Genomic DNA, 60,948 nt, shown 5'->3' with positions numbered 1-60,948 from the left:
CGGGTGCTCCTGTGTGCAGGAACTTGGGGCTGCAGCCCGAGAGGGATGGGCCTATTCCTATAATCTTAGGAGGCCTCTCCAGGCGGAGTAGAGAGGGTGGGTCCTGAGGGAAAGGGTGAGGAATGGGGACTTTGGTCCCAGTGGAGAGGGAGATACCAAAAGGCAGACTTGGGCCATGGATGAGAAGGGTCCTGAGCTAACACGGGACAGGGGGAAACAAAACTAAGATGGGGTATGGGTCCCTGGACATTGAGACACACTCTTAGCCCTCATGTGGGCCCAGCCCTCTGGTCACCGCAGTGGGCAACCCCAGGGGAAGTAGTCACATGATGTGGCACTTCTCAGCTGATTGCTTGAGGTCCCCCAATGTGGCCTGGGCCTTGTCCTTGAGTGAGCCGAGGTCCAAGCCAGGAAGACTGGCCAACTGCCCAAGGACGGAGGCCCTCTCCTCCTCCTCCTCTGTGTCCTCCTCAATCATCTTGGCCAGCTCCCGGGGCAGCTCCACGTCTCCACCTGCCATCTGAATCTGGCTCTCATCTGTCTCGTTCTGAAGGGAAGAGGGGAGGAGGTGGAGTGGGGCTGGAGGCCCAGGAAGACCCAGAGTTGAAGGGACAGGGAGGAAGCCTGGCCTGGGCTCCCAGCCCCCAGATTCTGGAGCCACATGTTCCAGTGAGTTCAGCCCCCACCCCCACATCCCAGACTCAAGCTTTTGTCACTTGGACATGCAGACCTTGCACTTTTACACCACCTAACTTCACTCTGAGATACTGAAGACACTAGCACAGTGAGTAGAGCAAAATGAAAATGTTTAGGAGTCAAACTGTTCCCGTCAGCGACGTCATAGGCTGGCTGTCGTTACCCACACCGGAGGACGGACTGATCACAGTGATGGGTACCACTTATCAAGTGCCTACTGTATGGCTGACGTTCAAAATACCCCTGTGAAGTCAGTATTCTTATTTCTATTTTACAAATAAGGAAATTGAGGCTCAGTTTAAGTAAGTAAATTACTCAATTTAAGTAACTTGGGCAAGTCACAAAACTAGGAAGCAGGGGCACTTGTTTTAAACCTATGTCATGGGGGCGCCCGGGTGGCTCAGTCAGTTAAGCGGCTGCCTTCGGCTCACGTCATGATCCCAGGCTCCTGGGATCGAGTCCTGCGTCAGGCTCCCTGCTCAGTGGGGAGTCTGCTTCTCTCTCTCCCTCTGCTCCTCCCTCTGTTCCTCCCCCTGCTTGTGCTCTCTCTCTCTCTCTGTCTCAAATAAATAAAATCTTAAAAAAAATAAACGTACATCATGGATTCCAACATCTGTGCTCTCTTTGCACAATACCTACTGGTTGCCTTTGCACTTCTCTATCCCTTTGGGGACCCTGGCACTTTCACTTTATGTCCTACTCAGTTACAGCCAAGGCTTCCCTCTTTTATTAAACTCAGAGTTCCCTGATGGCAGGGGTTGTGTCTTTCAATGTGCTTAGTGCAAGCATTTGAGCAATGACTCCATTCCTAGCTGGGTTTAACTCAGTAGCTTTTCTGGCTTTCTGGACTGGTTTTCCCTCTGAGAGACTGGTGCACTGTGGAGAGTCGGAGGCAGCCAAAGGATCAGTAAACATTTGTTGAATGAGTGAATGTGATGTTTGCATGTCGGATCTTCCAATTCAAATGGAAGATTCTGGGCACTGGGAGTACCTTGTGCCTCACTTCCCTCCTTAGGCTACACTTACATGCCCACCCAGTGCTGCAGTGCCTATGGGAGACTTCCTCCTAGCTGTTTGGCCAACCAACAGGCATTTTGCTCTCTGCAGACAGACTCCATACCCTGGAAAGCAGCCAGGGGTCCTACAGCAAGCTGAGGTTCCGCATTCACAGGCTCTGACCCTGCTCCAGCACAAGCTGGCTGTGTGGCCTCGTCAAGTTCCTTACTCTTTCCGAGCCTCAGTTTCCTTATTTGTAGAGTGGGTGATAGCTACGCGGAAGCGTTACTGAGGGGCTACATGAGGGAATGAAGGCCAAGTGCCTGGCACACAGAGGGTCTGCTTCTCTCCCCCACCCCGCCCTCCCTGGGTGTGCAGGCGCTCCGCCTGTACTCGAACTTGTGAAATCTACTGCCTTCCACTTCTTCGTCTGCCTCGGCCTGATTGCGGTTTGGAGGAGGGGGCCGTGAGGGAGAGAAGGGGCCTGAACTGGCTCCAGAAACACAAATCTATCAGTCTTGGGAAGGCTGGGCTTCCCTTCAGCACCAAGCCCTGGCCTCTGAGTAAGAGAACGAAGGATCCAACCAAGAACTCCGTGAGTTTTAGGAACTGAGAGTTGCGGAGCCGAGCCCGGACAAAGAGAGGGGAGCTCCAAGTTCAGGGTCCTGATGTGCCTACCAGTCCAGGCTCCTAAGCTTACCTTGGGCAGCCGATATTTATCTCGGAAGTGGCTCCTCAGCGTGGCCCGCTCCGCCTTCCTCTGCGTGAACTGCGCGTCCCGCTCCATCCTGAGGGGGCACGGGGGCGGAGTCATCTCAAGGGCTGAGAGAATGGGCGGGGTCTGCGAGGGACTGGCGGGAGGGGTCTCCGCGTACCCGGGCGAGAACAGCTTCGCTCCGGCTGGACTCGCCTATGTGTTGGGAGGGTGCTCCGACCTGGCGGGCCTCGGTTAGTCTTTGCTGCCTCTCCCCCCATCATCGCGGCCCTTTGTTGTCTCTGCACCTGGCACTGGACTATCGGGGCGGGAGCGTCAGCCTGTCTGGCTCGCTCCGCAGACCCTAATATGTGTCCCTCTAGGCCTCCAACTCCGTCTGTCTTTTCCCTTCCTGACAGACTGTGTCGTGTGTGGGAAACTATTTGGGACAGACTTGGGTTTGCATCCTGGCTGCACTGCACTTTTGGTATGTCACTTATTTCCCTCTTTTGCAACTCACAAAACTATTATCAGGATTAAGCAAAATAATTGCTAATATTTAATGATATACCATGTGCCAGGCACTGTGCTATGTAGTTTACATGCGTTAAATAATTTAATCCTTATAAATATATAAGGCATGTTTTATGGTTACCATCCCCATTTTACAGAAGAGGAAACTGAGGCACAGAAAGGTTTAAGTAACCAGTCTAAAGTCACCCAGCTAAAAAGAAGAAAAACCTGGATCTGCATCTAAGCAACCTAGCTCTGGAGTCCAGCCCCAGCTGCCTCTCTGTCCCAGCGCTGCCTGCACACAAGTAGACACTGAGGCTCAATATCTATGAGTGCCCCATCTCAAGATCTGTCTCCGTGACTCTGAGCTGCCTCAGCTGCCTCGCTTTTCTCAGAACCTCAGGCTCAGAGGAGCTCCAGTTGGAAGATGCGGACGGCTAGGACCAGATCGGATTAAGGGATTACTTGTTTCATCAGAAATGCACGTGCCGCCACCCCATCCCAGGTCCTTACTACCCCTGCCCCCACTCCTTCCGGGCCCAGAGTGCGAAGCTGGAACGGGGTCCTGGGTTTGAGATGGGGTGGCTCTGGGGACAGCCTAGAAAGCACATCCCAGTCTCTTATCCGCATCTAGGAAAATAAGGTAAGGGGACTCGGGGTCTGAAACCGCCTTAGAGGTGAGCCAGGTGGTTAGAGGGGGTGGGGGAAGGTCGTTGGAACCAGGAAAGGATCCCACTCACTTCTCTTCCACCAGTTGCTTCTGATACTCCTCATACTCTTCTCGGCTCATGCCTTGCGCTTCGGCCGCAGATTTGTCCCCGTCCCCCTTGTCCTCGCCGCCCCCGAGGCTCCCGGTGAGGTTCTTCAGCTGGCCGCCCACCATAGTCTTCACCATGAACGCCATGGTCTTCTCTGGCCCTGGCACCGGGCGCCGGGAGCCAGGCACGTCCGCACCTACTTCAGCACTAGGTCTCGCGGACAGCTCCTGCCGCGGGCCGGCGCCCCACGCTCTGAGCCTCCCGCCTCCCGCCCCCGCCCAGGCCCGCCCCCACCTCCCCAAACCCCTCCTTAAGGGGGGCGGGGGGCATGCACGGGGCTGTGGAGGCTGGACCACGTGCCCGCTCTGCACTCCCGCCTCCCCCACGTGCCTCCTTCCACGCCAAGCTCCGCCTGGGCATTGCTGACAACGGATTAGGGCCTGCGGGGGTGGGGTCGCTCCCCAGGGAAAGGGGCTGCATTGATGCTCCTGGAATTCTGCTCCCTACTCTCCAGTACTCCCTCTTCTCCCAGGTCGCTGATAGCCAGGATTTCGGCTGGCGGTTTCAAGGGGCAAAGATCCAGCCCTGGGCCCTACCCCATCCTCCCCAACCACTGCCCCAGCAGCTGCTCACAGAGCTGGAAGCTGGAAAAGGCAAGAAGACCAGAAAACAGGAATCCCATTATATCTCCATGGGTTGTCTCAGAGTTCTCTGTCACATGCCAGCCCCTCTGACCCCTAGAGCCACAAGAAGTGGGGAGGGAGAGGGTTGTTCATGGTGATGCTGGCTGGGCTGAGCCAGGAAGGACACCTGGAGATATTACTCATTGTTCTGGGTAAATTTGGGGATAGAATTATACATGGTTGTGACTTCCTCTCTCTCCATCCTCTAGGGCTCAAGGCTTGTGGGGTATCTGGTCTTTTGGCAATCAAGCCAGTCCTTGACCTCCTTGCCTGCTTGGAGCTCACTGTCAGCTACCTGACCAGAGAAGGTGGAAGACTTCAGAAAGATTACGGAGAAGTCAGAAGGTAAATGAGCATATCGAAGCATGGGGAGATGTAAATCAGCTTTAATAAGATCGGAGCTCCCCAAAAGCTAAGGTGTGGGCAGGAGCTGGGCACCCAGAAGGAGAGGGTACTGGCCAAGCTCTGTACCCTCTAGACACCATCCATCTCCTTCAGGGCTTTCAGGTGAGTCATGCATGCATGCTGGGGGAGAAAGGCTGCCTCCTCAGAACCCCCAGGGCCTCAGAGATGCTTGGTGCAGGACACAGAGGGCTGCCTGGGGACAAACAGTCCCAAAGGCTCTTGTCCAGCTCCTGCCTACTGCCAGGGAAAGGAGAAGAAGGTTACTTGGATTTCTGCCTTTCGGGCTCTTGAGACGAGGCTCCCACACTCACCTCTCTAGCATCTCTCCACTACAGCCTCCCCTGTTCTAGGACCTCTTATGGCTCCCTTGGCCTGCCCCATCAGGACCACATTCTTCCCCTGGGATTCAAGGTTTGTCCAGGTGGCTCCAGGCTTATGGCGCCATTGCAAGCCTACATAATGCATAAGCTTATGATCATTTCCACTTTGTACCTTTGCTGTTCTCACCTGGAGGCTGTCCTCTCTTCTACTCTACTTTTAAAGCTCAGCACACTTCACTTCTCCCCTGGGACCACCCCAGACCACACTGATCCTTCTTGTCTTAAAATTCCACCAGTAAGGACTGTCAGGCCCATTTCTGAGCACCTTGGCACACTCTCCATCTCTAAATGCTTCATTCATTCAACAAACACCCACCAAACAGAATTAGTGACCTCCCGCTACCCTGTAAATTCTCTTTGCCCAGTTTCACAAACTGATCCCACACTTTGCTTTGACAATACTGAACTTGCCACTTTTTCTCCAGAATACTGTATTTTTTTAATGCTTCTGTGCCTTTTCTTATGCTGTTCCTCTGCATTGATGCCTTTACTTATCTTGACAGTCTGGAAAACTTCCAGTTACCTTGATGACCCATATCCAATGTCCCTTCCAGGTCAATGCCCTGATCGTCTCAAGCTGGGTCAAGTGCTTTTTTCCTGTACTGTCATAGCCCCTGAGCTTCCTGCCATCATGGCACTGATCACATAACTATCAGTTACTCAACAGTTTCTCACACCAGCAAGTGAGTTCTGTGAGGGCAGGACTTAGATGGGGCCAGCAGTTGAGCTGGTGGTCAGTAGAGCCTATCAGAAAAATGGGTCCTAGCCTCGGTGCTGCTCCTTGCCAGCTGGTAGACCAGGCCCATTCCCCCTGGACCTCAGTGCCCCGTCTCTCAAATTAAGTGGCTGTGACCCAGAATGAAGCGATGCCAGGTAGGTGTAGGATGTCTTACCCACGGGAAGACCCACCTGAAGTGCACATAGCAGAAGAAGCCTAGAGTCTGAAGGAGGAGGAAGAACAAGAAGATGTTGGGCCGCAGGCATGAGGAGGCCCCTGGGCGCTGACCGGGTGGGCGGGGCTTCTTGGCTGCTGCTTTCTGAAAGGGGACATTCTAAAGTCCTGGAGCAGCTTCTTGCCCAAAAGGAAAAAGGGGACCTGGAATCTGGGCCATGTGTGGGCTCTACTTCCTTTCACCAGGCTTGGGGCACCCTGCCTTTCACCAGGGAACTTGAAGAGGGGTCAGAGTATAAAGGTGCATCCCCCACCCTAGCTCCCATGGCTCCATCATCTGTGGGAACAGCTGGGAAGGTCTAGGGCCTAGGATCATCAGGGCTCCGAAGGGTCTAGAGATGAGAAAGAGAGAAGCAGAGAGCGAAAGACAGGATAATGGTGAGGGCAAAGGTAAGAGCAAGATGGGGCACAGGGAAGGGAGGGCTTCACCACCGAGTCTGAGTACTCCTGTTTCCCTTCTGGTCACTGAAGGGGGTTGGACCCAAGGGTCTCCAGGGCCCTGCTGGCATCGCGAGTCTATGGGACCGTCCAGAGAGCAGAGAGAAGATAAGATCTATATCACAGACACAGACACAGACGCAGGTGTGCCTGTCAGCAGTCCCAGGAGGGGGGCACAAGGGCAGGAGGGCCTGGGGATGCAGAAGTGCTAGAGGAAGGGGGCTGAGCCCGGACCTCAAGGATGGGGTCCTCATGGTACCCCGTCCTTCCCTCTCACCAGTGGGCCCTGAAGGTCCTTCTGCAGGAGGCTCAGGATCTGATCCAGCTCTAAGAAATGATGCTTGGTGCCCACAGGCAGATAGAAGAGCTGGGCTCTTGAGGCCACGTGGGCAGCGGCATCCCTGATGGGGGTGGAAACCAAGGGAGATGACTCATTACGCCTTCTGGTTGCACCCAAACCTCCTAACCATTTCTCATAATCCCTAATGGCAGCACCTGGTGTGAAACAGACACCATCCATAGGGCCCCTTCTTAGGGGTTGGTCTTCTTACCCCAAACCTTCTTCCTGTATCCTCAGACAGCTTTAGTTCAGAGAAAGGTCTCCCTAAAGTTGTTTGTCTCAACTCTAGGCTCCTCAGGCTCTGCTTTCCATAGCCAGCCCCCAGGGGATTTAGTTCCTCTCCCTCTTCCCATCTTCCCCCCCCGCCAGTGTCTAGATGTGGTATGGGACCCAGAATCCGGCATCCAGCCTGAAGCTTTCCTCTTCCATGGCATCAAGGTGACCTCCCTGTCCCCAGAACTCTATGGGTAGCTCCTGAGGCTTGGCCTAAAGTGGGATGTTAGGGGGCTGGGGACTTCCCGCCCCTTCAGCTGGGCCTGATCTTGGTTATGGTTCCTCCAGGAGCTGTCACTGAAGGAGGGCTCAGATTTACCAACCTTCCCTGGGGAGGTGGGGTGTCTGATAGGGGTCCCTCCCAGGGAGAGTTACTTCTAAACTAGGAATTTCAAACTTTAAACTTGATTCAATTAAGTTCAGATCAAGTGGATAGACCTAACTCTGCCCCAGCCCCTCCCCATCAGACTTGGTGCCGGATACTCAGAAAATGAGGAAAGGAATAAGAGGCCAAGGGAGGGACTTGAGGCTGAGCAAGTGGGTGGAGCAGGGCTTCTCTGCCCCTCCCCCATGGCCCCTCCTCTCAGGTGCCCTTACCTCATCTCTTGCAGGTGCTGGAGTAGAGTTCTCTGTCCATGGAGCAGGGCGCTGACCTTGGCAGAATCCTGCAGGAGGGTCGCCCTGTTCTCTAGGGCCCATGGCAGAGCCCCTCTCTTCTCAGAGTCCCTCTTCCCCAAGGACACTGCAGCCCTCTTCCTTCTGGAAGGCCTTGCCAGCTTACCTGGCCCCTCGTCAGTTTGGACATTATTGACACACTGAGTTTCTCCCCTGTCTAGCCGGCCTTCTGGATTCCCTCCCCCGCCAAACCCCTCTCCCTGAGGGTCATGGGCTCTCTGTCCTCTCCTACCTACTACCCCCCAGGGCACAGGCCAAGATGAGGCCAGTGCCGAATAACTCTCAATGCTTGGGCCTCTGTCTTGCTGAGTGGCCTGGAGAAGTGACCGCCCCTCTCTGGGATGGATAGAATCTGGCAGGAGGAGTTCTGAGCCTGGAAGTAGGATCAGAGAGGCCTAGCCTTGGAGTGCAGCCCCTTCCCCTCCTCCCCCCTCCAGCAGCCCAGCCTCAGCTGCTCTGGCCTGAGCACACAAGATGAAAGGCCTGCGCCGCCAGAGCCCAGCAGAGCTCCCAGGAGCCACGGGCCTCTTCTGCTCGGCATCTAACATCTTGACTGAGTCCAGCTCTCAGGCCCCAGGCTGGGCGTGCCACAGGGCATGGTTCCTTGGAGGAGAAGCCAGGATGGCAGGGGAGATGAAACAAGGATTCTGGCGCATCTGAGCATTAAGCAACCGTATGTGAATCAAATCACATGTGGAGCTACATGCAAATTAGCACCCAGTCTATTTCTGGCACTTGTCTACAGCCTGTGTCCAAATACCTGGCATCTCCTCTCCCCAGCCCCAGCTGCATGGATCCGTGGGCATATGCTTGTGCGGGGCTACTCTCCTGCTCACTCCCCTGCGTGGCCGCTCCACCCCGTCCTGCCACCTGCAGCACAGCACCCCGCTCTCCTTTCCCTCCAGACCTTGGGGGAGACGAGTTCCTAAGTATAGCACTTGCTCCTCCTTCTGGGCAGAGGGAGCCCGCCGGTACCAGAGGCCCAGTGCCTGAGGGAGCGTGCTTTTCCAGGCCTGCAGGCAGGGCTTTGGGTGCCCCAGGGGCCACTCACCCAGGCTCCCACAGGCCTGGCGTGGCCCGGGGACCCCAGCTGCTTCTTCCATTGCCTCTCAGCCTGGGCCACCTGTTTGGACAGACCCTGGAGAGCCTGCAGGATCTGGCGGTGTCTGCCCAGCGTCTCCTCCAGGCCAAAGCTTCTTTCCCCTGGAGATTGGGGCAGAGCTGTGACAGGCAGCCAGCGACAGTGGGGTAGCAGATCCTATCTTTTGGGGGCTCCTTGGAGAGGGGGAGCAGAAAGGCATGGCTTCTGCTTCCAAGACTCTCTGCTGGAAAGATATGTCTGGGTGGTGGGGTGGGGTTAGGACAGAGCACCTGGGACCCAGGGCCTGCTAGATGCGGCCTCCACAGACCTTCCTCTCCCCATTAGTTAAAGGGCTCCTGGTCTGAAGGGAAGAGGATCCTGTGATGCTCAAATGGGCCCCTGCCCCACCTGGGTCCCTACCCTCATCCTGCACTTCGGAGCTCAGCTGTGGAATCACGTCCTCCCTGGTGCCCAGGGCCAGCCTTGCCCGAAGCCCTTCCAGCTGCCTCGCCAGCCGGAGCTCCTCCATCTCCAGAAAGGGATGGGCGGGAGGCTGGGAAAAGAAGACAGAACTCAGGCCTGAAACCCATGGGAGATCTGCGGGTGAGGGGAGCTTTCCCACAGGGCCTCCAATCCCCCTCCTGGAGCAAACATTCATCGCAGCACCCCTGCTGGGTCTCCCTCGGCTCAGCCACCAGGCCCTGCGGGCTGCAGCGGATCCCCACACCCTTTGCTCCTGCTGCTGCCTGGCTCCAGCAGCTCTCTCAGGACTCAGACCTTTGTCCCTGCTGCTCCTCCACTCAGCTACCTCTCTGCCCTTTCCAGCCCTTTCCAGCCCGTCTCTAATAGGTGGCCCTCCCTGCTCCCCCTGGGGGGTCAGGACCCCTCTTCTGTGCTCTCCCAGCCAGCTGGGGAGCTGCTTCGGGACAGGGCCTAGCTCTTAGGTCACCTCTGGCCCCCAGCACAGCCCAGAACAAGGCCTGGCCTGAGCAGAGCTCAGAGAGATAGACAGACAGATAGCAGTAGATATAAAGGCTGGAACGACAGGACTGACTGCACAGGACGTGACCAGAAGCATCTGGGGCGGGGAGGGGTCCCTGGGCCGTCTCTCCCCCTGCTCTCCCCTGAAGGCCGGCCCAGGGCTGGCATCACCTTCGGATCCAGTTCACTCAGACTGAAGGTCAGGAAGGACAGGATGTCATGGTCATCTGGAAAGGGGGGAGAGGAGGGAAGGTAAGACACCCCCCTCCACCCCTCTGCCCACTTACTCAGCCCCCACCCTGCCAGACTCCATTATATTCCAGGCAGGCAGGAGATCTGGGTGATTTTGGGCAGCTCTATCCCTTGTCTTGCTCACTTCATAGGAAATGTGTGAGGGTCAGACAAGCAAATGGGGGACTGTGAGTGTTGACCCCCACACAGAGCCAAAGGTGGGCCCACGGTGAGTGGCTAGAGCCAGGGCAACAGACTAAGTGACACCCTCAGGCCCCACAGCGTGGCTGCTACTGGCAGAGGCAACCAGGCAACGGCCACCTCCTCAGCATGGCATGTCACTCTCCTCCTCAGAAACCTTCCATGGCTCCCTAGTGCCTGGAGTCTAAGGACCAAAGTCCTGGCCTTCAAGAGCTCCCACTCTCAGATCACACCCTGCTTGCCAGCTGTGGGTCCGTCTGTGGACTCTTCATTATGTTACAGCCTTTGGCTCCAGTTCCCTAAACACCCCTCATGGCTGTCCCTCTTCCACTCGCCCCACAGTTCCCAGCTAGGTGCGCTGGAATAAAGACTTCTTGTGCTGTATCCTATTTGAGACTTTCGGCAGCTTTGCATGGCAGACATGAGCTTCCCCGATGGTAACAGAGGCCCAGAGAGGGCTCGTGCATGACTCCCCAGGCCACATAGAAAGGAAGTGGCTGGCCCACACCCAGAGCTCTTTAGAAGGTGTGGTCAGGATGGGTCATGGGTCATTAGGTACCCACTCCTCTGCTCTCACCTGCCCAGAAGGCCCTCACCTGCCAGGGTGCTGGTGGCTGCCGAGACCCCAAAGAAACCTCCAGGAGCCAAAAGCAGGGGCCCCGTGTCAACGCAGACCTCATCTAGGTCGTTGGGAGTGAGGCCACTGTTCAGGGACACCTGAGGGTCACAGAGGACTGAGCCCCTTGGGCATGGAACCCCCTCCTCTCCCCTAACCCCAGCAGCGGGGCATCGTCCCCACCCCTGATTCACTGGCTCCCCGGGTTCTAAAGGCGGCCCCGGGGCTCGGTGTCAGAATGGCATGGGGGACACGCTCACCTGGTCTCACGCTAGCCCTCGTAAGTGTGTGCTCTGGGAGTTAGCGGTCTGTGCAGGGAGGAGGGTCCCCGTGTGTGCCAGGGACCCTATGTGGTGTCACGGGCACTGGTCTGTTGGGGTCATGGTGCTCACATAGCACCCCTGGAGCTCTGAGCCCTGCGCTCTGCCTCTCCCTGCCCAGAGCCTCTGCAAAAGCAGGAGGGGCTACTCACGCGCAGCCTCTGCCCCCAGTAGGTGATCCGTGCTCTGAAGGGGTACGGCAGGTTGCGGAAGTCCCGGTGGCAGGAGCCCAGCACCCGGCTGGCTCCGTCCCTGTGGGCACTTGGAATCCAGCCCGGCCGCGTGGGACCCAAGGCCTGGCCAGTGGGGGTGGTCCCAGGGGCTGCTCTGCGCGGGCCTGTGGCACCACCACCCTCCCCACTGGGTGACCCGGGATGGGACAGGTCCCTGTGGTCTAGTGTGAGTCTCCCTTGCTGCAGTCTGCTTCTTCAGCAGAAGAGAGACGAGCGGGAAACCAAGCCTTGCCTGGCAGAGTGCTGGGACTTGGAGTTTACAGAAGAGGCCCAGGCCTTCCTGTGACTCTTCCCTCGGGGGACAGAGCCTGGACCAACGTTGGAGTTCTGCCCTCAGTCCCCCAGGCCCACCGCCTCCTCCCACTGTCTCTCCCTTAACCTCCATGTCCCCCTGCGCCTCTGGGCAAGGCTTCTCCAAGCTCAAAGCAGCAGGACAGACTCAGGACTGCCAACACGAGACGAGGTCTACGGGCCCGAGAGGTCCTGAGTGTCTCTGGGCACACAGGCACACAGACCTTCCGCCCAGAGGGAGGTGGCACGTCGCAGGGAGGAGCCCCAGCTCCAGCCAGCACCGTGTGACCTTGGGCAAATTACCACAGCCTTCCAGACCTGAGTTGCCCCATCTTGAAAATGAGGATAATAATTGAAACTACCTCATAACATTGTTATGAGGCTTAACTGAGACAGCGAATGCCGAGTGCTTGGCGCTGCGCCAGGCACCCAGGTAAGCCCTGCTCCGTAAGTGCTAGCAATTATTCTAATTGTTATGAGCTCAGGGGCGTTTGCTGAGAGACACTGGCGGACTGGCCCGGCTCCGAGGAGGGATGGGCAGCCACGTCATCCGGGAGAAAGGGAAGGCGCGGGCAGGCTGGCGGCTGGAGCAGGGGCAGGGCGTGGCCATCTGGCCTCAAATCTCAGCTCCGGCTCCGCACGCCGCGGATTGACCTCGGGCAAGTCACTCCACCTCTCCGGGGCTCAACATCCTCGACTGTAATTGGGGACTAATAATCCCCCCTCTCCAGAGTGTTGCTGACCAGATGAGATGCTGTGAGTGACAGCGCTCGGCACAGCCTCTGCCCTGAGTCATTTCGCACCCCGCCCCCCAAGCGGGGAAATGGGGGGGCTGTGAGGTTGAATGAATTGAGGACTCGGTGGGGCAGTTCCTGGGAAGCACAGGCAAGCTCTGGCCCCCACCCCAGAGGAGGCCCAGCTGGGACCAAGTTGGGGGGAGTTCCCAGGCAGCCGCCAGAAGCTCAGAGAAGAGGCCAGCGGAGGGCACAGCCCCGGCGGGGTGGGGGGTCTCCGTCAGAGGCTGGGGCAGGGGCCCGAGTCGGCGGTGGTGTGGGTCACCGCTGAGGCCCTTGTGGCCCAGGAGAGGGGTGGGGGTCAGTCCAGACAGGCCCTTACCCACGAGGCTCGTAGCGAGTGTGCCCATCGCTGGCCAGCACGCGGATGGCGGGGCTGTTCTGCATGGGAGGTGACGAGCAGCCTGAGCCGTGGGCACAGGGAGGAGGGTGATGGTGTAGATGGGGGGGGCAGGAGATCACCACTCACCTGGGCATCCTCGGCCGAGGAGTCGAAGAGGATCCCGATGCCGTCCCACGAGGCCGGCCCCTCCAGGACGGAGCCTACTTGGCCCCTGCCGCGGGTGTACCACACGGCCTGCGGGTCCCCAGCCGCTCAACCCGGGGTCCCTCGGGACACTGGAACCTTGGGCTCACCACCCACCTCCCTGCCTCACCCCCTCTGCCAGGCCTTGGTTGGGGCCACTCACCAAGCCCTGGGCTCCCCGGCGCCCCGGCCCGGTCACCCTCATCTGCACCTCCACCTCCCAGGCCGAGAAGAGGACGGGGACCCTGCTCCACACGGCGCCGCTGCGGTTCTGCAAGGATGGGGCCAGCCGCACTTCTTCCAGGCCCAGTATGGCATCTGTGGACCAGGGCAGCTCAGGCCCGGGGCCCCACCGTCCCCACTTGCCCCAGCATGCTCTCCCTGGCCGGGGCAGGGCCGGGGGGTGGAAGGAGGTAACATCAAGGCCTGCCAGTAAATAACAGGCCAGCTGTTGGACATGGGAACCCACTGAAGAAGGGGGAGCAGGAGTCCAGCACAGCCGGGGAGGGGGGAGGCTTTGCCAGGGCAGGGCAGTGGATGCCTGACCCACGGGGGGGTGCTTTACCTGCCTTCTCATGCAAGCCTCACCACAAATCTGTGTGGCCTGCTTTTAAAAGACCCCATTCTACACATGAGGAAACTGAGGCTCAGAAAAGTTAAGGAACTAAGTGGATTGGAACTCAGCTCCATCTGATTCCAAAGGGCGGCTGACCCTTGAACAACACAGCTTCAAATTGCACGGGTCCATTTAGACACGAATGTTTTCGATAAATGCAGTATGACTCTGCAAATGTATTTTCTCTCCCTTATGATTTTCTCCCTTCTTCTTTTTATTTTTTATTTTTTATTTATTTATTTTTAAGATTTTTATTTATTTATTTGACAGATATAGAGACAGCCAGCGAGAGAGGGAACACAAGCAGGGGGAGCGGGAGAGGAAGAAGCAGGCTCATAGCAGAAGAGCCTGATGTGGGGCTCGATCCCAGAACGCTGGGATCACGCCCTGAGCCGAAGGCAGACGCTTAACCGCTATGCCACCCAGGCGCCCCCTCCCTTCTTCTTTTTAAAAATCTATTTATTTAAGAGAGAGAGTGTGAGAGAGCAGGAGTGTGAGCAGGGGGAGGAGGAGTGGGGGAGGGTTAGGGAGGCAAAAGAATCTCGAGCAGACTCCGCGCTGAGTGTGGAGCCCGATCCCAGGACCCTGAGATCATGACCTGAGGCAAAACCAAGAATCTGGTGCTTAACGGACTCAGCCGCCCAGGCGTCCCTTTTTCTTATGATTTTCTTGATAACAACTTTCCTCTTTCTGGCGTAGTTATTCTAAGAATCCAGTATATAATGTCTACATCATACAAAAGATGCGTTACTTGACTGTGTATCGGGAAGGCTTCTGGTCAAGCTAATAACAGGTTTTGGAGGCGTCACAAGTTATACCCTAATTTTCTGCTGCGTGTGGGCTCAGCGCCCCTAACCCCTGCGTTGTTCGAGTGTCAGCTTTTTCCACCACAGGAGAGATTTGTGTCTACCCCTTTTTGTGTCTCAGGTGAGGAAACAGGCCTCAGGCAAAGGAAAAGGACATGCCCAAGGCCACAGGACACAGCAGAGCCCTTTGCGAGAACAGCCATGCTGGGGTTCAGGCCTCCAGGCCGTGGAAGCATGGAGAGACTCCAGGGTGGCCAAATGAGGCCGGGTGCTTCCTGGTGGGGGGATCTAGGGGACATCCCAAGGTGAGGAAAGCATGAAAGCAAAGGTGGGGACAGGCTGGCAGGACCGTGAGGAAAGGGTGGAGGATGGAGTGTGTGTGTGTGTGTGTGTGTGTGTGTGTGTGTGTGTGTGTGTGTGATTTATCAGGGGCTGTGGCTAAGTGGAGGTCTGTCTGGGAGGGGGAGGGAAAAGGGAGAGAAACTGAGGCAGGCTTGGCAGGAATCAGGGGAAGAGAGATCAGAGGCCTCACCCCAGCTGGCTCCCCACCCCTACGGCCTGCCAGCCTGGAACCTGGCCCAAGGCCCAGGCCTTGCCAGGACTTTCCGGAGACTGCTAATCCAGGCTGTTTGCTCAGCAAGGCCAGGGCTGGGGGCGGGGAGGCTCGGAGGCTGCAAGGCCAGATGTCCTGGGGGCCCTTTGAAGCCACCACTGCCTCTGAAGTGACTTGCAGGAGGCAGGGATTGTCCACCGAATAAGACACGCACGCAGCTTTATGTGGACCTCACCCCAAACTGCGGCCTCCTTGAGTCTGACAGCCCGTGTCTCTGGGCCGAGCACAGAGGGGCATGGTGGTGTAAGTCTGATGAAAGGATGAGTGAATGAATGAATGGACAGGAAGCATATCACTGCGTGATCTTGGAGAACGCTCCTCTGCTCCCCAGACATATGGTCTGGGACACTCCAGACTCGACCGGGCCCAGAGCAGGGAGTGTTATACGGGCCCTGCCATCGTAGGCCTGAGACGGGGCCTGGCTTGGTGCTGTGAGAATTGGGCCCTTTCTTTGCTTACCTCCTGTGCCTCTGTGAGGGAAGTATTGGGCCAAAGACCCTTCTGACAGGGCCTGTCATCTGGCAGGGATATTTGTTCTGATCTCAGTCAGAAATCATGCCCTTCCTCAGCACCTCCATCTCATAGACACAGAAATACATAGTGGATCTGCTTTCTCTCTTTGCTTTGCCTGCTAGGTGGCTCTGAACCAGATCCATGGCCTAACTCTGAAGGTTGGGCAGACCACACAGCATGTTTTGGTGACAAGCCATGTTCTGGACTCATCAGCCTCAGCCTTAGGCAGCCTCTGCCTTAGTCTTGTTCATTCCTAATTTGAGCTCCTCTGTACTGCATGGGTCCTTATAAGTCCTCAGAAAGCCTGTTGAGGGGCGCCTGGGTGGGTTAAGCGTCATTTTGGCTCAGGTCATGATCTCAGGGTTGTGAGATTGAGCCTCACATCAGGGAAACAAATCCTTTGCGAATGAGACCAAGTAGAAGACAGACTCTATGGGCCTGGGTTTGGAAGTTCCTCTCCTGCCTGCTTCCACCCAAAGCACACACAGGGCGGAGCTGGTGCCCTCTGGCAAAGCAGCTGGTTAGGTAGCTCCCTCCGGGAAGCTCCCCCCGCCCCGTTCTCATGGACGGCCACAGGCCTGGCAGCGAGGAGCAGGGAGAAGGGAGGCAGGTGCTGGTCCACGAAGCCTTGTGTCTGTGTGGGACGCAGCGTGTGAGCGAGCATGTGTGTGCTTATGGGTCCAAGAGGCAGAGGAAGAAGAGGGGGTCCAAAGAGAGGCGAAAGGAAAAGAGAAGTCCTGGGGCAGAGAAAGAGAGAGGCCGAGAGGAGAAACGGAGACTGGTGGATGGGGGTGGGGTTGCGGTGGCTGGAGAAGGAGAGAAGCCTGGGAGGGGTCCTGGGGCTGAGGCCACTGCCTGCCTCAGGTCTGGGCCCCTCTTGGGTAGCGGCTCGTACCAGCAGGCCCACTCGACCCCAAGTCACAGGCACCTAGAGCTGGTCAGCCCCTCCAGCTGGTCCCCACCCCACACCTCACCTCCATGATGACTCCAGAAGGGTATTCCTGCCCCGGGCAACGCTGGTCTTGGTCCTTTGAAGCTGAGCTTGTACTCAAACCTTCTCTGAGGGGGACTGGCCCCCTCAGGGCTGTGGGGGCCCAGGAGCAGAAGGAGGAGAAGGCAGCGCCAGGGCTTGGGGCCGCCGACCACCAGCATTGTGAAGGGACCTGGCGTCCAGGGCTTGGGGCCGCCGACCACCAGCATTGTGAAGGGACCTGGTGTCCAGGGCTTGGGGCCGCCGACCACCAGCATTGTGAAGGGATCTGGTGTCCGGGCCCCAGGGAGGAGCTGCAGCTGGGAGGCCAGGGAGGGGCTCCGGGGACTGGGCCAGGTGGGGAGGAGCTGGCTTCTGGCACTGTCCTCTCCCTTCATCCCTGACACAGACATCCTGTTCCTTCTAGGCCTGACCTCAGGCCCAGCCCCTCCCTCATCTCCAGCCTGACCCCTGACCTCTCACGCACCTGGTTCTACGCCTGTTTCTGGGCTCAGGCCATCTTCCCACCTTCCCTCAGCTCCAGCAGCCATGAAGCCTCAGGGATCACGAGCACAGGCCCCGGCCCTCAACAGCCCTGTCCTCTCCCCTTGCTCAGGACGGGCCTCCACCTCCTGCCTCCTTCCCACAGACAGGTGTTGTCCCAACTGTCTGGTCATCGTCCCTGCCCCCTGCACCCCGCCCCGCCCCTGGCCTTCCCTGTCCCGCTCGCTCTGCCGGGGCACTCAGCTCAGTCCCACATTCCCTAACACTCATGTTTCCAAGCAGCCTGCTTTCCTCCACACATAAATTCCATGAAGAAAAGAAAGGGAGTCCTAACAGACAGAGCGATTAAATGCAATGTGTGGACCTTGTTGGGAGCCTAATTTTAACGAACCGACTGGGGAAAATGAGACTGTTGGGGGAAATCTGAACAATGAATATTTGATTAAAATAAGGAATTACTGTTAAAGACTTTAGGAGTAATAATAGTACTGTGGTTACATTTTTTAAAAAAAGTGTTTCGTCTTTTAGAGAAACGTAGGAAAGCTGTACCGATGAATTGATATCCTGTCTGGGATCTGCTTCCAAGGGTCCCGGAGCTCAGAGCTTGGGGGTGCAGGGGCACGGAGGGCACAGGATTGGTCTGGAGCTGCTGTTCAAGCTGGAGGGTGAGGATGCCTGCGCTCATTACTCTCCGCTGCATGTGTTTATATGATTATTTCCATACTAAACACGTCTTAAAAAAGAAATCCTATGTTTCAAATATTTTTCACTCAAATAAATGTTCACTTTCCCGAGTGGCTGGCTCATTCGCCAAGCATTCTGGCTAGCTGAGGTCTCACTGCGCTTTGTAAGTTCCCGGTAGGATTACGTTACCAAAGCTCTACGAATTAATTAAAATCGAGGCGGTAAGTGGAAAATTTTAGGACACGCTAAAAGGAAACCTTCATTTCTCACCAGTAAGCCCTCGGCCCCCTCCCCCCGCTGTCCCCCTCACCTTCTCGGCCACGCTGTGGAAAGGCAGGCCCCGGTGTGGCCCTGCTCCCTCGCCTGCCACTCAGGCCTTCTCGCTCCTGCCCCCACTGCCCCATGACAACCGCTCCAGCCAGGCCTGACGGTGACCCTGTTCTTTGCGTCTAGTGGACACTTCTCAACCTGCCTCTGCCGTGTGGAAGGCCGAGGAACATCCACTTCCCCCACCCCCTCCCCCGCTCGCTCCGGGTGGCACCCCTCCCCCTTGCCCCTGGCGGCTCCTTTCCTCTGCCCTTCCTCCCGGGCCCCTCCCACTGCAGCTCCCTGTGCTCGCACCTCTCACTCTCCACCTGCTTCCTGGCCAAGCGTGCCCACAGCCACGGCCCCCAGCACATCGCTGTGCTCAGGATCTCCAAACCTCCACTGTCAAGGCTTCTCCCGGAGCCGCAGCCATGAAGGACGTATAACTCTGCGGGGGCATCCCTACTTGGATGTCCCAGAGGGCCCCAGACAACACATCCTACCAACCTCCTGATCTCCAACCTCTGGCCCGTCCTTGTCCAGGGCTGGCGTCTCAGGGCTGGCGGCCCCGAGCCCTCCCTGGTCAAACCAGAGCGAGCTCTTCAATTTGCTCTTGCTACTCGCAGACCGCCTTACCTGGTCCTCTCATCTCCAAGCCTGTCTCTGTCTTGTGAAATGGGGGAATAACAGCGTGTATCTCCAGGAGTTGACTGGAGGGGTGCACGAGGGATACATCTAGCGTGCTGAGAACGGGGCCTGGCCGATAGTTAGCACTCAGATCAGTAAGATGTTAACTGTATTCACCTTCCTCTCCACCTCGTATGGCTTCCCCAGCCCAGGCCACCACCAGTCACCTCCTGCCTGGCCAGCTGCAGCCTCCCCACTGTCTCCCTGTCTCCACTCCGGACACTCCCACCCCCAGGGCCAGACTGTAGCCAGAATTATTTTTCTACAGTGCAGATCTGACCACATCACTCTTTGGTCCTGAACACTTCAATTGCTCTCCGTCACCTTTGTACAAAGTTAAACTCATGGGATCTGCAGAGCCGGCGGGGGGGGGGGGGGGGCGTCTGGGCCCTGCTTTCTCTCCAGCCTTGCTTGCTCCTGAAAGCCCCCATTGGCACCTGAGGCCCAGCCACACCAGACTAAGGCACCTTTGCCCAGGCAGTGCCCTTCCGTTGTCTGAAGCACCTCATTCTCTGTCCCTGCCCGACCTCCAGGTGTCTGAGAACCCACCGAGCGCCTCCTGCCTGCTCCACCTCACCAGATTTCGGGGCACCAACTTGAGCCTGAGTGGGATCCCCATCGTCATGAGCTCCATGAGGATAAGAACTCCATTTTCCTTGTCTATGTCTAAGCAGCCAGCAAGGGCAGAAAAAAGGAAGGAGGGAACAAAAAAGCCAAAGGCCAAGTGAGAGAATGGAAGGAAGGACGGAGGGGAGGGGAGGGGAGGGGAGGGGAGGGGAGGGGAGGAAGGAAGGAAGGAAGGAAGGAAGGAAGGAAGGAAGGAAGGAAGGAAGGAAGGATGGGGGAGGACTCGCATGCCACCAGGTGGAAAGACCAGGAGCACCTGGCTACGTGGGCCTGCATGCCCGCAGGTCCCTATCCGCTGGCCCCCGCCCCTTCTCTGTCCCGACCCCACAGCCACGCACGATTGCAGGGCTCTAAACCCAAGCCAATTGTCAAAATGCCCCGCCAGCAAAGTCAGGCTGGTAGCTCGACATTGGCCATAGCGAGAATACACCACGGATGTCAGCAAACTCTAAATCAGAGCTCCCTGCCACGCCCTGGGTCTGCCCATGACCATCACCGGGGCGCTGACTGGCTCCCTCCCTGGGTGCTGGCTCCCGCTGCAGGCACACCCCCTGTGCTCTGGCAGGCGCCCAGCCACCCCTCTTGCTCTAAAGGGAGGCTCCCCCTTGGATCGCTCCATTCCCGCACTGCTACCTTTTCTGCCCCCTCAGACGTGGATACGGCCAGAAGGTAAACGTCCTTCCCTTTGGCATCAGACTTGCTCACGCCTCTGCCGCCTTCAAACCCCTACCTCATCCTCTTTCCCCTTACAGCTCAGTTTCCCAAGACTGGCGACCTTCCCGCAGCGCTCACACCCCCTAGCCAGGCCCGGAAATTGCACCCCCACAAACTCAGGTTTTGCTAAAGTCACCAGCGAGTGGCCTCCTCGTTGGCTAACCCCAGGGGCAGGCTCCAGTCTTCTGGGAAGAAGGGACCTGCTGGCTCGTCCCTCGCCTCTGCCGTAGGGCAGGCTGCTGCCTCCCTCTCTGTGCCTTGCCTGGTCAGCCTCCTCTCATTGGCCTTTGAATGCAAAGAGCTCCCCCAAGCATGGTCCTGGGCCCTCTTCTCTTCTGCACGTCCTCCCAAGTGACCTCCTCCTTGGCCCGGGCTTCCGACCCGAGCCACACACTGATCTCTCAGATTCCCCGCTCTGGCCTCTGGGTTCTAACAACTTACTCATCGCCTCTTGGCAGCTCAAAGGCACACCTCAAACTCAACACGCCCTTAATAGAACTCATGATGTGTCCTCCCCGCCCCTCGCAGCCATTCTGCTTGTCAGGGTTCGCGCTGGCTCTGCGCCCCCCTTCACCCGCATTATGAAGCCATTGGCAAGCTCACTCGGTGACTTCTCCCATCCCTCCGAGGCCATCCACTCCTGCCATCCTCTTACACTGATCGGTCCTCCTTGTGCTCCCTGGAACTTCTCCACCAATAGCCAGGGTGATTGTTTCAAAGATAACTTCCTGTTCAGAACCTGTCACTGGCTCCCCATGGCTCTCAGGGTGACAAAAGCCAATCCTTGCTCCAGCCTCCCCCTCTCCACCTCAAGCCTGCACAGCTTCACCCTGGAACAAGCTGCCCTCCCTCCAGTCCCAACATCTCTTCCTGGAATGCTGCAGCCCACCCCCCACACCTCCTGTTCACCCTTCTGATCTCAGCTTACATGCCACCTCTTATAGGAAGCCCTCCTTGACCTACAGACAAGATCCAATTCCCATGTCATACGTGTTTTTTCCATAGCACTTATCAGTCTGTAGTGGTCTGTGTGATTCTCCTTCTGAATCTGAATCCACCTGAATCCTGAATCCACCTGAAAACTCCACAAGGTCTGGTTTGCTCATTGCTGAGCCCCAGTCCTAGCACAAAGCAGCTACTCAAATATCTGTTGTTGAAGGAACGGTCTGGGCTTGGAAAAATGAGGCTGGCGCTGTACAAAGGGGATGGATTGGGGGCGGTGAGGAGGCTGCTGCTCTGGGCTGGGGGCAGACGCCGGCGGCTGGGCTGCAGTGGGCTGTGGCAGACACGAGACACACGGCAAAGCCCGAGCTCCCTGGGTTTCAGGTCCTGCTGGCTGGGACCGGGTCAGAGCCGCCACCGGACAAGCCCCCTCCCCCCCTGCCCCAGTGCCTGTCTCAGTGAATGAAATGAGCCTCCCCCAATCTTTACAGCTTCTGCGCTGACCACTGATCCGGGCAACCTGAGTGAGGGGAGAAAATGCCACGGCTGGTCCTCATTCTCCATCTGTGGTCCCCAAGGTGGGGTGGGGAAGGCCCTCCACCTCTGCATCCCACACGTGGGACGCGGCCGCGCTGTTACATGTTGGGTGAACCGTGAGCACCACCAGCAGCTCGGAGCCTCCCGTTCCCACCCTCCTGGGTCAGCAACTTCTGAGGCATAAGACATTTCTCTTGCCTCCAACCAGGGGCCCGGGCTTCCATGTGGTCAGGCCTGGCTTTCTTCCCCATCCTGGGCTCCAGCCCTCCTTGTGCTGTCAGCCTGAACATGGCAGGGAGGCAGCAGGGGCTCTCAGACATCACCCTGTGGACGGGGTCCCAAGCTCAGGACGGCCCGCGGGCCCAGCCCGGGCCACAGCAGGACAGTGGGAGAGGGCGGCTGCTGAGAGCCCCCCCACGGCAGACACAGGACACTCGCTCGTGCAGCTGACACAAAGCAGCGGCTACATCTCCCAGCCGTGCTCCCCACCCCCGCACCCCCAGGGCAAGCACAGCCCCACTCACAGAGACAGGGGGATGGACAAGATGGCACAGGGACAGGGGGCCGGTGGGACAGGCAGGCCCGGCGGAGGAAGCGCCGAGGCCGGGCAGCGGTGTCCTCATGGAGTGGTTTATTACGATTCCATCTCACAGGCGGGCAGGCAGGCGGGCGGCAGCGGCACATGAATGACCTCCAAGCCCCTGACAGATGTCTGCCTCGGGCGCATGCAAACAGTGCAACACGGTCAAGCGCAAACACGGGCGACCGAGGCGACACGGGACACGGAACACGGAACGGGGAACAAGGCTGGGGCGATGGGTCCCTAGAGAGGGGCCTGGTCTCCCCAACCCTGGTGGGCAGGACAGGAAAAATAAGATTCGTACTTCTTGTAAAATGCCCATTTGCTGGGTACTTTCTTCTTATCTTGAAAAATAATAAAAAATAAACACACGGGAAAAAAATCTCAAAAAAGGAAAGGAATCAAACTCTAAGAAGGCGAGAGATGGGAGGCCAGGAGAGGCCTGACCACGGCAGGGGCATCTGCCCACGCTCCCCAGCCTCCTCCCTTCTTGGCCCTTTGGTGGGGCTCCCGAAGCCCTACGGGTGGGTCCATAAGAAAAGGTGCCGGGCCTAGGCGGGGTCTCTGGGGGGCCCGAGGGGGCGCAGGCTGGGGCAGAGGAAAGAGGCCCACTGGCCCGCTGGGCTCAGTTCAGGCTTGGGCCCAGCAAGTGGGGGCACCAGGTCCACAATCTCTCCAGGTTCAGTCCCCGCAGGCCCACGACCTGGGTGGGGGAGGGGAGCGGCGGTCACAGGTGCAGCTCGTGGGTTTTGATGTGCTCGAGCTGCTCCCGGAGCTGCAGGAAGGAGGGCCGCGTGGCGGCGTCCAGGTGCCAGCAGTTCTTCATGACCTCGTAGACCGCAGGCGGGCAGCCGTCGGGGGCGTCCATCTTGTAGCCCTTCTCCACCCGAGGGACGACGTCCTTCAGGGGCTGCGGGCAGGTGGGTGGTATCAGTCCGTGCAGGGCCTGACCCCCCAGGGGACCCCGACTCAGCTTCAGGGATCCCCTTCAGACCCAGGCCTCAGAGCCAGGCCCAGGAGAGGCACCTGGGAGGTCCCGCAGGCGGGTCTGCAGCTCAGAACGGAAGGCAGGATCGGGAAAGGCTCCCTCTCCTGCCCACTCCTCCCCTGCTCCAAAAGCCTCACCCTCAGCCCCAGCCAGGCCCCGGCCCCAGCGCCCAACTCACAATTCTTGGATAAGGCACTCGCCCGAAAGAGTAGATTTCCCAGAGAAGGATTCCGAAACTCCACACATCAGACTTGGTGGAGAATTTCTGCCATGTGGTGGGAGAAGCAGTGTCAGATGCTGGGAGTTCGGGATTTGGTGGGGGTGGGGGGGTGGAGAACCCAGGACCCCCATCTCCCACTCCTCAGGCTCCGGGGAGAGGCCCGTTTCACCTTCTCTCTCAGGGCCTCCGGGGCTGTCCACTTGACTGGCAGCTTGCCCGTGTCCTGGGTGCTGGAGGCCTCCTTGGTGAGGCCGAAGTCGCTGACCTTGGCCACGTTGTCCTCAGACACCAGCACGTTGCGGGCAGCCAGATCCCGGTGCACGAAGTTGTTGCCCTCCAGGTATTCCATGGCCTCACAGACGTCTCTGGGAGAGAGCCAGCCACATGTCCCCTCAGACGGGGCTCCCGCAGCAGGGCAGGGTCCCCCCAGTGGGTGCTGCTTCACTCACAGTGAGAACTTGAGGAGACAGTCTCCGCCCAGCACCGACCGACCCCTCGACCGCAGATAGTCCACCAGGCTCCCCTGGGGCAGGACAGACAGACCGACCGGCCCCACAGGTCAGACTTGCCCTCCAGCCCTCTGGAGTCATGGGCTGGGGCTGGGGGAACACTTGAGGGAGACAGGAGGAGAGGGGAGAGGCGGAGGAGGGGGCCGGGACGTCACTGCTAAACGAGTATTCGTTTCTACGAGCTGGCCACCGCACTCAGCAGCGTCCGTGCGTCCGCCCTTCAATCTCGTAAATCTCTAAGGGAAACTCTGATACCGTCTCCATTTCACAGATGAGGAAATGGAGGCTTGGCAAGGTAAACAGCTTGTCACAGGGAGTAACTGGTGAGTCAGGACAAAAGCTGAGCCCTGCCTGCTGACTTCAGAGCTCAGTCAGAGAGAGGGGCCGGAGGGAGCCAGGGCCCGGGGACGCAGTGAGGGGCTTGGGACAGCTGGGAAGCCCGAGTGCTCAGCTCCAGGGTGGGGGCAGGTCCTCGGGGCAGGCGCACACCTTGGCCATGTACTCAGTGACGATGTAGAGGCCACCCCTCTCTTCCACGATCACGCCCAGGAGCTGTACCAGGTTGCTATGCCGAAGTTGCCTGTGGCAGGAGGCAGGTGGTCAGAGCCTGCCAAGCCTCCCCTTCTCCTCCCTGTCCCGGGGTGACCTCCGCACCCACCCTCGGCCCCAACTCACGTCATGACAGAGGCTTCAGCCAGGAAGGCCTGGGCAGTGGCATCATTTTTAATGCACTTGACAGCGACTTTGTTCCCTCGGTAATCACCCAGCATCACATCTGGGGAAGAGGGCTGGAGGTTGTTCCCCGGACTCTCCACAGGCCCTTGGCCCTCCCAGGGCTGCCACCCCCTCCCGCTCACCTCCAAACTCCCCCTTCCCAATGGTCTGCAGCAGCTTCAGGTCCTTCATGTTCAGTGCCCAGCCGCCTGGCGGGGGGAGGGGGTGTCAGTGAGGGGTGAAGCCAGAGCGGGGGTCACAGCAGACACAGCCTGGACCACGTGTGTCGCGTTCCCTGGAGGTCTCCAGAGCCTCCGGGAGGGGGGCAGTGCCAGGGAGCCTGGGTGGGAGGAGGCGGGGAGGCAAGTGAGGACTGGGGGCGGGGACAGCACTCACTGCGGAAGAACTCATCCTGCGCTGCCACCGTGCCCTCCATGACCTTTGGCTTGATGAGCCGAGTACAGAGTCCATCGGCGTCTGAGGTGTAGTGCTGGGGAGGGGAGGGCAGGGCAGGGCAGGCACTCAGTGCCGGCCCACGGAGCCACCGGCCGCTCACATGCACTGCCTGGCTCCAACCGCCAGGGGGCGCCAGAGGCCGAGCCCACCCAGCCGGGACTTGCTTTGGGTCGGGAGGGCTTCTCATTTCCCACGGGGGGTGGGGTGGAGGATTAGGGAGGCCAGACTCAGATCTGTGACCCATTTCCCAGTCACATCCAGGTGCTGGGCAGATCCCGGGCTGTTGCTACCACTCCGGGCCACAGGCCTCACCAGCATCCCGAGGCAGAGGGTAAGCGCTGGCTCAGTCCAGACACCAGGCTCTGGCCAGATGTGCCCAGGACCCTCTCCAGCCACAGGATACACTGGGGGGGGGGGCTGCTGGGGCTCCAGGAAGCCAGGTGTGGCCTCAACAGGACCGGCAGAACTGGCCTTGGGAGTTGCAGGGCCATGCGGGCACCTCCGTGCAGGCGCGGGAGCCCGGGGGACCCCGGCCAGCAGGGCGCAGCTCCTGCGGATGTGCTGCTGTACACACACGTGGGCACGAAGTTCGGAGCGCCTGCAAGGAAGCCTAGTTCTGGGATTAGCCGGACTCGGCTTCTGGTCCCGGCACCTCTAATTCGCAGCTGTGTGACCTGAGGCAGGTCCCGTCACTGCTCTGAACCTCTGTCTCAGGAGACAGCCTGGGAAATGGGGATACTGCGGCTCTCCCTGCGGTGGCATCGTGGGGGTCAGAGGTCCACCCTGGCATGGAGCAGGTGCTTCGTCAAGGCTCCCAGAGGCCAGGAGAGCTGGGGCCGGCCTGGCTCACCTCTACCAGCTGCATGAGGTTCTCGAAGTACACCTCCTCGTCGATGCTGAGCTTGCTGGCGTGGTACATGATGCGGTAGTGCTCCACCTTGCCGTCGCAGCTCACGCACAGCGTGTAGTCCCCGGGGTAGTTGGTGCTCTCCCGCACCAGGAACAGGCCCGTCTCCGGTGGGCACAGAAGCCGCTCGGCCTGCTCCCGTGTGATCTTGCCATGGAACCAGCTGGGGGGAGGCCGGGCCAGGGCTCATGGCGGCTCGATGGTACTGACCCCCCACGAGTTTGCCAGGCTCGACTTTCTGAGGCCCTCCCTCTGGCTGGCACCTCGCCACGGCCCCCACCAGCTCAGCCCGGCACTGACGCCTCATCTTCTGCTTCCCACCCTTCTTCCTTCGGCCCTCCCAGGCCCACCCCCCACCTCTGAGGTCTAGCACCCATGCCCTTCCCCTCATCTCGAAAAGCTTTCACACATTCCAACCCCTACTCTTGCCTGTTTTCCTGACACCTCTGGGGAACCAGGGCTTCCTGTCTCCCCCTCCCGACACCGCAGACCCCGACTGCTGCCAGCGGTACTCACGGCATGAGGCTGAGCTTGGTGCCGGCCTTCACGCCCTCCCGCTTCTGGACGTAGTTGGCTGGGATGATGCCCTCACGGCCCACCTTGTTCTTGGCTTTGTACCAGTTTGGGTCCTGGGGAGAGGGCAGCCCAGACACATTCTCAGGCCCGCCGTCACCTGCAGGGGAGCCCAGACCCAGGGGGAACGCCCAGAGCCGGGAGGGGGTAGGTGTGGCCATGTGAGGTCCCCGATTACCTTGGTGACTGCCACAATGGTGAGCACGTCTCCTTTGCAGAAGGGAAGGTCCTGCTCGGCAGTGCCATGGAAGTTGTACTTGGCAATGCATTCTGTACCGGATGGCCAGGCGGCCTGCAGGGCAGGCAACAGGTGGGCGGGGGCCCATCTCCACCTACCTGCCCACCCACTTTCAAGGTCAGAGCCTCTTGGCTGGCCTTTGTGAGCCAGGGTGAACTGCCCCCCACCCCTGCCCCGAGAAGTCTGGGTGCCTTCCCGCTGAGATTCCCTGCTGCCCTCAGATCTGTACTCCCATTTTGAGGGCCCTGGGTCTAACAGTGCACCCTAGAATTTTCCTTTGTTGAAAGCCAGGGTTGGGCCAAGGGGAGCAGATCGATGCAAGCCCTCGTTCTCTCTCTTCCACTCAGCACCCCTCCAGGGGTGGGGGGAAAACTCAACCACCCTAGACCCCTGCCCCCATGGTACCTGGATTGCTGACATCGTCTCAGAAGATCTGGCGTCCCCGTGTCACAGGAAGGCCACCCTGTCACTTGGTACCATGAGAGCTGCAGGGAGCAGGGAAGACCGACGAGGGGGTGAGGGGCTGGCTCTCCCCAGTCACTGGGCTCCCATTCCTTCCCCACAGCAATAGGAACAGGTACCGAAGGCCTCCAGGCCGGGACTCAGGCGAGGACCCTCCATTGTCTCCAGTCTCAGCAGCCTGAGAGCGCTGGACAGGGGGAGGCAGGAGTATGAAGGCTACGGACCCCCAGGGACAGAGGGGCCCCAACCCTAGGCCCACGGGGGCCTTCCAGCCCGACCGAATGGCCAACAGAGGCAAAGGAAGCTCTGGGGGTGAGCAGCACCAGTGCCACCTGCCCCCCGAGCCCCAGGCCCGGATGTTATGTGGTCTGTGGGGGAAGGGAGCCCAGGGAAGCTCTGCGAACCTGGGGAAGGTGCAATGTGACTTGGGAAAGTCAGTCACTCGTTCTCTGTGCGCCTCTGAGTTCCGCTGCCTATAAAAACGTGCCTGGGCAGTATGTCCAAAGTCAAATGTATGCCGACCTCATGGCCCAGTCATCCCACTTCTCGGCACACACCCAAGAGAAAACAGGGCAGGCGTCCGCTGACATGGGCACGAAAGCGCTCGCGCAGCACGATCTGTCACCAGCCTCATGCTGGGGGCGGCCCAGATGGCCATCAAGAGTAAGCTGGCTGAACCGTGGTACCTTCAGAGTGGTGCGCTGCTCAGCAGCGAACACGAATAAACGGAATGACGAAACCACGATGATGGATCTCCGAAACGGTATTAACTAAGAAGCCAGACAGAAGGGCACAGGCTGTGTAATCCCACTTACGCCGGGTAAGGTCCAAAATCTGGCCGAGGCCATAGTGCAGGATGGCAACTGCCCTGGGGAGGGGTCGGTGCCCCGGAAGGGGGGTGAGTGCTCTTGTGGTACTTCACCGAGCTGCACCCTTATGACTGGGGCACTTCCCGGTGTGTCGGTTTACTTCAACAAAGTTGAGCCTCTCAGAAAAACTCCAGCCAACCCACGTGCCAGGAGTGGCAAGCCGCCCCGTCCGGCACACGCACTCGGGGGCCCAGCCCGGTGCCCCCTCGACCGCCCTTGCCTTCCTGAAGCCCAGAGCACCTGTCTCAGGAGCAGGGATGGGGTTACTGTTCTCTGTTAACAAGAGACAAGACTGAGGCTCGGACAGGCCGGGGACTTCTCCACGGTCACAGTGTGTTAGGAGAAACCCTCCAGGAGTCCTGTGCCCAGGCTCATCTGACAGGATGGACGAGGTCTAGGGCCAGGCTGCAATGCCACCTACCCCAGGCCAGGCAGTGGGAGGCGACACTTGAGTGCGTGTTCCCTGGGCGTGTGAGGTGAGCAAGGACTGCAGGACTTCGGCAGGTTTCTTGGAAGAGGGAGCCCCAGAGCTGAGCCCTGAAGAGGGGAGAGCTCAGGGACAGGAGGCAAGCAGGAGAAAGAGGCCCGGGCTGGGGTGACAGCCGAGCAAGGGGGTCAGGTAGACAGGGACAGCCGAGAGAAAAGGGCCCGGCTGCAAGCCCATGGAGGGGGATGGGAAGCATACCCTGACCATCCGAGCATGCTACCGGTCTGCTGGCGGGGGCTAGCTGGGAGGGGGGCCGGCCTGGCGTCAACCCTGCAGGGCAGCAGGGGCCTCAGACGCCAAAGTGAGGAACCAGGGTCTGCCTGGGGGCCTCAGCACGGAAGGGCGCGGCTAAGGGGAGCAGAAGCCAGGGAGAACCAGCACCCCTTCCAGGCCTCGCTCCTGCTTCTGGTCAGGCAGACCTGGCTCTGTTGAGTTTGCAGCTCGGAAGAATGACTCAACCCTTCTGAGCCTCAGATCCCTCACCCTGCATTGCGGGGACAGGCAGGCCCTGCACGCAGGCTGTGGAGGGAGGAGAATAAGACCCCCGAACTGAGAAGGGCGGGCGCAGGGCTCAGCATAAACCCCGTCTCTCTCCTGCAGACAAACAGGCTTCCCCTTCCTCCCAGGCTACACCGTGCTTCTCGTCTCCGGAGGCCAGCCCGTGGCTCTCTGCTGTCAGCAGGCAGACTGGGGCTCAACGAGGTTGAGCAGAGATGCCCCCCCCATCAAACACACATTCGCCCAACTGACTTGGGGACAGGAACCACCCGCTGGGCTCTTGTGGTCCCCAAACTGCGGTGAGCTGCGAGCTCCTCTCACCCCCATTCTACAGCAGCGGAAACCGAGGCTCGTGAGGTTGAACTACTTGTGTGAAGTCACACAGCTAGTAAGGGGCGACAGCCCAGAACCCGATGAGGCTTCCACTGGGCTTGGCTGGCTCCCTGACCTTCAGGCCCTTCTGAACAGGGGCTCTGCTAGCTTTCCACATCCCCAGGCCTCCCCCCGCCCCCAAACTCGCCACCGCTGCACCACCAGGGAGGGCGTGGAGGCTGTGGCACCGTTAGTCACCCTCCTGGCTGTCAGTTTGCAAACACTCCCTTCGCGGCCTGCAGCTGCTGCCGCCGCCTCCCCACAGACTTGATGATAATACTACAAATAATGATAGGCCCTGTTTTCTGAGCATGTACTCTGTGCCAGGCGCTGTCCTGGGCATGCTACGGCTCATCAAATCCCCTTAGTTTTCTTTCCCCCATTTTATAGACAAGGACCCTGAGCGAGGTCAAGAGGCAAGGTGGCCTTGCCTGAGGTTGACATGTCTGGTGAGCATTCTGCCCGGCTCAGGTGTCAGACACCCGAGGCCCTGCACCGCGGCCCAGCTGCCGTGGGCCAAGGAGAGAAGCAAGTGGGGCCCAGAGGAGGCGCAAGCCCCGCTGCAGTGCTCATTGGGGGAGGGGGTCCTCAAGGGGCTGCGCTCAGACAACCACAGATCTGGAGAGCAGGAGAAGGAGCTGACCCCTCCCCCGTCTTCTACTGGCTGAAACTTCAGGACCTGGTTTCTCCATCTGTACAATGGGTTGGTGATAACCCCGCAGCAGCCGCGACTGCTCTGGAGACGGCAGTGGGCACCTCCCGCACCAGGAGCAAGCCCTGCCCTTGCACAGAAGTGCTGAGCGCAAGCCGCGGGCTCTCTCTGACGGCTCCTCCCTGGGGAAGTCTCGAGCCGGGGTGGCTCCGCGGTCTCCCTCCTGCAGGCCGGGGGCCAACCCACTCCAGGTCAGAGACAAAGAGCCACAACGGCTGGGAGGGGCTACTGTGAAGCTAGGCCCCTAGTCCCGCCTGGACCAGGCACACAGGGGTCCTTTTGGGGTTATGGGAGCCTGCTTTCAGGCCGCTTTGGGGAGGTAGTGCGGGAACGCTGTTCTGGGAGTCGGGGGCTCTCAGTCCTGTTCCTGGCTCTGCCACCTATTTGCTATGTGTGTGACCTTGGGAAAGTCCCTTGACTTTTCTGGGACTTGCTGGCTCTCCAGCAGCTCAGCCAGACCTGTGTCTCACGGGCTGTTCCCACCTCCCCGCCTAGCGTTCCCTCTCTACTCCCTCCCTCTTCTCTACCCAAGGAACTTCCTTCCTCTCAACCTCTGGGGCACAACTGAGGACTTGCTCGTTCCCCAGGAGCCTACAAAATCCGCCTGTGGCAGCAAGAGATTGGGAAATGCTCTTTATGTCCATCAATGAGGGACCAAGTCCATAAACAGCCAGATATCCCTAAGAGGGAACGGACCGTTCCAGCAGTGACAGGGCCCAAACAGACCTTTAGGGGCGGACACGGAGCACCCACATGATGGAGCAAGCAGAAACAGCAAAAAGCCAGCTCAAGTCACTGAAGGCCGAGCTTCTGGGGGAACGAGACAGTGACGCGGCTTCCTGGGACCACCGCAGAGGTGAACGGGAAAGTAGCAGCAGCACCTGCCCTGTGGGCAGACGCGGCGGATAACCTTGTTAGCCGTGCGACCGAATTCAGCATCGCCGGTAACGAGAGAAATGACGGCGCGTGCCTCCCGCTAGGACGCACGGAGGAGGGCGCAGCCCCGGGTGGAATTCCCGCAGAGCCCGGCAGCCCGACTCCACTCGGGAAGATGCAATCAGGCACAGCCTCGACAACTGGCCCGCACTCTCGAAGTTAATGTCATGAAAGACAAAACAAACCGGACGCCTGGGTGGATCAGTTGGTTTAAGCGGCTGCCCTCGGCTCAGGTCAGGATCCCAGATTCCTGGGATTGAGTCCTGCATCGATTCCCTGCTCAGCGAAGAGTCTGCTCCTCCCTCTGCCTGCCGCTCCCCCTGCTTGTGCTTGCTCTCTCTCTCTCTGGCAAATAAATAAATAAAATCTTTAAAGAAAAGACAAAACAAATGAACAGAGGCTGGGGAATGTTCTCGGTTCAACAGGACACTAGAGACACAGGACACAACAACAACGTGGTATTCAAGCAAGGTGAGGAGGTGTTAACCGACCTTCCTGTGGTGACCGTTCAGCAACACACGTACATCAGGCCACCACGCCGCACACCCGAACTCACACAACGGTACACGTCAATTACGTCTCCATGACGCCGGAAAAGGGGAGAAGGGAACATGACAACAAGATTCAGCGAGTGATCCTGAACTGGATTCTGGCTCAGAGGGGAAAAAAATAGTAGCTATAAAAATCATTTGATGACAGTTGGGAAAATGGAAATGTTAGGTAATACTAGGGAATTTTAACATCAAATTTCTGAAGTGTGATCGTGGTGCTGTGATTATGTAAGAGGTGCATGCTGAGGGGAATGGCAACTTAGGAAGGAAAGGTATGACACCTGTAGCCAACACTCAACCAGCAACAGCCCCACGTATGCCCACTAGGTATAGAAAAGAGGTAAACCAAATGCGGCCAAATGTGGAGACCTGGTGAATCCGGGTAAAGGATATATGGATATTCATTATACTGTTATTTCAGCTTTTTATTATTATTTTTAAAGATTGGATTTATTTCAGAGAGAGAGTGAGAGAGCATGCGCACACGCATGTGCAAGTGGGGGTGAGGAGTGGGACAAGCAGATTCCCCATCGAGTGGAAGCGGGGCTCGATCTCACAGGCCCGAGATCACAACCTGAGTAGAAATCAGGAGTCCGACGCTCAACCAACTGGGCCACGCAGGCGCCCCTATTATTATTATTTCTTTTTTAAGTAATCTCTCTGCCCGACGTGGGGTTCAAACTCACAACCCCAAGATCAAGAGTTGCACTCTCCACTCACAGGGCCAGGCCCTATTTCAGCTTTTCAGTAGGTCTGAAATACTCCAAGTAAGAGGCTGTGAAAAAGACAAGGTGCAGGACCTCACCCACAGTATGTGACATATTGTGTTTTTCAGGGGACATACAAATCATCCCTAAACTCAGATACACACGGATTATCTTTGAAAGACAGGAAACTGGCAACACGAGTTCTCTCTGGGATGGGAAGTAGGGCGAGTCAAGTTTAAGGGAAAATTACTTTTCACTCTGTATTTGCTATTTTGTCCTTTTTGACTTTTCTTTTTTTTTTGAAAACCACATGAATCTATTACTAACTTCCCCCTGAAAATAAGATTGAAAATAAGTCACCTTTTGCAACCCCCCCTGCCAGGAGCCTTCCCCAGTTCCCCGGCTGTACGGGCCGCTCCAGGCCTCCACAGCCTCTCACACATCCCCGCGCTCCAGGGAGAACCTCACTGATCCTGGCCTGGGAGTTCTGCGGGGGGAAGGCTGGGAGCTGACTCATGTGCCCAGCATGGGCTGAGCCCAGAGTGGCTGCTCAGTAAATGAGCGTTGAATGAATGAATGAACCAACGAAGGAAAGGAGGAAGCTAGGCCGGCTGCGCCACACCAAGGTCCCCTAACTGACGGGACTATATTTAACCCCAAAGGGACAGCAGCTGTCAGCACAGCCGCCGAGGACTGGGGGACAGGGGGCTTTGGAACTCTGTGAAGTCAGTGCTTCACTCTGACTTCCTGCCCCAAACCCTGCTCCCAGCAGTCCTTGTGCTGGGGTCCCGGGAACAGGCTGGGCTTTGTGCCCAAGCACTGAGGTCAGTGGCTGCAGCCTCAGGCAATTCTTTCTTGGTAGCCCGGGCTGGCAGCGAGGGGGGAAGAAAGGGGAACTGGGAACCCAAAAACTCCCGGGCTGCCCTTTCCCTGCCCTGGGGGCAGCTACAGACCCCCACAGCCTAGCATGTGCCAGAAGGCCAGGGCGGTCAAGGGGCTCCTGCCCTGCCCCCCTCACAAAAACTCCACTGCCCAACAGGGCGTGGGAGCCTTCAGTAACTGTTTACACCCAGCTAAAAATACCCACTGAAAAGGGAAGTGCACAAGAGACCTGGGGGAACTTGGGGCCGTGGCCCCCAGAGACTTTGGTTCTGCCACAGGACCCAGCTGGAGCGTCTGGGGGGCAGGGGCAGCTGCTGGAGCAACAGGCAGGTTCACGAGGCCTTGGCATTCTGCGAGCCAGGGATCCTGGAGCCTCCCTGTGCGGCCCGCCCCATGCTCGCGGGGCCAGGATGGATAGGAGGAAAGGACGCACGAGACCCCAAGGGAGTCTATGAACCCCGCTCATCTGTCTCCCCTCTGGGCCCAGCCTCAGGCCCCCACCAAGATGCGGCCCTGCTTCTGTCCTCCTGGCTACCAGAGTCCATCATGGCCAGGTGTGCTCGGAGCCTCCCCAGACTGGAGAGACAGGGGCAACCAGGGAAAGCTTCCAAGAAGGGGAGGGGAGCTGGAACCAGGAGGATTTCAGTGGAAGCAATGGGTGGGGGGGGGGGGGGTGGCGGTGTGCTAGACCAGGCCAGGATTAAGCTTCCAAAACTGTGGTATGGAAGACTTAATTAAGGCAGAAGGTGGCTCAGGGTGGGGGTCCAGAGAGGCTCTGAACCAGGCCGGAAGTTCTGACAGGTCACGGGACAGATAACAAGCAAAACTGGGCTTCCGACTTAGGCCCGCCCCTCTGGAAGGGCAGGGCGCACCTGAGGAGGGCGGGGCTGGCCGGCAGTGGGGCCGGTTTGGCAGCAGTGCGATCAGCCCCACCTCTGGTTCTGCAAAGGACACCGGGGCTGAGGGCCCCGCAATGTCCCTGGCTGCACACCAGGCTGTGGGACTGGAGGGTACCTGCTGGCCCAGGCAGGTGGTCCAGAGCCCTCGGCATACCCACTGCACGCACCTCTCAGGGTCAGGCGCTGCAGAACTGGGCACAAGACCCTCCGAGAGCCTAAATGTCCCTGGGGGTCAAGAAAGGGCTGGAAGGATGGCCCCACTTTGGCTCCAGTGTGTGCTGCCTGACACCCCTCCCCACTCACCCTGGGCCTCCCGCAGTCTTCAGCACCTCTGCCCTAAGGGTAGGGGTGACTTAATGGCTAAAAAATGTTTAAAACTAAATTATAGCAACTCATTGCCTTCTTCCTGCCCCCAATGGCTCTTGGGACAGGAAATCCCATCTAGTGGTTTGGGAGAGGTGGGGGCTGGAGTTAGAGAGGCTAATGGAAGCCGCCTCCCCCAGGCACCACTGCGGCTTGAGGCTGACACTCCTGGCCCAGAAAGGTTTCTAATTACCGCTCAGGAGCCTAATTACCTACATGCACTGGGCAGCGGGGACTCGGGGCTTCCCCAGGGCCCTAACACAGGCCTCTGTCCCCCTGCCCCCGCCCCCCCGCACTGGCGGCGAGCTTTGCATGGCCATTTGCCTACATTTACATACAGCCTCTTAGCACTGACCTTCAATGGCCACTTCAAAATCATGAGTGTCCTTCTCTTTTATCCTGAAGTCTCCTCCGCACATTACAGGTGGGGGGACTGAGGCCCAGAGACCCGTGAACCGCCTAGAAACTTTGGCCCCCAGATTCTTCGTCTCCCCATCTCAGAACTGGGACCCACAGAACACATAACTCAAAACGTAAAGCGATGGGGGCCCAACCCAAAGACTTACGGTCTTGCTACCCACCTGAGGGAGAAGGAGGTTATCAACACCCTCCCCCAGCAGGGTGGGTAATGGAAACGAAATGAAATGGGCACAAGACCATGGGAATGACAGCCCACTGACCCAACCCTGGGTTAGTGACTTAATCCTCAAACACCCCTGTGAGGCGTTACTGTTGATCTCTGTTTGACAGAGGAGGAACCAGGCTGACAGGTCGCCCACCTCCCAAGGGATTCGAAGAACTCAGATCTGTCTGAACTTGGTCAGGAGAAAAACCCTCAGCCTTTCCTTGGGTAGGACGGACGACACTCTGAAAATGGGCAGCTAGGTGTGAGCGGGCAGCTGAAGGGAGGTCTGCGTAGGCCTCGGACCTCCGGCTCTGGGAGGCAGAGGCTACATGTGTGTGCCCACTCCTTGCTCGTCCGCCATACTCTGCTTTGCATGGAGAGGCCAAGAGTTTGTCCACTGCCACCCAGCTACTAGAGAAGCCAGCAGAAACTCCAACCAAGGGGCTCAGACGCTTCTTGATTTTCATGGCCTTTCCCCTCCAGGAAGTCCTCCTGGCTGCTCCAGCCTACGCAGATCCCCCGGCTTCTGAGCTCCCACCAGCCCTGCCAGGAAGTTGAACCACAGGCCTCCCCTGACTCCTCTCAGAGTCTGGTCTCTGCTGGCCAGCAGGGGAGCTCTCGGGGTTCCTTCTTCCTTCTCCCCTCCAGTCTCCCTGCGGCAGGGACAGGGACGGCACAGGACGCCAGCACAGGTCCCTGGGACCAGCGTAGAGACCAGGTGTGGGGCTGGGCAGGGCTGAGAAGCAGCAGCCAGGGTGGGCAGGCATCAGATGACACCCAGTTTTTCACCCCGCTACAGGGCTTCCAACTGTGCAGACAGCAGCACAGGCGGGGGGCGGGGGGGGGCGGGGGTTGGCTCTCTTCTGCTTGTTCCTGCAGCTCTGGGCCCGATCACGGAAGGGGCGGGGGTGGGGGGGCAGGGAGACGGAGGGAAGCTGCGGTCGGAGGCCCAGCACCACCGAGGCGTGCATAGCTAGTGTGTGATGAGAAGCTCCTCTCATTGCAGTACCTCAAAACCAGGAAGAGAAACTGAGCAGGCAGAAAGGACAAACTGGGCTGTGTGGGGCCCTCAGGTCCCTGGGCACCTGCCAAGGGGAGCTCTTGGACAGTAGCTGGACAAAACACTTCCCCCTCTGGGCCTCAGTCTCCCCAGGGGAAAAATGGGATTCTCTCCCTGGTGTTGCCACTCTGCCCAACTGGTGCAGGCGGCATCATGGCGGATAAAAGAGATGCCCCCCACTGGGGGAGGACTCCTGCTCCCCCAGTGGGCTTTGGCCTCTCTCGAGAAGTAGGGGCTTGGCCCCCGAAGCTAGCCTCGCCCTGCTCGCTTCTCCCCTCAGCCACGCAGGGAGCACACTAGCTCTTCCTCCACCAGCTCTTTATTTTTAGGTCTGAATTTGACTTTAATCATTACTTAGCGGATTCTATTTCCAGCCCTCAAATGAAGGGACCCACAGGAGAGGAGGGAGGGAGGCAGTGCTCCCTGCCCGGTGTGGAGGGCAGCCTGCTCCTCCACCCATCCTGTCCCCAACCAAGGCGGGGGGACCGAGAAACACCCAAAGGGCTTGCCCCAGCCAGGCCAGCATCTTGGAGGGGACCCCACCCTGTGACCTCATCCCAGCCCGAGCTGTGGGACAGGAGGGCAGTTGTAATGCCCACTTCCCCTGCGCCAAGACCAGGAGGGAGACACTCCAAGGCGAATGTCTAGCAGCTTGAATCTGAGGTCCTGTGCCTGGGGGATCTCTGCACTGAATGGGCCACCTCGGGGAGGACCTCCTGCCTAGGTTAGTCCTGGGCTACCCTAGGGTCATCTGGGGCTATGGTCTCTCAGGCCCCAGGACTGCCAAGTTGAGACTGATTTCCTCCTACTGCCCACGGCATGGCCCCAGGACGGCACTCCCAATTACTCTGGTCCCCACAGAAGCAGAACAAGAAGCAGCAGGGGGTGTCACAGCAGTACGCACTCAGGTCAGACCCAGGTACCAGCTGCCCAAGAGGAGGCCGCTAACACACAAGACTTCCCCAGGGATTTGTGGACCACCTACGTTCCCTTCCAACTCCCAGGCTAGAAACCCTGCCCCCCCCCCCAACAACCACCACTTTTCTTCCCTTCCCCCTGCCACTGGGAAAGGGTAGGGAGATGAGGCTGGTGCCGTCCCCGGGTTGGGACTCAGGATGAATGGCCTCTTTGCCCAAGTTGTGGTTTTCCCAGGGAAAGGAGGCCTCTGGCTCCACTAGGGAAATTTGGGGTGGCCTAGGAAGTAGCTGAAGCTAGCTTGGGGCAGGAGGCAGCCGGGCTCTCAGAGGAGAGGCCTTGTCAGGCAGCTGTGGTGCTGGGAGGCCAAAGGGGGATGGGGAGGGTCAGGCCCATGTCCCGGACCAGCCAATCACATGGTGATGGGGAGTGGCCCATGTGGTCCAGTACCTCAGGAACAGAGGCTCTCAGAAGGGCTCCACGGGCCCAGAACAGCCCTCGGCTGGGGGAGCCACCAGCCAGCCCTGGCCCAGGCATCTCCCCACACGGAGGCGGCATGCAGGGGAGGCTCTGGGAACAACGCCACCCTCTCCTTACAAAGTGCTTACCGGAGGCTAGGGGCGGTGCCAGGTACTTTCTAGTACCTTAGTTAGCTAGTTCGGACTCTTCTCACACTCCCCTCTGCCCCAGGTATGGCCGTCCCATGGTGTAATAAAGGAACCCCACCCCTGAGGTGACCAGCCTGAATGGCATGGCTGGGCCTGGAACCACATCAGCTGGGTGCCAAGCTGCCCACTCCTTGCCACACCCCAGGCTGCTCTGGGGGCCTGCGGTCCCACCAGCTGTACTGGCGACAGAGGCGAAACACGGAGCTTATTAGTCAGGGGGCCTGGGTGAGGCTGCCGCAGCCGAGCGGTCTGGAACACCGCGCAGCTTCTCGGAGGCGAAGTTACACCCCGGGTGGCAACGTGCGAAAATGCCCAGAGACACAGAACTGAAAGGAAAAAAGGTGTCATGGTGCGCACATTCAAATGACAACAGCCAGGAAGGAAAAAAAGGAAAAGACCGGGAGGGAACTGCAAAATGCAGACAGTCGCTCCTCTGATGAAGAAATTGTGATTCCGGTGTCGTTTTCTAAGTTTTCTGCATTAAGAAAGTAATATGTACACCATTTTCTCCTGAGCTCAGGTGTGCTTCCCTGGGACCCGACTGCCCCCCAGATCTGGCCCTGACATCTGGGACATCTTCCCCAGGACCACCTTTCTGATACCAAACAGCCCCTCAGACACCTGCGGGGCTCTCCCTACCTTCTCTTTCCCCGGACCGAACACCTCTTTCTTTGGGGGCTACGTGTCAAGGCTTCGAAACACCTCAAAAGACAGAGCCCAGAACAGGACCCAGGCCGTTCTGCCCGAGGGGGCCGGCGGGCGGCTTGCTGGGGCAGCTCCACCGCACACTGCGAATCCTGGGCCTCAGCCCCTGCCTGTCCTCTGGGCTGCTCCACGGTGCTCAGCCTCGGGGGGCCTCGTGCCCCCTGCAGTGGCCCTGGAGACTATCATCGCATCCTTCCTTGCCCCTGACCCGACGCAGAGAGAAGAGCAGCCACTTCTGAGAGGCAGGAAGGCACCAAGCTCAGCAGATAAAAAACCGATCTCTGCACTTGCGCTAAAGCGGGGCCCTTTTCTACAAAGGCCTTGGGACCCTGAGGCCGCACCCATACAGCTCACGGTATAAAAGCGCCCAAGCTTCAGGCCTCAGTCCCAGGCCCCCAGGCTGGAAAGGAAGTTAGGGCCGGGTGTGGGGAGCCTCGCAGGCCCACCACATCTGGGTCCCCCCCCACTATGCATGTCGGGGCAACTGGAAAAAAAACCTCTACATCAAGGGCAGCGTCCTGAACAGGACAAAACTACCAGCAGCCCCAAGGGGGCCCAGACACAGCTCAGCATCCTCCAGGGAACCTCCTACCCTCCAGGGAGCAAGAGGGTCCTGCCACACTCCCAACCTCCCTCCTGCCGTCTCTGTCCTGTTCCCGTTAGGGCCCCACCACAAAAGACACCAAAGTGTAGGGAGCTTGGAACAGGCCCCCTGCGTGTGCCCACTCTGACAACGTTCCTATGTCACAGCTGTGGAAACAGGGCTCTCACCTTCCCCATCTGGATCCCACTCATGTTCTGAACTTGGCTGCTCCCGTGCCAGCTGGGCCAAATGTGCGGGAGGCCTGGGGCAGGACTGACTACCAGGCTGTTTCAACTCAGTGCCAAGGCCACACCAGACTAGGTGCCCTCTCCCACCACATCCCCTGTCGGTGGGACCCACCTCAGGCACCAAGGGGAAATCCTCTGGGCAGTACCGATGCTGCCTGAGCCCAGACCCAGGCAGAGTTGGGGCCGGAAGCCCTCTGTAGGCAAGCACGTGCTCACCCTACAAGGTCCCTTGGGTCAGGCTGGGGGCCTGGGTCCCTAGTGGGTGAAGGTACCTGCCTGGTTTCCCTCCAGCCAGAGCAGTGCAGCTTGGTGGGGCCGAGATGAAAGGATAGACAGCCTAACTCTGCCAGAGACCTGGGGTAGCAAGCCCCCCTTTGAGCCTCAGTACCCTGGTCCACAAAATGGGAGGGGAGGTGAACCCCTAGTTAAGCTCCAAGGATCTGGTGGCTGGACACGCCTCTTCCTGACACCTGGCCTGAGCCCTGAGCAGTCTGGGAGAATGAAATGACCAGGCTGCCAGGAGGTGGGGGCATGGTCCTAATGCCCAGTGTCATGTCCACCCACACAGAGGCCCTACCCAGTTTCCCCACCCAAGGGTCACAGGTCCCTAAGCTTAGGCCTGGTCTTTTGGGAGGCGGAGGGTCGCAACCTCCGGCAAGCTGGCACGCTCAAGGGAGGTAGATGGGCCATGGGCTTCCTAAGAAGAGCCAGCTGGCTCCTCGGTGGGGGAATGAGGGATGGTTCAGAACAAGGCAGGCCAGGGGACAGCAAAGTGGCCATCCTCCAGGGTCCTGGCCCATGCTGCCCCCTCCCTCCAGGCTCCAGCCAACCCCTTCACGGGAGGGGGGTGGTTAGGAGGGGACAGACTCGGAGTGGCCTGAGAGAAGTCCGTGGGGCTCACGGGGCAGCACCTCCCTGGTGAGCTCCCCTCCCGGTCGAACTGACAGTGACTCCCGGGAGAATTCGAACCGGGAAGGAGGGGGTAAGGGAGGTGGGGGATGGGAGTGGACGTGACCGCAGCTGCAACGGAAGCAACAGAAGCGGGACGTGCGACCTCCACCCTCATCCCCTCGGGAAGCACTCCGACGCCCACCTCCTCCAGGCCCTCCAGGCACTCACCTCTCTCGGGGCACTGCGGTCCGGGCCACCTCGCTGTGGGCAGCATCAGCGGCCTGCGGGACGGTCCATGCGGCCAGGGGGGTGGGGAGGGGCTCAGGGGTCCCCGGGGGGTGCGGTACAAAGAGGTATTGGTGCGAAAAGAGGGGGAGGAGGGACGGCCAGACAGAGGCAGGGGGATGGCCGCGCGGCCCGGGTCGGGGAGGGAAGAAAGGCGGGGGAAGGGGGGCGGGAGGGAGTCGGGGGGAGGAAACAATGTAGCCGGCGCGGCCCCGGCAGAGTTCCGCTTCCGAACGCCGCCACCGAGGTTCGAGTTTGGAACGTCGCGCCGGCTGCCGGGGGCTGCCCCGGACGCTGGATAGGGGGCCGCGGAGGCTCCCCGCGCTCCACGCCCCGGAGGCTCTGGCGGCCACAGGCTGGCTGGGGCGGGAGGGACCGCTGGCCGGGAGACGGCCCCGACGGCGGCGCGGCCGGGCGGTCGCCCCGCTCGGACCCCACCCCGGCAGGCCCCCCGGGCAGGGTGCGGGGTGGGGCGGGAGCGGGAGGGCGGCGGCGGTGGCGGCGGCGGCGGCCAAGCTCGGCTTGCCCGGGGCTCCGCTGGGAGGAAGCTCGCAGGCCTGGCGAGAGGAAGCGCGGCCCGGATCCTCCGCCCGCGGCAGCGCGCCTGCGCGAGGGGGCCTGCCCGGCGCGCGGCGGGGCGTGGGCCGGAGGAGGGCGCCCCCTGCCGGGCGCCCGGGGCACTGCGGGGGGTGTGTCCGCGCCCACGCCCTGCCCCCACCTGCCTGGCGCGCTGAAGGCTCCCCAAGGTCCCACCCAGAGGGCAGACCAGGCCGCCGCGGGGCGACCTCCGAGCCTTCTCTGGGCTCCGGTCCCCCGATGTAGAAGCGATCGAGGCCGGTCCTGGGCCTCTGTCCTCGGATCTGTAGTGAAGAGTAGGCCCCATTCGCAGCTACTAGTAAGCATTCATTCACTCATTCTTTCATACGTTTCCTGGCTCTGACAACGTGACAACGTGACAACGTGACAGGTTCTGTTCTGCAGTCTGCTAGAAGGGCCGCTTCACCTTACTGTCAGGGGGTTCTCAGTAGGATAACTGCTAGGCCAACAGACAGGTGCGAAGAAACAACTGATAAAGGTAGAGAGGTGGTGTCCGAGGTCCACAGAAAGCAGGAAAAAGGGGAGGGCTGATGGGAAGGCTTAGTAGAACTGGGATCCCAGGTGGGGGAACAGTCTGGACAAAGGCAGGGAATGATGGGAACCCTTGAAGGCTCGGGGAGCCCTAAATAGCTCAGTATGGCTGCAGTTTGCAGTGTGGGTTCAAGAGAGTGGTGGGAGTTGGGGTCTCTGCAAAATGCAGGGACAAGAGAGCCAAGGAACATTGTGGGACTTTCTCGGACTTTATTTTCGGCCTGGAGGCAAGGAGGTTGTTGGCAGTAGCTCTGTGACCTTGAGAAAGTTACTTAAACTCTCTGCGCTTTGGTTTCCCCATTTGGTAAAATGGGGGAAATAACAGCACCAATTTCTTAAGGTTTTGTGGTGAGGAAATGAGTTAAATCATTTAAAGTGCTTAGTGTGCAGTGGGTGGCACGTGATCAGCCCTCAGTTCAGTACCACTGTTACGTGTCACGGTTGGTGAGGAGCGGAGACGTCGTCTGCTCTGAGATGCAGGAGCAGCGTGTGCGGTTGTGTGTGTGTGGGGGGGGGTTAGTGATGGAGGAGAGACCAGACTCTGGTGTAGGTAGGAGGCGTCAAGGCACTTCTTAGGGACTGGGCCCTGAAGGAGGAGTCAGGGTTGGGTGGGCAGAGAGGAGGGGCACTGTCTGGCGGGGGAAATGAGGCAGAGTCTAGTATACCCAGACTGAAGGAATGAGAGGGACACTAATGGGCCCGTGGGAGAGTGAGCTGGAGAGACAGCGTGGCTGAGTGTGCAAAGAGCCTCAAATGCCAGGAGCACGAGTTGGGCGTTCCTCCCCAGACAGACCACAGGCTGACCCTGTGACCCAGTGCACCCCTGGGCCAGCTTCCCAGTAAGGGGCTAGCCCTTCAATGAGGGAAGTAGGGGCGCTGGGGTGGCACAGTTGCTTAAGCGTTCGACTCTTGATTTCGGCTCAGGTTGATTTCAATCTTGATTTCAATCTCAGGGTCTGGAGATTGATCCCCGCGTTGGGCTCAGCACTGGGCAGTGGAGTCTGGCTAAGGTTCTCTCTCCCTCACCCTCTCCCCCTCAACCTCCACATGTGCACTCTCTCTCTCTCTAAAATAAATAAATAAATTAATTAATTAAAAGTAAAAAAGGAGGGACATAGTAGTTACACCTCTGCCCTTTGAGAAGACATCAAGAGTCAGAGATTGCTATGGTGTAATGGAAAAAAGCATGGATCGGGTCTTCAAATCTTGCAGTTAAATCTCAGCTAGGCCACTGACTAGCTGTGTGACCTTGGGCTAGCTACTTAAGGTCTCTGAGCTCAGTTTCCTCTTTTGTAAGATCAGGCTCAAAATATCCTTCTGCTCATGAGAGATGCTGCAGATTCAGCAAGATAACGGCCCTGGGGGTGGGGGGAGGAGGGTGCTCAGCCCTGGTTGGTTTCCCTTTCTTTCCTCTGAGGTCAAGATGGAATGATAAAGTAGTGCGTGGGGGGCACCTCTCAGCCTGAGGGAGGGTGGCAGCTCCACCAAAGGCTTCTGGAAGGGAGAAGTTGACAGCTCCCCTCCCCGGATGGGGTCAGCTGGTGCAATGGGAAAGGACTGCGGGGATTTGGGGAAAGTGCTCTAATTCCTGTCCCAGTTTTGTCACCAACCCATCTTCCTTTATCCCCAACGCATTTGATTTTCTCCCCTGGTTTGCTGCGGCCATGAGTGTGAACTTTGGAGTCAAATAGAGTTGTGTTTGAATCCTGGCTCCACCCCCTCCACGGCAGAGTGAAATGCATTTTTTACCTTCCCTGAACCCCAGGCCCAGGGGACAAATCAATAAAGCGCCCTGGCCCACTAGGTGTGCTCCAGTGGGAGAGCCGACTAACTCCCAACTTCCCCAGTCACTTATCATTCACTCACTCACTCAACAAACACTCGTTGAGCACCTACTAAGTGCTCGCCACTGTCCTGGATGCTGGAGAGGAAGGCGCAAGCAAGGCCAGCACGGTTCTTGCCCAGCAGCATAAACAGACTGGGTGGTTAGACACTGTGGCAGGAAGGCATGAATGCGACGGGGAGAACAGGACAGGGGAGTCATGCACAGAGGCTCGGAAGCTTGAGAGACAGTCAGAAGGCCAAGGTCACAAGACCCACAAGTAGGGGAGAGAGGTGTTAGAGGAAGGGGCCAGATCCCGGGGGTCCTTGTGGGCCAGGTGTTTAATTACACGAGTTTGGATTTTATTATATGGCTAATGGGGAGCCAGAGGTGATGGGCATGGGCCCCTGTGGACAAATGTGAGCCATGTGACAGCTCTTGCTGAGGCGCTGTTTGTGGGGAGTGAGGCCACAGGAGAAAGCAGGCCTAATCCTTGGGTGTGGCTGGAGCATCTGGGGAAATGGTGGTGCTCTTTGCTGAGGTGGGGAGGACTTGGGAAGAGGGACAGGTGGGGGTAATGCTTAGAGCTGGATTTTGGACAAACCAGGTTTAAGACCCCTGTGAGACATGGAGAAGTCAAGTTGGCGTTTGGAGCCAAGTTCTACAGGCAAGGCCACTGAAGCTGGAACGTAAAGAATTTTCCCAGAGTCCCACCCCCAGGACTGGGATTTGTGTCTGAGGACCTCCAAAGCATGGAGCACCAAACAGCCTCAGAACTCATCAGACTATAGGGAAAGAAATCATCAGAGGAGGAAGGTCCTTGGGTTTTAGGAATGGGGAGGAAATTTAAGACGAGCACCCCCGCGCCCCCTCCCCCCAGCCAGGTAAGCTCCATCATTCGCTCTCCCAGGCTGGGCCACTAGTCTCCACCCTGGGGGGAGTCAAAAGAGACAGGCTGGAAACTCATGGATGTGGAGGACAGAGCTCAGGACTTCTGCCTGCATTTCAACAACACGTGCTAGACTAGCCCTCCGTAGAGTTGGGTTGGTCGTTGGTTGCCAGAAGTCCAGAACTTAAGCACCTTTATGGATGGACTGCACTGGGTTCTCAGGGTCCCTGGGGAAGGGGAGGACCTCTCCTCCCTCCATCCTGCCTCCTCCCCTCCCCCAGCCCCTTTGCTCTGAGATGACAGTTTAGAGAAGCTGGTGTGAAATAGTTTGAAACTCAGACCTTCTGGGCGGTCCCCCAGGGCAGAAAACAGGAAGCCAAGATTAAAGGCAGATTTCCAGCAAAGTCCCCTTCTAACTTCCTGCAGAGCAGGTGCTCGGGCTGAGCTGACTGTGAGCAGCTGCCCTTGCTTGCCAGCACCTCAGGCAGCCTCCTGCTGTGGGAGCTGTTCTTTGGCCTCGCCATCACTGTCTCCACTGGCAAGCTCCTGCCAGGCCCTTGGGGAACGAGCCTCCTCCAGAAAGAGGCTGTGGAAGGTGGAAGTTTGGGTCACTGGGGAAGAGGCCTAGCGGCACTGATAGGAAATAGGACCTGGGGGCCCCTGGGCAGCAGTGAGACCAAGTGGAAAGGGCGTGGGCTTTGGGGGTCATTCAGGCCTGCTGTGAATGCCACTGCCCTGCTGTGGGTCTCGCTGACCCGAGGAGCGGGGGGCGGGGGGTTGAAGGGTGGAAGCAGGAAAAAATGGGGCTTGAGGGAAGGTGGCCAGGGAGACCAGACTCGTGTCAAGGGCTGAGAGTCCCTAGGGAAGGGCAGAAACCAAGAGACAGCGAGAGGCCATTGACATCTCAAAGCCAATGGCTGCTCGGCTGGATGGCCACACTGAGATCCACAGCCGCTAAAAGCTCAAGGAACCAGGGCCAGGAAGGGCTTCCCCTGGGACCTCTCTCCTTTCCTGACCTGCAGGACAGTGGGCTTGCATGGGCTCCATCAGGTCAAGAAGCTGCAGCTGCCTCATGTAGGGGCAAGCCCTTGACCTTCTGCATAAGCCCTCGAGCTTCGGCCTGAACTCCGACCCTTACAGAGCTGTCCTTGGGAGTGAGCAGTGGCTACCTGGAATCTAGGGGTGTCACACATTGAAAACCTCCCTCCTCGGGCCGGTGGAGTTTATCATGAGGACGAGGTGCTGGGCTGGGAAACCGAGGCTCTAGGGACAGACCTTGCTTCTGACTCTGGGCAAGGCCGCCCTGTCTAGGCCTCAGCTTCCCCACCTGTGTACTGAAGGGTCACCGCTGGGGCTCTCCTGCAGATCCGACTCCTCGTGCATGAGTGTAGGTGGCTGCCGACTGACTGCCTCCGACTTCCGACTCCCCGGGACCAGGGAGCTGCCATTTGCTGAGCACCTACTATGTGCCGGGTAGCTCATTATTATTACTGATGACGACGCCTAATATTTACTGAGCGCTTGCTCTGCACAAGCATTTGTTTTTAAAATATTTATTTGTTTGATGGAGAGAGAGACAGCCAGCGAGAGAGGGAACACAAGCAGGGGGAGTGGGAGAGGAAGAAGCAGACTCCCAGAGGAGGAGCCTGATGTGGGGCTCGATCCCAGAACACCGGGATCACGCCCTGAGCCGAAGGCAGACGCTTAACGACTGCACCACCCAGGCGCCCCTGCACAAGCATTTTTTATGTCAGATTAAGGTTCGTTCTCTTCACTGCACCCGTTTGCTCCAGGGAAATTTCCTCGGAAGTCAGTCTTTGTTTCTGACCTGATGGTGGTAGAAGTCTTGGTGGAGGAGGTTTGGTGGCTTTGTGGTGTTAGTGGTGTTAGTAGCGGTGGCGACCCAACTGAAAGGTCACTGGGGCGCTGGCAGACCCCACTTTTGTGGCCTGAGGCCACCCGCACACAGGCCCTTCCCCACCACACAGGGGTTAATGGGCCAGTCCCCTGACCTCAAAGGTCATGGGTCGTGGGCTGCCCGATTTAGACCCTCCCGGAAGTGGGAGGCTGCAGAGCTCGGTCCACGGCGGAGCTGGCTGAGGTACCTGTCGTCCCTGCCAACCGTCTCAGGGCTTCCCTCATAGCGCATATTTCTCTCCTCCGCAGTCCCTGTCTTCTTGGAACGTTCTGGCTAGCCGGGCACGGGTGTGAGACGAGGTGATGAGCGTTACCAGGAGGGCGTGCAGGTGTGCTGTGGGCTCAGAGCAGAGGAGCCCTCCTCACCTGCGCGCTCAGACCCAGCCTGGGAGGCAGGCAGAGGCGGGAACAGGAGCAGAGGCAGAGGAGCTGGAAGGGGTTGAACTTGCGAGAAGGGCAAGGAGAAGGCCAGGATGGAGTGACGGGCAGGGCAGGGGGGCAGAGTCCGGAGCCGAGCCTTCTGGGCACCTTGAGAGTCTGTGGACCTCCTCCCCAGGCAGAGGGACCCCTCTCTTTGAGGGCTTTATCACAGTGCCAGCTGCACATTTGTGTTTTTAAAGATACCCCCCCTTACAGGTGGCGAATTGACTGACTTTCTGTCCTCCGGGAAGCTGCAATGGTCGGCCCAGGTCCCAAGGCTAGATCCCTCCCCGCTGCTGGGCCCCTCGGTGGGCCCTGTCAGCATCACAGCACTGACTGCCCCTTTGTCGGGGTTCCTGATCTGCCCTGGGTGGCTGAAACGCAGCGCTCAGAGGTTGGTTGAGTGAGTGAGTAACGTGAATTTGAGTTAACAGTAATAATAACTAGGTGACACTCATACGGGGCCAACAATGTGTCAGACTCTCCTAAGAACCTTACATGTCTTTATTTTTTTTAAAGATTTTATTTATTTATTTATTTGAGAGAGAGAAAGCACAAGAGGGGGGAGGGTCAGAGGGAGAAGCAGACTCCCTGCTGAGTGACGCAGGACTCGGTCCTGGGACTCCAGGATCATGACCAGAGCTAAAGGCAGACGCTCAACGACTGAGCCACCCAGACACCCAGCATTTTACACGTCGTAATGGGCATTTATTTCATCCTCACGGGATACTCACGAGGTAAGGATCATTGTTATCTCCATTTTGCAGATACAGAAACTTAAGAGGGATTCCATGAGGGAGCTCAGTCGCCAGATCCCGGGTAGGGGAGGAAGGACCCAGGATGCCACCGCATCCTTATCACACAATTTATTTTAACGGCTCTGTGTGAGAGTCCTGGCCTCCCTCCTGCCCGGCGGTGTGACTTGAAGCAAAAGTCACTTAACCTTTCCGAGGCTCAGTTTCCTTCTCCGTAAGATGGGCATGAGAGGCCTACCTCACGGGGTACTCGTGATGCTAACCGGAGACCGTGTGAAGTTAAGCACGCAGCCCAGTGCTTTGGCACAAAGCACGCCCTCACTCCTGGCAGGCAGAAGAGAATTTTTGCTCTGAGTCCCAGCAGGCTATGGGGTCCTGGCTCCGCACCCCCCTTGCCCTCTAAGCACTCAGCCCAGCTCCCTGAGGCTTCTGTCTGTGCCTGCCCCAACAGTTGGCTACAGAATGGCTGACAGTTCAAACCCTCCTTCAGCCGGTCACCAAATATTGAGGGTGTGTTTAACCATCCAGGCTCCAGAACCCATGGGATCCGGCAGGGCCAGAGCTGCCTTGCTTGTCCCCTGGAGTGCTAGGCTCACAAACCCTCTTCTAGGTTGATGCTCCGCCCTCCCCCCTGCTGCCCAGAGCCTCTCACTTGCCACGTGTCATCTTTGAGCTGAACCAACTTCCACCCAGAAAGGCCCAGGCTCTACCTTGCCGATTGGAAGCCCCAGTGAGTGCTGTTTTACCCTCTTCGAGGGAACTGTTTTGGGGAAAGCAAAAACTGGGGTCCTGGGGTTCTCCAAGGGGCACCCCGGGGTGGGGGCTGGCAAGGAGAAGAATCAGGAGGTTTGCCTGGCTGGGGCTGCAGGCGGGAATAGCTAGGCGCTGGTGAGCCTCAGGTCAAGCTTTTGCAAATCACATGCAAATCCTTTCGCTCAGGTGTTGTACCTGTGAACAGGCCTATGTGCCAACACCTGTCCCTGTGGGAGATTAGGGGAGCTTTGCAAAGACCCCTCCCTTGGTTGGGAGTGGAGTGGAGCTGGGCAGGGAGGGGACCCTCCCTGATCTGAAGGAGGTTCCAGAAACCCCCAGGAGGGCCCTTCTTCAGTGGGCTGCAGGGAGCTGGGGGGGGGGGGGGAGTGTTCCCTCCCTCTAGTTGTTAAGCGTTTAGTTCTGAATTATGGGTGTCTGGGAAGAGTGGGCTCTCTGAGGACAGGGGCCGGCTCCTTTTCCTCCCTCTGTCCAGGGGTGGCACAGAGCCTGCGGCAGGGCCAGTTCTGGTTGGAGAGATGGCCCTCTTATCCCCTAGAGACCCCCCTCCCCCACGGGGGCCAGGCAACTCCAGGTCCCCAGTGGCTGGTAGTGCAGCCAGACCTCAACCCCCAGCTCCACTGGCCAGGCAGCAGGGAGAGTGGCCCCTTCAGAGAGAAGTCAGGCCTGCCTGGGTCTGGGAGCCCAGGTCCTAGGTGCTTGATGTTGACAGGGACCCAGCGTGGATTGAATGAGTGAAGGATTAAGGTTGGGGTGACAGGACCAAAGCTTGGGAGGAGGTAGTGACTCCCCCGAGCTTGTGGCACAGAGAACACGAGGCTTCATGTCAGCTAGGGTGAGGGTGTGTGACGGAGGGACGCAGTGCCCCAAACACCAGCAGCCCCTGGAGATTATTTTCAGTGGCAGCCGGCAGCCGAGAGGCCAGGGACAGCATCCTGTTCAAACCGCACTGAGGGCCTGATCTTAGCTGTCTTCTTGTGGCCGTCTCCCTTGGGTGACTGCCATTTCCCCAGCGTGGTTCTCTGTCTTTTCTGCTGCTTTTGTTAACAGTACATTTATTTTTTGCCTATGTGAGCCAGAGGTCAGTTTCCGTTTGTCACTTAGAAGCCTCCCCAGTCACCCTGACCCCACACCCGTTGTGTGGCAGGAGTGTGAGGTAAGGTCCTGTGTGGGAAGTGGCAGATTCATAACTGCGATTAGACAAAGGTCGCTTTCTCCTTCACTCCCCACGATGACTTGCCTTCTGCTCTCTTTTAGAATGAGTTTGGTCTCTGATGGTGCTTGCTGGCCTGTGATCTCACCAGGTCCAAGGGGGAAGAGCGCCTCCTGGTGGCCAGAGAGGAGATCCCAAGGGAAAGGGAAGCAGAGGGGCTGGATGCAGGGCAGAGCCACAGAACCGTGTCTGGAGAGCAGGTGCTTGTTTTTCTGGAAACAGTTGGCAGCTAGGAGCCTGGAGAGGACCCTGTCCCCGACTCAACTAGGGCCAGAGCTGGAGCTGACCCTCTGCAACTGGGAGTGTTGCAAGGCATGCTCTGGGCAAGGCTGGCCCGTGTAGACGAGGGCAGGGAACCAAGGGCGACTGGAAGGGAAAGAGATAAAGCCACTTCCGGAAAACATGGGCGGGTTGGTCATCCCTTCACAGAGAGGCAGAAACCAGCCCTTCCGGGAAGCACTCCTAGTGGCTCTCCGCCTGGCTCTGGAAGGGCTTTTTCCAGAGGGGGTGCTAGTGGGGGACAGCCAGAGCAGCACTTGGTTGCTAGGATCCTCCAAGGTCCCCCACTGCGGGTTTCTCTTTGATTCCACGGACACCACCACACTGGCTCTCAGGGCACCTGGCCTGGCCGCAGCATTGCTGACGTCGCTGGGATTCTCCTGGATAACGGGAGCAAGGGAGGCTGAGAAGGAAGGCACCCTTTTGGGAACACCTACTGTGTGCTGGGTGTTTGCACGCTTGATCTCATTTGATCATTATCCTTCAAGGAAAATAGTGGCATCTAGATCTTATCTGTATGGCAGAAGAGGCTCACAGAGGTGATTTGCGGGACTATTCCAAAGCCTGGGCTCTCTCTCCTACCCCACGAGCGACTTTCAGACTGGTTCCAGAGGGGGCCCCACATCCTGGGTTTGCTTGGCAGGGATAGGGCAGTGAGCTGGGGGAGAGGTTTACAGCCTGCCTTCCAGTCCTGCCTCTAGGGAGAGAGGAGCTGCCGGTGCAGAGTGATCTCCCACTGGAAAGAGTCCAGGTAGGAGGGTCGGGGTGGAATGGTCCCAGAGTCCGGGGTGGAATGGTCCCAGATTCCAGGGTGGGCGGCAGAGCTAGGGCATGGGTAGAGGCAGGGCGGGGAAGGAGGGCATGAAGGGGAAGACAAGGGTCAAACTCCTGGCTTCACAGTCTGCCCTGAGCTTTCTTAGCATGCCTGGCGGGGGCCCAGGGGTCATGCTCTGGTGCAAGGAATTCTGCATGACCTGTAGGCGTCACCAGCAAAGCCGAGGTCAAGTCCGACTCTGTAGATGACTGGTGGTGTCATCCTGGGCGAGGGACCTCCCCCTCTGCACCCTGTTTCCGTCTGCCCAGCGGGCATGAGGACACTGCCGTCACAGAGTATTGTGAGGACCAAGTGGACAACGCAGCAGGAGGGACCCGGCAGAAAGCAAGCGCTCCAGGGGCTCAGGCAGACTCTCCAGCAGAATTGGGAGCATCTGGACTGCAGACATCTTCCAGATTCAGACATTTCATTTCTTTGAATAGAAGATCCCTGAGAAGAGGTGGGTGAGGGTGGGGGTGGTTGTGGAGCGGGCCGCACTCTCTCGGCCTGTCGGGGCCCCTGTAACCCTCGTTTGCTCACCTGTTGCTCCAGGAAAGGAGCAGCAGGAAAGTCCCCGGAGGTCAGGAAGTGTCTACACCAGCAGTGTTCCTGGTAGCCCCGGCATGGAAAAGATGATGGGTCAGCCTTGGGGGGAATGATTCCCTGAAACTGGAAGTAAGGGGACAGAGTTGAACTCCTGGCAGGAAGTTGGACAAAGAATTGCTACTTCAAGTGGGTCTATGTAGACCGGGCCAGGGAATGATGGGGGAGGGAGAGGGGACGGGGGGAGGGGCGCGGAGTGAGAGCATCCTGTGGCCAATCTTTTTGCCTCGAAAATTTCCTATTTGAGTATCGTTGACGTACAATGTTACATTAGTTTCAGAGATACAACATAGTGGTGAGAGGAGTTTAGACACTCACCACAAGTGTCACCTACAAAACTATTACAATAGTAGTGACTATATTCCTTACGCTGTGGTTTTTATTCTCCGGCTCATTCATTCCGTAACTGGAATCATATCTCCCACTCGCCCTCAGCCATTATGCCCGGACTCCCCCCTCTGGCAACCATCCATCTGTTCTCTGTATTGATGTCCTCTGACCATTTTTAGTGGCATCTCCAGAATTTCTGAGTAGGAAAGACTTGAGACTTCTCTTGAAGTTGCATTTGCAAAATCAACTTACTTTCCTTACTAAAGTCTTCTATTGGGGATCGGGTCGCCAGGGCGGCAGGCTACCGTCCACGGCTCCGGGAAGCCTGTGCTTCTCCAAGTAGCCACGAGGGGGCGGCCCAGACCGCATTCTCACTGCTCCAGCTCCTGGCAGGAGTGGGGCAGGAGAGCGAGGTGACAGATCTAGGTCTGAACCTGGAAGAGGGGTGCAGAGTTGTGTGGGGGTGCGTGAAAGGGCCACTCTCCTTCCCGCAGACCACAAGCCTGACTTTTTTGGCAGGGGTTCGTGGGCAGGTGGGAATATTTCCTTTGAACAATGAGCCCTGCTACTGGACGAAGTTCACAAAATCAGAAGACTGAAGCTGTGGCAAGCTTCAAGGAAGCCTTCCAGCTTGGCATTTAGGAATGGATTTAATTCTTCCTGCCTCCTCTGAGAAGCCTGCTTTGATCAACCCACCTAAAGTCATCATCCCTATTTGTCTCTTCATAGCACCCTTGCTTCTTTTTTTTTTTAAGATTTATTTATTTATTTTCAATTTTATTTATTTATTTATGAGAGAGAGAGAGTGCGTGAGTGAGCAGGCGGGAGGAACAGAGGAAGAGGGAGAAGCACCGTCCCCACTGAGGAGGGAGCCCACCATGGAGCTTGATCCCAGGACCCTGGGATCATGACCTGAGCCAAAGGCAGATGCCCCAAGATTTATTTATTTTACAGAGAGAGAGAGAGAGAGGGAGGGGGAGAGGGAGAGCATGAGTGCAGGGGGGTGGGGGTGGGGCAAAGGGAGGAAGGGCAGGGGGGAAGGGAAAAGGGAGAAGGAGAGAGAATCTCAAGCAGACTCCACGCTGAGTGTGGAGCCCGACCCTGGGCTCGATCTCCTGAGATCACGGCACCTCCCAGGAGCCCCTCCCCCTTGCTTCTTCATAACACTCATTGAAAGTTGTAATTGGGTATTTGCTAGTGTGTTCACATTTTTAGTATCTGTCTTTTTAGTAGACTATAGATTCCATGAGAGCACAGGGCAACTGTTCCGATCTGGTTTATTGCCATCTCTGTACCAGCTAGCGCAGCACCGAGTACAGGAGAGATGTTCAACAACAGAACGTAAATTCCTTTTTTTTGAAATAGGAAATCTATACAAACATGGTCCCAAATCCAAAAGTTACAAAAGGATGAACTCTCTCTCAAACCCATGTCCTCTAGATATGCATTACCTTCTTTAGGGAAGAGCCTTACTTTTTCTTGTACATCTTTGTAGGATGCTCTCTGCATATATTAGTCCACTGTTTTTAAAAACATAAGCGGTAACAAAACTAGATACTCTGTCCTGGAGAAGTTTCCCTATCATGCATAATATTTGGTAAGGATCTATTATAAGGTATGCAGTCATTTCCAGATTATTGGGATTAATGGGATACTGCCAAAAAAAAATGCTTGAACATATTGTCATTTGTGTAAGCTTAACCTGGAGGATGAGTTTCTAGAAGTGCCATTGCTGGGTCAAAAGTATTCTTCTTTTTTTCTTTTAAGATTTTTTTTTACGTTATCTCTATACCCAATGTGGGGCTCAAACTTATAACCCCAACATCAAGAATCACACACTCCACCAACTGAGCCAGCTGGGTGCCCTTATACTTTAAAAATTTTGACAAATATTGTCATCTTCTAGAGGTTTATTTTTTTTTTTTTAAGATTTTTTTTTTGAGAGAGAGAGAGAATGCACATGAGCTGGGTGGGGGAGTAGAGGGAGAAGGAGAAGCAGACTCCCCACTGAGCAGAGAGCCTGATGCGGGGCTAGATTCCAGAACCCTGGCATCATGATCTGAGCGGAAGGCTGATGCTTAACCGACTGAGCCACCCAGGCGCCCCTACAGGTTTATTTTGTAACTAAAATGTACTTTCTTTTCTTTTTTTTTTTTTTAAAGATTTTATTTATTTATTCGACAGAGATAGAGACAGCCAGAGAGGGAGGGAACACAAGCAGGGGGAGTGGGAGAGGAAGAAGCAGGCTCATAGCGGAGGAGCCTGATGTGGGGCTCGATCCCATAACGCCGGGATCACGCCCTGAGCTGAAGGCAGACGCTTAACCGCTGTGCCACCCAGGCGCCCCTAAAATGCACTTTCAACAATAATGAATATGAGGGCCTGTTTTCAGCAACCTTGCCAACACCGTGTTATCAGGTATTTCATGTTTGCCAGTCTGGTGAAAAATTGTCATTTTAATTTTAAGTTATATTTCTCTTATTACATATAAGCGAGGCCAAGCATCTCTTTATAGTTTAAAATTCATTTGTATTTTCCTCTTCTGTTAATAGTTCATGTTTTTTGTCCATTTGTATTAGATTATTGTTTTTCTGCAGGAACTCTTTGCATATTAAGGAAATTCACCTTTTATCTGTGTGTCCTGCAGTCTTCCAGCAGGAACCAGAGGGCACTCTTAAATCAGTTTAATTTGAGGAAGGTTTAATACAGGGATTATTTGCAAGGGTGTAGGCAGGGAATCCAGGGAGCTTGAGGGGTAGGTCAGTTGTCTAAAGGATGCTGCTGGAGGGAGCAGTTGAGCCCCATGGGAGAGAGTTGCCTGGGGAGGGATGCCTGAGAGGCGCATCAGGCCGTCTTCCATTATGGTTTCCATTCCGTGAGCGCAGCTGGAAACCAGAGCCTGAGGCTGAACCTCCTGGAGACCAGATCAGCTTCCCGGGACAAAGAGCAGGGTAGAGACGTAGAGAGGGGCCTGGAGGGGCCAAAGGGAAGATAGCCAGCCCACAGTCATTGGATGTCTTTTCACTTTGTTGATGATTCTTTTAAATGCAGAAATGATTTATTTTTATGTAGTAGAATCAATCTTTTCTTTTATAGCTTTTGGACTTGGGTCAAATTTAAAAAGGCTTTCTCCACTCTCAGATTATTTTAAAAAAATCAATTTCATGTTTTCTTCTGGACTTTTATGGGTTTTATTACCAACATTTAAATTTTTGATCCATTCGAATTTATTTTGGTGTTAGGAGGGAGGTAAGTATCCGTTTTTTTTCGACATTATTTATTCAATAATATATCTTTCTTACACTGATTGGAAATGATACTTTGTAATAAAAACACATATGAATGAGTAAGTGAATGAATGAATTGGTAGCATTGCTGAGAACAGAAACTCATTGCTGTATCATTTGCAATACAGCACTAGACCCGTTGTTATCTCTGGGCCTTGCCTGGGGTTCCTCTGCAAAGGCCTGCTCTAACCACGGTGTCCTCTGAATCTCCAAAGTGAACACTGTGTGGGTCCATAAGATGTAGGTCCTAGGGTGGCCCAAGAGGACCGGTGGGCCAGTGGGGAGTGGCAGTTGGCATGGGCACGCACATGGGTCCTGGGTGTGGCCGGGCCAGGAGGACACCCACTCTGGGTGGGCAGGTGCCCATGGGCAAGCGTGGGCCTGGAGCGGTCTGGTATATATGTGCGTGAGTTTGCCAGGTGTGTTCGGGTGGGTCAGCACCCCCGCCAAGTCTGTGCGTGCTTGCAGCCAGGCGTGTGTTTGCAGGTGTGTCTGCTATTGCCGTGCCCTCCGGGCCATGGGAGCCGCCCACTCGCGTGCCTGAGAGTCCTCGTCTGGGAGCTGAGAATCGTGAGAATGGAGGACTCTCTCAGCCTCCAGGTTAGCGCTGCGTCCGCGGTGGGAGTGGCTGTGGGGTAATCAGGCAGGTTTGGGATGAATGGTGCGGCTTCTCTTGCTCACTGGCCTGGTCACACCTGAGACCTTGGAGACCTGGACCCAGTGGTGCAACCTCCCTGGGTGGGGGGAAGCTGAGACCCTGCCTGGGGCTCTGGCTGGGGAGGGGGAGCACATACGGAAAACAAGAAGCTGGGGCAAGATCCAGGCAGACCTCGGTTTCTACCGCCCATCAGACAAGGCTGTTCTCTGGGCTGCACTGTCCATACACCCAGGCCAGGAGTGCCCAGCCACAGGGACCGTCTCATCCAGTCCACGCCACACACACACACACACACACACACACACACACACACACACACGGCTTCTAGGTGGGGAGACCGGTGCCTAGACAGGGTGGCCTATCCAGAGGCTCTGGTCACTAGCCCATCTGGCGTGACCCCTCCGCCACATGCCGCTGGGTGTGGACAGGCGTCATGGAGGAAGAGCCCCCCACCTCCCCCCACCCTCCTCCGGGGCCTGAGAGAGCCCCTAGTCTGAAGGGGGAGGTGGACCCTCCTGGAGTGAGGGTACCGTGCACGACAAAGTCAGGGTGCAGGCGGGTACTGCTCTACAAGTGAAACCCTGTGTGTTGGAAGGACTGTCGAGGGAGAGAGCGAGAGCATCCTTAGCCCCCCCCACTCCCCCAGCAGGAGGCCCTATGCCCTCAGGAGGGATTTTTGGGGTCCTGATCTCATCGCTGTCTGCAGTGTAAGTTTTGGCCGAACTGGATCCTTCTCTCTCTCATCTTTCCTGGCTCAACCCTGGGCCCCCGACCGTCCCTGGACTGGCTCCCTGCACTTGGTCACTCACTCAGTTGGTCAACACTCACGGGGACTGCTTGAGCCAGGCCACATGCTGGAGCCACAGAGATGAACGAGACAGGAGTCCTGGGCTCCTGGGGAGGGGGGCAGGAGTGCCTTTGCCAGAGGGGGTGCAGGAAGCCAGTCCAGGTGGTAGGGACAGAAAGCACCCACAGCGAGAGGACTGGAGTGCACGGAAACCCTCCCCTTGAGCAGCATGGGGGTCTCCCGGCTTCCCTGGGGCAGGCGTCAGGGGGGGGGGCGGCCTATCCCACTGGGAGGTGAGTTTCCTTCCGGCAGCAGCTCCTTCTCACGCAATTAGCCGGAAGGGGTTGGGGGCCTATTGTTCCCTGGCACGCCAGCACCCCAGCCCTCCCCGGCTTCTGGGTGGGGGGAGTGGTGGAAGGAAGTGGGCTGAGCCCAGGCCCTGGCAAGACCCCAGTGAGAGGGTGTAGGGTCCCGGGAATGCTGGCTCACATATGTGCGCCTGGTGTATGTACAGCTGCAAATGCGGCACGCATGTCAGGGGTCTGGTCTTGTCCTGAGACCCCTCTTCCCAGCTTTGCTGGTGTGTGCGTGTGTGCGTGTGTGCGTGTGTGTGTGTGTGTGAAGCATTGACCTAACACCTGGCACTTTACACACCGTATCTTATCAAGCCTCCCAGCAGCCCCGTGGGGTACGACTATAATCCCCAATTGCACCGTGAGAAAAGCTACGCTCAGAAAGGTTATGCAACCGGCCCCGGGCTAGTGGGTGAGCTGGGATTTGGACCTCTCTGTGAGCCACCCTCCTACCTTATCTCCTTTCCTTTCCTAGGCCCTGCTGGGAATTGCACTCCAATCATTAATGACCCGCCCAGAAGGAAGTGGGAGGTGCAGAGGTGAAGGGCCAGTGTGGGGAAGCCTATCGAGTATCACCACGTGAGCCTTCGAGAACCAGAGAAATCTGCTGGCCCCAGAGGCCTCGGGGGAGAGCACAGGTGGCCTCAGAGAGGACCCGAGGCGGCCCCCGTCACTAGTGGAAGCTGAGGGCTTTGCACTGGGCAGGCTCCTTACCCCCGAGTTCTCCCTCCCTTGCACAGCGTGAGAGCCCACTGCTGCGGCTGCCGATCTTTGAAGGATGGCCCCAACTCCAAGGGGATCCTACGAGCCTGTGGTGTTAGGTCGTTGTAGAGGCATAAGCAGAAGGGGCTAATTTTGAGGGAGGGGATCATCCACGGAGAGATGGGGAGCTCTGCTGAGGGTGCGATGACCTCTGGTGGCAGCCCGCATTCAGGGACAAGCGCCGATAACAAGGAGGAGGTGGAGAGCAGACCACGGACTTTCTGAACCTTCCTGAACTGAATGAACTTTACTCTAGGAAAATCCAGCGACTGCTTGGTTTCCCAGATGTCCCCCACCACCCTTCTTTCAGTCTGTCTCCTCCTCAGATTTCTTTGTCAGTTGGGTCATCTTTCCTTGGGGAGCAAGTTGCCGTAGGACAGAGTCTTATCTGGGCAGATCTGGGTTCATTGGCATAGGGACCAGGGGGATCCTGGGAGAGAGGTCACCCTGATTGCAAAAGGACCAAGGCAGGACCACCTGGCTCAGTGGCACAGCCCTCTTCACAGAAGGCTGAGCTGTCTGGGAGTAAGGGTGCAAGACCTTCTTCAAATGAGTCAGAAGACCCGACCATGCAGCATCCAGGAGGCCGAAGCTGCTCGAATCAGAGGCGACTACTGCTCTAAGGGGGCCTGGTCACTGACTAACCTGTTACCTCTCACCTCTAAGGCCTGGGTCAAGACGAAGGCTCCGACCCATCACATTCCTTTTCAAGAATGTGAACTAAGTCCCAGTCGTCAAAGGAATTGGAATCTGACTGGACATGCTGGGGGGCAGAGGACTCATTTAATTTTCCCTGTGAGGCGGAGTTAGGGTTCCCACTATTTCATCTCCGCCAGAATGGCCCCTCCCAGTACCCCGCACCTCCAAGTTTGCCAGAGCCTCACAGGGTTTTGCCCACAGCCTGAAGTGAGGCTGGCAGAGCGGGCGTCATTGTTCTTGGCCTGGGCTTCCGGTTCACGGTGCTGGAGAAGACTGGAGAAGATGTCAGAGGTGGCTGAAGACAGGGGTCAGAGGCCCAGAGATGGGGAGGGACTTGCCCAAGGTCACCCACACCTAGAACCTGAGCTCAGGGCTCCCAACCCCCCCCCCCCCCACTGAGTGTCCCTTCCAACTCTCCACTCCGCTCACCGATGAAGCTGCCTTTCCAAGCTTGCCCTGTTCTGTCCAGACAGTCCTGGCTATGGGGGAGCAGAGGCAGGGGAAGAGGCGCTGTACATGGTACAGGTGACACGGCCTTGAATCCCCTCCCCCCCGCCTGTCCCCTACCAATCGCAGTGCATACTTTGAGATGTGGGCTCCCTATCCCCAAAGAGGGTGGAATGGTGCCTACCTCCTAGGGTTGTGAGAACAGCCTGGGATGATGTGTGTCCAGGGCCTGCCCAGGAAGGGGCAGGACAGGATTGTTCCAGTCAGCCTCCAGCCTGCTATGGGGGCAGGGATGGCTAGTAGGGGTAAGGGGTGAGGGGTTGCAAAGTCCCTATGTCTAATTCCCCCTACTTTGGCTTTGGTCAGAGGGGAGCCCTGGGCCAGCCTGGGTGAGTTAAAGATTGGCCAGGTGTGCGTGAGAAGCTCAAGCCAACTCCTGATCACATGGAGCTGGACAGGGTGGTGACCGCTGAGTGACTGCTGGGCCTGGAAGTCAGCTGGGATTTGGCTGAATCCTGGATTGACAGAGTATGGCTTACTGGGGACTTCCTGTGTGCCATGAGGGTACATCAGTGGAGTTTTCCACCAGGTAGAGGCTCTGAAGGATAGGACCATGTCCCCCTCAGACTGGAGCTCCCAGAGCAAGGCAATGGTTCCTTCCCCAGACAAGGCCATGTTTCCTGAGATCACCAGGGCTGGGCTACAGCCCCTCGGGCTGGGACTCTGAGAGCAGGCTCATTTCCCCCTGAGAGTGGAGCCCCCAGGTAGGGCTGTGTCTCCCTCAATTTGTGATGTCTAGGCTTTCCTCTGTCTCAAGTTCCCCAGGGCAGGACTTTGTAGTCCCCCTCAGACTGGTATTCCTCAGGGCAGAGCTGTGCCTCTTCCCTCTGACAGGTGAGCTGCGTGTTCTCTCAGCTGGAGCTTCCTTGGGGAGTTTGCTTCAGGTTTGAGGCTAGGCCTGGACACAGGCCGATGGAGTGCAGGTGAGGTGTGCAGACGCCAGCTGATTTTACTTCTTAAATTTATTAATCTTTTCAAAGCCACGGATAACCGTACTTGTTTCCAGAATGTTGGGGGCAGTTAGGTCCCTGGATGAACACTTCGGACATGAAGGTCTGGCTCTTTTTCATCTCATCTCCGAGAATTGTAATTTGTGGACAGGTGAGGCCGAGTCTTGACTAGTAATAAAGTGATAGTAAAGGATGAGTCAGCAAGAGTGTAGACGGTAGTAGTGCCAGCCGGTCAAGGGCGGCATTTCTGTGCTTACTGCTCTAACAGAAGCATCTAGAAGTGAGACCCTGCACCTATGTGTAACAGCTACTTGGAGTGAGGTGCTGGCTGGGACAACACTCTGTGGCCTTACCCAGGACGACAACACCTACATGTTGGTCCATCTGGATCACCATTTTACTAAGTTTGAACTTAGAGTAGCTACTTTTCTACAGAACACATCTCTAATACGGTGATAAGGGCAGTAGGAAAGTAGGATTCATTTTGCAGAGACTCAGTCTACCACCCGTGTTGCTGGATGAGTCTATCCTAGAAAGCAGGGGGTCGTGATAGCAGAAGGGGTACAGCCATTCTTTCTGTGTCCTACGCCCTTCAAGGACCCTCCCCAAAGATTCCTCCATCATGTTCCTTCCTCCATCCTGCTCACACCCAGGTGCGGACTCTAGAGTCACACTCTAGCCTGTTGGTCCCTTCAAGCATAAATGTGTGTCCTTGGAAAGAGCCTGGGGCCAGAGGGGCATTAAGGAAGCAGGTGGTCCTTCAGGTGTGTGGAGGGAAGGACAAAGCCCCAAATCTCACCATGTTCTATTTTCCTGTCTGTTTTCCTGTTCCTGTTTTTCAGGGAGGAGGAACCTTGTTCACACATGATGAACAACTTTCCCTTTTTGTAAAGAACATAGCAAACTTCTTTTTATTTTTTAAGATTTTATTTATTTATTTGAGAGAGAGAATGAGTGGGGTGGAACAGAAGGAGAGGGACCAGCAGACTCCCCACTGAGCAGGGAGCCCAATGTGGGGCTCGAACCCAGGATCCTGGGACTATGACTTGAGCCGAAGGCAGATGCTTAACCGACTGAGCCACACAGGCGCCCCCAGGTTCCCTATTATTAACATCTTGCATGAGTAGGCACCTATTCTGCAATTGATGGACCCGTATTGATACATTATTATTAACTAAAGTCCCTAGTTTTACATTAGGATTCACTTTGTGTTGCTCATTCTGTGAGTTTTAATAAACGTATCCACCATTATAGTATCACATAGAATAGCTTCACTGCCCTAAAAATCCTCCATTCCACCTGTTCATCTCTCCCCCAGCCCACACGCCTCATCCCGAAACTCCTGCAAACCATGGGTCTTCCTACTGTCTCCATCATTTTGCCTTTTCCAGGATGTCCTATAGCTGGAACCATAAAGCACGTATCCTTTTCAGATTTCGTTCTGTCACTTAGTGATATGCATTTAAGGTCCCTCTTTGTCTTTTCCTCACTGCGGTAGCTCTTTT

The 60,948-nt window shown here is 57.5% G+C and overlaps 3 protein-coding genes across 4 annotated transcripts; all 3 read right to left on the bottom strand.

Annotated features, from left to right (window-relative positions):
- Nucleotides 1–322: 322 nt before the first annotated feature.
- CPLX3 (complexin 3) lies at nucleotides 323–3,803 on the bottom strand. The gene is made up of 3 exons (XM_026478615.2): nucleotides 3,640–3,803; nucleotides 2,393–2,480; nucleotides 323–547 (listed from the first exon to the last, which is right to left on the bottom strand). Exons 1-3 carry the CDS (start codon nucleotides 3,801–3,803, stop codon nucleotides 323–325), a joined length of 477 nt encoding a protein of 158 aa, XP_026334400.1.
- A 917-nt stretch (nucleotides 3,804–4,720) lies between these two features.
- Nucleotides 4,721–17,208, bottom strand: LMAN1L (lectin, mannose binding 1 like). The gene is made up of 13 exons (XM_044391971.3): nucleotides 16,600–17,208; nucleotides 13,241–13,395; nucleotides 13,021–13,128; nucleotides 12,874–12,932; nucleotides 11,386–11,485; nucleotides 10,894–11,014; nucleotides 10,037–10,092; nucleotides 9,305–9,437; nucleotides 8,855–9,006; nucleotides 7,726–7,793; nucleotides 6,793–6,916; nucleotides 6,035–6,162; nucleotides 4,721–4,982 (listed from the first exon to the last, which is right to left on the bottom strand). Exons 1-13 carry the CDS (start codon nucleotides 17,006–17,008, stop codon nucleotides 4,853–4,855), a joined length of 1,743 nt encoding a protein of 580 aa, XP_044247906.1. The 5' UTR covers nucleotides 17,009–17,208; the 3' UTR covers nucleotides 4,721–4,852.
- A 5,002-nt stretch (nucleotides 17,209–22,210) lies between these two features.
- On the bottom strand, nucleotides 22,211–41,063 carry CSK (C-terminal Src kinase). Of its 2 annotated transcripts, XM_057303752.1 has the most exons (14): nucleotides 40,443–41,063; nucleotides 28,534–28,649; nucleotides 27,187–27,266; nucleotides 26,722–26,835; nucleotides 26,487–26,599; nucleotides 25,914–26,133; nucleotides 25,004–25,097; nucleotides 24,751–24,816; nucleotides 24,569–24,668; nucleotides 24,383–24,473; nucleotides 23,834–23,907; nucleotides 23,554–23,749; nucleotides 23,343–23,429; nucleotides 22,211–23,086 (listed from the first exon to the last, which is right to left on the bottom strand). In XM_057303752.1, the coding sequence occupies exons 3-14, from the start codon at nucleotides 27,199–27,201 to the stop codon at nucleotides 22,904–22,906; spliced, it is 1,353 nt and encodes a 450-aa protein (XP_057159735.1). In that variant the 5' UTR covers nucleotides 27,202–27,266; nucleotides 28,534–28,649; nucleotides 40,443–41,063; the 3' UTR covers nucleotides 22,211–22,903. The 2 variants fall into 2 exon arrangements, with proteins under 2 accessions (XP_057159735.1, XP_026334306.1); XM_026478521.4 differs by lacking the exon at nucleotides 28,534–28,649.
- Nucleotides 41,064–60,948: the final 19,885 nt, after the last annotated feature.

The sequence above is a fragment of the Ursus arctos genome, unplaced genomic scaffold (assembly GCF_023065955.2).
Source record: "Ursus arctos isolate Adak ecotype North America unplaced genomic scaffold, UrsArc2.0 scaffold_28, whole genome shotgun sequence".
In the NCBI taxonomy this organism is placed as follows: domain Eukaryota; kingdom Metazoa; phylum Chordata; class Mammalia; order Carnivora; family Ursidae; genus Ursus; species Ursus arctos.
This window is presented reverse-complemented; position numbering and strand designations above follow the sequence as displayed.

Bases quoted from the DNA above. Each gene is read 5' to 3' on its own strand.
- CPLX3 (XM_026478615.2), bottom strand. From the start codon at position 3,803: ATGGCGTTCATGGTGAAGACTATGGTGGGCGGCCAGCTGAAGAACCTC. The intron at 2,481-3,639 runs GTGAGTGGGATC...GTGCCCCCTCAG, and splicing joins AAGCAACTGGTGGAAGAGAA to GATGGAGCGGGACGCGCAGT. The intron at 548-2,392 runs GTAAGCTTAGGA...TCTTCCCTTCAG, and splicing joins ATAAATATCGGCTGCCCAAG to AACGAGACAGATGAGAGCCA.
- LMAN1L (XM_044391971.3), bottom strand. From the start codon at position 17,008: ATGTCTGTGTCAGGGATGAAGGGAGAGGACAGTGCCAGAAGCCAGCTC. The intron at 13,396-16,599 runs GTGAGGTGTGGG...CCTGGTCCACAG, and splicing joins CTTCTGGAGTCATCATGGAG to ATGCCATACTGGGCCTGGAA. The intron at 6,163-6,792 runs GTGAGAGGGAAG...GTCCCCTTTCAG, and splicing joins AGGACCTTCAGGGCCCACTG to AAAGCAGCAGCCAAGAAGCC.
- CSK (XM_057303752.1), bottom strand. The intron at 26,134-26,486 runs GTGAGTACCGCT...GCCTCCCCCCAG, and splicing joins ACCAAGCTCAGCCTCATGCC to CTGGTTCCATGGCAAGATCA. The intron at 24,474-24,568 runs GTGAGTTGGGGC...CTCCTGCCACAG, and splicing joins GCTGAAGCCTCTGTCATGAC to GCAACTTCGGCATAGCAACC.